We start from the raw sequence: 72089 nt of genomic DNA, 5'->3' as shown, positions 1-72089 counted from the left end.
GATTCTTTTTTATAAAAAAAGCCAGAGTTTTAGCCATTTTATTTAAAATCCCACGCAAGTCACATAATCCCATGCATTACTTTGTGTTTTGTAATTGAATCCCACTTTGCCTCTTTGAAATTTTTGCCCTACAGCCAGAGCCATCTGCTTTCTCATTCTGTCAGGGGAAGATTTATTTTGATACCATTTTTTGAAGTCTCTTAATTTTCTTTGGTGCCCGCATTGTATCAAATTAACGGATAGCGATATCTGATTAGACAGAGGTTTGCAACACTGATCAGTGTCTTTCTGACATGAACAAAAGGTGTAGTTGGGGCCCAATTAGCTTTCCACCTGTTAATATTTTTACCAGATCTTGCAGCACTTTGATGATTCTCCCAATCCACTAAATGTGAGAGCAAAGTGTCATATCTGGGAGTATGAATATCACCATGACAGCCAATGCAAAAGTCTCTACAGCTGGATCAGATTTTATGACTGCTGTTCTGAGCCATGTAATCTAATGCCATTCCCTCTGGAGAAGGAGGGGAACTGTACCTATCATTTCTGGAAGCCCACCTGTGAGCAACTGCCAGTGTGTAGACTCCCAGTACGTTTCCGAGCACAATTCAAAGTGTTGGTGCTGACCTTTAAAGCCCTAAATGGCCTTGGTCCTGTATACCTGAAGGAGCGTCTCCACCCCAATCGTTCAGCCGAGGGCCTTCTGGCGGTTCCCTCATTGCGAGAAATAAGGTTACAGGGAGCCAGACAGAGGGCCTTCTCAGTAGTGGTGCCCACCCTGTGGAACACCCTCCCTTCAGATGTGAAGGAAATAAGTAGCTATCCTATCTTTAAAAGACATCTGAAGGCAGCCCTGTTCAGGGAAGTTTTTAATGTTTAACGCTGTATTGTTTTTAATACTTGATTGGGAGCCGCCCAGAGTGGCTGGGGAAACTCAGCCAGATGGGCAGGGTATAAATAATAAATTATTATTATATATTATTATTTTCCCTTCAGTCGGCATGGTCATTAATATTATTTATTGAATTTATATACCACCCTTTATCAAAAGATCCCAGGGCTGTGTACAACATTGAAAACACATTACAGAACATCAATAATAAAAATGTGAGATGTGGGTGGCACAAACCACTGAGCCTCTTGGGCTTGCCGATCAGAAGGTTGGCAGTTCGAATCCCCGCAACAGAGTGAGCTCCCGTTGCTCTGTCCCAGCTCCTGCCAACCTAGCAGTTTGATAGCACACTAGTGAAAGTAGATAAATAGGTACCACTGCGGCAGGAAGGTAAATGGTGTTTCCGTGTGCTCCAGTTTCCACCACAATGTTCTGTTGCAGCAGAAGCAGTTTAGTCATGCTGGCCACATGACCTGGAAAGCTGTCTGTGGACAAATGTCAGCTCCCTCGGCCTGAAAGTGAGATGAGTCTCGCACCCCATAGTCACCTTTGACTGGACCTAACCTTTAGCTTTTTAAATAATAATAATAATAATAACTTAATACAAAACATACTGACAGACAGACATGTAGTGATGTAAAGGATGTCTGAACTGTTTGTCTTGACACCTAATGAACAAAAGAGCATTAGAAGTATGTGCCCTTTCCCACAACAGGGAAAGGGGTGTGTGGAAAAAAGGACATCAGTGGTATTACACATCCCTGAACTGAATTCTCTCCACATGGCTTCTAAAAGTGGGGGGTGTGTGTTATAACCCCACACCAGTCATATACCATGCTGAGGGATAAGACAGTATGTCTCTGATTGCCACCAGCTTAGGATCATAAATGTGGAGAGTGTGGCAGCACTTGGGTGGGCTTCCTATAAGATATCTGGTGATGCTGAGATACTAGGTGGGCTTTTGGTCTGCTCTAGCGTGGTTCTTCTTCTGTTCCTATGACACCTTCACACAGAGAAAAAACCAGATTGCTGAGCCATAGATGTGTGCACTGGTGATGATGATGACTGCTTCATTTCCTCTTATTCTTGAATTACCCTAATGGGACACAGTGTTTATTGTTTCATTCTTCATTTGCTGGTGCTTTTCTTTCTTTTTTTGTGTGGGTGGTGGAGGAGGAGACTCTGGGGAGAGTGTCTACAGCAAAATGTTTGTGAATTGAAATTCCTGTTTCCTTCTCGATGCTTTCGTTTCCATTTTCTTGGCTAGCGTTTCAGTTCTCAGTAGAATGCAATTATGGCATGTGCCAAACACATGCACTGACTCCATAGACAATGGAATCCATGTGTGCTGGAATCACGACTGAAGTGTAATTATAGACTTAAATCAAGGGGTGTTAGAGCCACAGTGTATATAGCCTAAGCTATAAATGCAACATAAAGTGGAGAGTTTTAAAGAAATCTACAACTATGGGAAAGACACCAGCTTCCTCATTACTCAGCAACACTACCTAGCTCAGTTTTGATTATCTCTCACAATTGTGGCTGAGTTAGAAAAGTGTAATCTGAATGCCGATGAACTTTCAAAAGAGATGGGTTTTCCCAAAAAAGATAAACTGGTCAAGGTTCAGCAGCACCTTATAATTACAAATGCCAGAATAGTAGGGGCGGATTGATATTTCATTGCAGCACACCTATGTTTGTGCATCAAACATGCATCAAACATCTTAACTGCAGGGTGGGGTCAAAGGAGAGATCGGTCATTGTTTCTAATGGGACACAGTATGACTATGGGGCAGGGGAATTCAGAATAAAGTCAAATGTGTAGCACTCTTTGTGGAGAGTCCCTTGCCCCAGACAGGCCAACGATTAAGTTCACCAAGAAGAAGAAGACATAATTGAAGTTGGTTTTGGAAGACACAGAGTCTGTAGCCTTTCTTTTATCTTTCAGCCTAAACCCCACTCTGACCCTGAAGTCTTTGCTCATACTTCATCTCCATCTTCCTGTATGGAGTGGCACACTCTGAAGGGAGCTTCTACATGCGCTCAGCTGAAGATGCTTAGAAGCTTCCTTGAACTCAGCAAGTCTGCTGGCACAGACTTTTGCACAAAATACACAGAGATGAGGAGAGGAGGAGGTGAGGCCAAAGTTCATGGAGATGTTGAGGGTGGAGCCAGAACAGAAAGCCATGGCTCTCTGGCACACTTTTTACCCTCATGGTTTTCAGGCTGAACCTCTGAGGGGAGCTCATTAGATGATGTATTCTCACCATTTTGAAACCCTTATCTGGAATGCCCTTTTTTAATATCATTATCGGTTTTGATCACCTTCCCATCTCCAGAGTCCTAAAAGCTTTTGAGGGTAACAGTCTTCTTCAGTGACACAGATTTCTCTTTCCTTGGCCTTTGGAAATGAAGTTAGTTGTACCAATACCACAGCTGGGTATACAGTGATCAATATACGTTGCATTCCCTCTCTAACCTTTTTTCATTCTGTCAATGTATCTCAGGCAGGAAAAAGCAAATTAAACAATGACAATAGTAGCTGTGTTAGATCCTCACATGGTCCAAATTTGATTTCATTTTTTTTTCACCTTCAAAAACTTTTTTATTAAAAGAACACTACAAACAGTATGATCTTGGTGGAAAGTTAATATTCCCATGGGGTATAAGGAAGCATTCCCTGGACATTTCTTACTAAAGTCAATTTATTGTAATAGAGTTCAAAAACTAGAAGCGATGTGTGTTCCCTCCAAACGCCAATATTAAAGTTCTCATTAACTCTCGTCTAGAGAGGTGGAATGTTGCTTTAAAAAAAATAATGAACCCCAAACCTTACAATATTCTTTCATGGCTTTTACATTCATTTTTTCTAAATATATTTTTCTGCCTTTTTACAATTCCACACATTTATAATCAATTCTTTCTCTGAAAGTCACTTACACCACTTTCACTTCCCCCCCCCCTCAAATCTGTGACTTCTTAAATGGCAGACATGAGGAGGATGCAACAGGCACATGTCCTTCGAATCAGACTTATGGGGCCAGGGCCAGATTTAGGTTTGATGAGGCCCTGATCTACTGAAGGTAATGGGGCCCTTTATATGTCCAGCTGTCCTTTGTCAACAACAAATTGTTGCTGTTTTTGCCTTGTATGTTTTAGGGAGCAGGCGGGGCCCGTTACTTATATCATAGGAGCCTACAAAGCACAAAACACTGTTGTTGTATGTGGGTTTTATTTTATCTGTTTTTTATCTTGTATTTTGGAAATCTACATCCAGGTGTGTTTCTTTCCTTTAATTTTTTTTGGGGGGGCAAGAGAGTAGGGCCCTAAGTTATAGCTTGTTTAGCTTATACGTAAATCCGGCACATGAGTGCCCTGCTGTGTCTTCCTCACGTTGCCACCAGCATCCATCTTCCCGGGTACTGGGAAAATACGCTCCCCCGCTGGGAACCCCCTCCAAAACCAGAACAACACCCATTTGTGATCTCTGCTTGGGGTTCAGTCAGGAATCAAGATCTTGTCCAAAGATATATGCACAGTACATCTTCTCAAACTTCTCAAGCATTATTCAGTATTTACACAGAAGTGCTAGGTCATCTCATTTTCCCCACATCCATGAAGCAAGCAGGGCTCATTATTGATGTGTGTGGGGGGGGGGGGGTTATACAACTTGGCCTGCAGAGTGGGTGACAATCTTAATTTTACACTTTCCCCAAGAGCCCTGTGAGGTAGGTCACTGATGTTGAGAGGTAATGAGTTGCCTAAGGCTATCGGGTAATTTCGTGAATGACTATGCACAGATAATATAATCACACTGTGCTTTAATGTATACCTGGGCCTGTGTGAAAATGTGGAGGTTTCAGCATTTATAACAAGAAAATGATAAGCATTAAAGCTAAAATCATTATTCACGGTGAACACTGATAAATTTCACAGATTAATGTTGTGAGGATTCAGATAAGGTAAATGAATGCAGCGAGACCACAGAATGTTAGGTTCTTCAGGCACGGAGGTTGATTATAACTCTGAAATGTGCATAAGTTTAACGGGAAAAGTTTTCACCTCCAAATCTCTTGCCATTCCTCATCCCCATTTTCAGTTTGAACACAAGCAGTAGCTTCCAGGGCTACAGGATGGAATCCTTCTCAGCCCTAACTGGTCCTGTGAGGAACTCAACCTCGGAACCTCCTGAAGGAAACCCATTTTTATATGGCTTGTGCAAATTACTAAGTTCCCATTAAAGCTTGCCAAAAAATTAAATTCGAATGGACTTGAATGATGAAAGCCAATATTTGTTACATAAAACTGAAAACAGAAACCTGAAATATTAACAGCATAATGGGATGATCTGAAACTATAGATCGTAACATCCTCTAATGCATCTACGGAGATATTGTTTTTGATAACACAACCGACAGGTCCTTGTTTAAACTATTGCCATTATTACATTAAAGGAAGATTTGGTAATGACACCAAACAGTATTTTAAAGCCAACATTTTTGTTTCTCAGCTCTCTCATATAAAATTGTAATCAGTTTCATTCCTGTGGAGCTCATCTCAAGAGCTGCAGGCACTTTTTCTCATCAGAGTTTAAAATGTATTTTGGTGGTCTGCTAAAGAAAAATGCAAAGATAGGAAAAAACAATCCTGCTGATCTAATTATTTCTTGGATTTTTTATTCTCAGAAAGAGGTCAGCTTTTGCATTCTTGCTGGGGAAGGCTGAATACACATCTTTCTGACCATGATGTGTACATATAAATTGGAATAAAATGAGGTTTTTATTATCCTTTCTAGAGTATGAGGCAAGATTTCTAATGTCAGAGAAAGAAGCTATTTCTACCAACATGTTTTCCTCATGTTGCCCTTCCTTTAGCATACTGTAAAATACTGTAAAATAGGGGTTAAGATCAGTAAGAGCTTGTCGTTGCTGTTCTTGCTGTTATATAATAATAACCCAATAATTGTTTTAAATGAAGAGATTGGTCTCACAATAGTCTCCCCCCTTGTGGAATGATAATCAGTTATTCATGGTTCATACTCCCAGTTTACATCAGTGCAAGTTATGGAACGTAAACTGACTGTAGTGAACTACTACACACAATCAAATTCAATGTTACTCACAGCAAACGAAGGTAATTATAGTGAGAGTAAAGAAAGGAACAGAAGTTCACTGAACGGTACTTAAACAATGCAATTACGTTTGCAAAGAGTATCAAATATGGCTAAAAATGGGAGGTGCTTTTAACATTCACAACACTGAACATAAAAGTATGCAGTTTTGGTTCAATCCTAATCTCACATCATGTTTCGAGGAAGCTATTCACAAGTTCACACAGCGGAATTCACAAAATGCACCAGCGTATGAACTCCAGGTAACTAATACCTACGGCATAATAAGCATAATGATTAATCTTGCCCTGATGCTGTGAACTCACAGGAAAAGCTCATTCTTCCCCACGCTGTCCAATTGCTGATGCTTCAAATTTCCTTTACAGACTCTCTGTTGCTGTTTATTCAAATCACAACCAAAGTGGTGATAGGAACTATCTTTCAGAAGCTGCAATTTCACACCCATGTAATTTCAAAGGAGCATGGAATTGGGGGGGGGGGGGGGTTGAATCCCTGACTGAGAAATGTATAGCCTATACCACAATCACTGCAATTGTATCCTTCAAAGTCTGAGCCAATTTCCAAGAATACAGGCATAGCCTTAACATGTTGGGAAACGAGTTTTTGACTTAGTATATAATAAGATGATCTTCTCAGCACTGATAGCTAGTGACATTCAAATATAGTACTCAGCTCTTAGTGTCGAGCTGGGCATTTCTTATGCCTTTCTCTTTTTTACCTCGGTTAACTTATTTTGAGCTTCACATATATTGGATTCATTTTAACTCCAATAGTCAGGTAGGAAAACCATGTGCTTCTATATGTTTTTGTTGGTGCTTTCTCCAGTGTTCAATTCCACAAACGCATCATTATTTGAAAAACAGAGTTCATCTTATCCTTGGAGTTCTCAGCTAGCCAAACAATCTTGGCCATGATAATACAAGGTGTGACTGGAAAATTCAGTGAACGGTCACAGAAATTGGACAGCGAGAAATATTTGAACGTACATGCCTTACAGGTCTTCAAAGTAGGCCTCCTCTGATACAATGCACCGTTGACAACATTCATAGAACTGCTGGAAACTTCTGGAGAAGTCCTCTTTTCGTACTGCTTTCAGTTCCCTTGTCACAGACTTGTGAAATGTTGGAAAATCTGTGCCCTTTCAGTGCAGATTTCAGTTTTAGAAAAAGAAAGAAACCCAGTGGGGCCAGATTGGGAATATATGGAAGGTGGGACAACTCAGTAACCTCAGTAACGATTTCATGCAGAATATGCAATTTTTCTGCCATCATTCAGACGTACAAAGGCTTATCCCTCATCAATAGCTCACACGAACTATGTCGACATTTGCCACCATTTTGCTCATCGATGGTCTGCCAGACCGAGGGTCATCTTTGATGGCTTGCCGCCCTTCACAAAAACGCTTGAACCGTTCATACACTGTCTTTCGAGTTACACAATCGTGAGCATTTTGTAGGTTTCCAGTGCCGATTGTATGTTCAAATATTTCTTGCTGTCCGATTTCTGTGACCATTCACCGGACTTTCTGGTCACACCTTGTATTCCAAAGGGCTGGCTCACATGTTAGTTTCTTAATGACGTATCAGTTCATTGCTTCTCCCAGATGATTTCTTTTGAGAGTTTGCGGGGACAGAAAAAGAAATACTAGCTGGCTATAGGCCAGTAAGGCAAATCCCCATGTCTGGTGATGCTTAGTCATAATGTGCTGCTGAGTCAGCATTTCCACAGCACAGAATGTTAACTCCTTGATATCCACAACACTACAACAGCTTTGGAGTCCAACAATTCTGTAGAACCACAAGATCCCCTCCACTGTTGTAGGGCAAAACTATCTTTATTCAAGAAGAAACATGTGGATAGCAGCCACAGGGAAGACAGTGGCTGGTCTGCAGAGGCTTAAACCTCTCAGCTCCTTAGCTTGAGTGCCTATAAGGTTTTAAAGGTAAAGGTAAAGGGACCCCTGACCATCAGGTCCAGTCATGAACGACTCTGGGGTTGCGGCTCTCATCTCGCTTTATTGGCCGAGGGAGCCGGCGCACAGCTTCCGGGTCATGTGGCCAGCATGACTAAGCTGCGTCTGGCAGTGGCGTAGCATGGGTTGTCAGCACCCGGGGCAAGGCAAGTAATTTGCACCCCCTAACCCGTGGATTTGCACCCCCTAACCCATGGATTTGCGCCCCTAATCCTAACCCCCAGATGTTGCGCCCGGTGCAGCCGGCCCCCCTGCACCCCCCACGCTACGCTACTGGCTTCTGGCGAACCAGAGCAGCACACGGAAACGCCGTTTACCTTCCCACCGGAGCGGAACCTATTTATCTATTTGCACTTTGATACACTTTTGAACTGCTAGGTTGGCAGGAGCAGGGACCGAGCAACGGGAGCTCACCCCATCGCGGGGATTCGAACCGCCGACCTTTTGATCGGCAAGCCCTAGGCTCTGTGGTTTAGACCACAGCGCCATCCACGTCCCATATGGTTTTACAAACAGCAAATAATAATATTTGCATGTGTAATTTTCATCTAATACTGGATAGCTTTAGCATACCCGGGAATCATAGGAGCCAACTGCTAGGGGCCAAGCTCCTTCACTCCCCCCCCCCTCAAAGTTAATGGGCATTGCCAAACAAATGGTGTCTGTGCCCTGTATCTTGTGATCAATTATGTAGGACAGGGCTTACCTTTCCCCCAATATTTTATTCTAGTAGGCATCCCTGCCAGGAATCCAATATTTTTTCTCTCCCTCTCTTGTAAGTTGTGCATACTTTTTTGTGCATTCTGCAGTTTCCCTTGGAAGGAAGCATCATTCTCTCTCCCATATAACTCGGTTCCGAAACAGATTGTCTCCCCCCCCCCATGCACTTATTATTTGCAAAATAAAAATAAAATAAACAACAGAAATGGATTCACACACCTCCATTGTAACATGCACCTTTGGCTTTGCCTTTGCTGTTTTCAATGGGAAAGCAAACAGAGAATCATTACCGCGAATGAGTCTTTGCCAATCAAATTTTATAATTGATATCACTTAGGTACAATATTAAGTTCTTTCCTCTACACCAGGCAGTGCAGAGAGAAAGAGAGAGCAATAATTGATTTCTTCCCAGCCACTTTTATTCAAGCATAATTCAAACTTGCGTTAACAAGGAGTCTCGGGTTGAGCCGCTCGCTGCATGGAAATAATTCACTTCCCATTATAATGAATATGAGGAAAAATTTTGAGATGAGAAATTGCTTCTCTTTATTTTAATAGATGAATGGCAAGTTTATGACATTAAAACTTTATAAAGCTGTGATATCCTGTTAATTATAGTTTATGGGGCTCTTAAGGATTCCATAATCCCAGCCACAGAACAATATATTTTCCCTTTATTGCAGCATGTATTGTAGTAATGCACAGATCTTACTTATAATGCCACTGTCTGCATTTCCTTAATGACTGCCTGTCTTTCTTACAAGACTTCCTCTGTGCAAAACACACTTGTTGTTGTTGCTGTTCTTAGGAACAGAGTGAACACTTCGCAAGAAACTGCATTGCCAAGCTGAGAAACAGGAAAGAGTTGAGGGTAGTTTTCTTCAGTCTTCATGTTCATTGTATTATTATTAATTTAGTAGCAGTAGTAGCTATATGTGGTTTGTAATTAACTCATTCAATCAGTGCAAGGATTTGTCCTTAGGCAGTGGAACTTCCCCCCTGTCCTCCCCATCACTCCATCCCCCCCAAAAAAACTGTACTGAGAGCTTTTCGCAGAGTTTTCTACGCAGATGAATTGATTGCTAAACCACACTGACAATGGTAGCTCTGTGAGGCGAACAGGGGTCTCCTAACAATACTCAGCACCTTTAACAATCTATAGTTCCCAGTATTCTTTGGGAAAAGCTTTGGCTGTTAAAGTGTATAAAAGGTAATGGACCCCTGGGCGGTTGCGGCGCTCATCTCGCTTTAAGGCTGAGGAAGCCAGCGTTTGTCCACAGACAGCTTTCTGGGTCTTGTGGCCAGCATGACTAAATCACTTCTGGTGCAACGGAACACTGTGGTGGAAACCAGAGTGCACAGAAACACTGTTTACCTTCCCGCTACAGCGGTACCTATTTATCTACTTGCACTGGTGTGTTTTCAAACTGCTAGGTTGGCAGGAGCTGGGACAGAGCAATGGGAGCTCACTCCAGCATGGGGATTCAAACTGCCGAACTTCTGATCAGCAAGCCCAAGAGGCTCAGTGGTTTGGACCACAGCGCCACCCACACCCCACCTGTTAAAGTGTAAAAGAGTGCTTTAAATGTATGGTGTGTACACTGATTCTTATGATGCCTTCCAAGTACTTTTAAAAACCAGTATTTTACATGAGTCAACCTGATAGGAACTGTTATTGGGCAAATCGAAGAAGGACGTATTGAATATACCATACCCTCTAACATTTCTCTGATGAAAATAGGGACATCCTATTCTATTTCTGTTGTTGTTGTTGTTGCTGCTGCTGCTGCTGTTGCTGTTGTTGTTTTATTTATACCCCGCCCATCTGACTGGGTTGCCCCAGCCACCTGGGGCAGCTTCCAACATATATATATAAACATAATAAAACATTAAACATTAAAAAACTTCCCTATGCAAGGCTGCCTTCAGGTGTCTTCTAAAGGTTTTATAGTGACTTATCTCACTGACACTACTCCATATCCTTCAACATTTCCTTAGGGACATCCTAAGGAAAAGCAGGCCATTGCAGGATTAAATCAGAAACCGGAACATCTTCTGTAAATCTGGGACTGTCCCTGGAAAAGATGGACATTTGGAGGGTCTGATAGACATTAAAATAAATTAAAAAGTGAAGCAACTTGACTAGGTTTTGAATATGCAATCATTGGTGTGGCAGTGAACAGATGCATTTGCGCCAACTTTCCTCTTTTGCAAGTCCCTTGACTTCAATGGAGACTGCTGAGAGCTACCTTGCAGAGGGAACAGGTTTTGTTTATTGGGGAAAATGCTAATACGCTTTGCAGCAATTTGCACTTCTTATGAATAATTAGTAAGGATGGCAACATTTCACCTCAAGATTGTCTTTGTGCAACAGTGTAAATTGGTTGAGTTTGCAATTGGTATGAAACAGATTTAGAAACTCAATTAGCCGGCAATGCTTGCTAGGTAACGGTATCCAGTTGTTCCAACACTTAAATATTTGACACTGGTGCAGTACAAGGGAGGGGGAGAGGGCCAGGAGACAAGATACAAAGAACGGAAAATGCATCAATTTTATCTGGCAGGTTAATCGGCACTCACAAGTTAAAACTTCCAGTGCTAAACTTTGAGAAAAGCAAGTAATTTGGGGTTCCTGTGGCACACAGGTTAATGGTAGGCAAGCCTTGTTGTTGTTGTTTAGTCGTTTAGTCGTGTCTGACTCTTCGTGACCCCATGGACCAGAGCATGCCAGGCACTCCTTTGTGACGCCCCATGGACCAGAGCACGCCAGGCACTCTTGTCTCCCACTGCCTCCCGCAGTTTGGTCAAACTCATGCTGGTAGCTTCGAGAACACTATCCAACCATCTCGTCCTCTGTCGTCCCCTTCTCCTTGTGCCCTCCATCTTTCCCAACATCAGGGTCTTTTCCAGGGAGTCTTCTCTTCTCATGAGGTGGCCAAAGTACTGGAGCCTCAGCTTCACGATCTGTCCTTCCAGTGAGCACTCAGGGCTGATTTCCTTCAGAATGGATAGGTTTGATCTTCTTGCAGTCCATGGGACTCTCAAGAGTCTCCTCCAGCACCATAATTCAAAAGCATCAATTCTTCGGTGATCAAAAGGTAAGCCCAAAGGTAAGTCCAGTATTTTATACAGTCACAATTGTAGGTGATCTTATTCATCACAGGTTTGCCAATTTACAAGGTAAGGGGGGGTACATGGATGCAGGGTACAAAACGGAGGTTTGGGTGCATGATACAAGGTGAATCCTATCTACATGAGTAAGGTAATACTCAGAAATCCAGGAAGAGATGGCAAATGATATGGTAATCTGGTTTTTCGAGAATAACAGTAGGGATGAGAGTTTTATCTAACACCTGGGTCCAAGGAAATGGATCTGGTCCTCTGGCACTTTAAGAAAGAAGAAAGGGGAGCTGAATGGAAATGATTAGTTAGGTTGAGGCTAAAAATAACATTTATACTTTGATGGTTACAATAAAGTGATGCAATTTGAATATATGGGTTCCAATTCTTATTTTCCTTTAAGGTAAGGTAAAGGTACCCCTGACCGTTAGGTCCAGTCGTGAACAACTCTGGGGTTGTGGCGCTCATCTCGCTCTATATGCTGAGGAAGCCGGCGTTTGTCCGCAGATACCTTCTGGGTCATGTGGCCAGCATGACTAAGACGCTTCTGGAGAACCAGAGCAGCACACGGAAACGCCGTTTACCTTCTCGATGGAGCAGCACCTATTTATCTACTTGCACTTTGATGTGCTTTCAAACTGCTAGGTGGGCAGGAGCTGAGACTGAACAACGGGAACTCACTCCGTCGCGGGGATTCGAACCACCGACCTTCTGATTGGCAAGCCCTAGGCTCTGTGGTTTAGACCACAGCGCCACCCACTTCCTGAAAGTACCTATGATCATTGAGAAGTTGAACAAACACTGATAAGGCACAAGGATACAAAGGGGTCGATTCCATTTGCAAAGATGCCACATGTAACATTTGCGTAAGGGTCACAGTAAGGATTCACATTTACAAGTAGTAAAGACACAATTACAAGAAGAAGAAGAAAGATTACCTAGATACAATTATATTTTAAAAATGGATACAATTACAAAAGAATACATGGATACAAACAGAGATAGGGTAAATTGAGGAAACAGGGTAATGGGCAGTGCAAGGAAGAAAGAAAAATGCTTTATTTGACAGAAAGGAAAGAAGGGATTCGAAGGAGGGGAATAATGGAAGAAGTGAATTAAAAGGAGAGCAGACTAGAACGTCAAATTGAAGAAAAGGTTTATATATAACTCTTAGGTTGTCTTCATTTGGTTTATTTGGTCTTGGTTTTCAGCTTTTTAAGCTATTTTTCTACATCAGTAGTAAGACCCTGGACAGTTGTGTGGGACTCAGGTTTAGATTAGATTTTTTATTATTATTATTGTAATGTATTATGAAAATTATTGTTAAAATTTTGCGTGATGAGCATACATACGTAGCTATGGTTCTACTGAGCCCTCAAGCTGCTACCTTAATTACATACAGACCAGCCACTCTGCACTATACTTGGAAAGCAGTATCATGTTGCTTTAAACAGCCATGGCTTTCCCTTAAGAATCCTGGGAACTGTAGTTTGTTAAGTGTGCTGAGAGGTGATCCTTATTCTCTGCACAGAGCTATAATTCCTAGAGTAGTTTAACAATCAATCCCTCTTCCCAGGGAACACTGGGAATTGTAGCTCTCCAATGAGAATAGGGATCTTCTAACAACTCTCAGCACCCTTAAGAAACTAGAGCTCCCAGGATTATCTGGGAGAATCCATGGTTCTTTGAAGGGGCATGATATTGCTTGAAATGTATTATGTAAATAGCACCTTAGCTGTAACAGAAGCAGAGCTTCCATGTGTGATACATATGGTTCAAGTTTAGCTTGACCCATTTTTTGACTCCCTGGGTTGTTCATGAGCTTCTCACTGCTGAGCAAGCCTCTTAATAATAATAAAAACACAGAGCATAGCAATATTGCAACAGCATTCTGCCAATCAAGACTGGTGAATGCAACACCCTTCCACAAAGTCATATAAACATGGTTTTCAGTTTAATAACTTTTCACCTTAGTGAAATTCAAATCCACAAAGACTCCGGTCAATGATATCAATTCCTCATGAATATTGATTTATGTCACCCTGCCTAGAACATTTTTTTAACAACTTGTTCAATCAAACTCAGAAGAAGAATCTTAGCCAGGTGTCTTCAAAATGTCTGCCCTCCATACAGTAAATACTAAGAAAGCCCTACATTACACTGAAAGTTACTGTCTCAATCCTTTGCATGTTTACTCAGATGGAAATTGCCCTGTGTTCAGTGGCCTCAGAGGTGGACATGTTTTTCAAATTTCAGTGGCACCCTGTGTGAGAACAAAATTTGGCACCCTGGCCTCTCACCTTTGCTTAAATAGCAAAATTCACTATAGTGCCAATCCCCACTCAAATAATATAGAAGAGAAGAAACATTTCTATTATCCAAGCTGCATGTGGACGTCAATCCTGAATAAAATGTTGCTGCTCTAATTCAAAATGTAATAGTTATTAACATTATTTGTTTGTTGTTGAACAATGCAAGTAGGGGTGACCGCCCCTAGTGACTGTGTGAACACAATATATTTTTATTTTTATTATTATAATAATTATTGCCTTGCACATCTGGCTGAGGCAACCCAACCTATATAAAAACATCAAACATTAAAAGCTTCCTGATACATGATGTTACACACACACACACACACACACACACACTTATAGAGAATTAATAACTTTATACGGAAAACAGGAACAAAAATGTTAATACAATAAACAACAGAAATATCTGAAAATTGCCAGCATCATTATAATTAACAGACACAGAACAAATAGCTACTGGGTCTGGCTTTATCGACAAATAAAATATAATTTCTGTGGTTATTTTATTTATTTAAACCATGAAATGTTACTGTATGAAGATCAAAAAGGTTTTCTACTGAGATAAAACCATATCCAAATTAGTGTTTCCAGATTAGTGACTCTTTTTCCCAACCCACCACACACACACCCTTTAAATGACCTGACACAGGACTCAGTTACATTAATAAAGAAACAGCAAACTGAATGCACTATAAACATGCAGCACCAGAGGGCGCTAGAGAGCAGGAAATTTTAAAACACAGTTTTCCATAGTGATTTTTTTCTTTTGTTAAAATGATCTGTTTTCTTACTTATTTATAGCGTCCCCCCCCTCCCCGTGTTTAGATCAACCTACAGTCAATGAGATGGAGTTGGAGACAGCATTTGGCCACTTCTGCTGAACAATGGCGGGCATTCACATGTGGCATTGCAAGCAAGCACTACCCTGTGTGGCCTACAGACCTTGGTGCCCCACATATTAGTTGGGTGATTCAGGAAGTTGCAAAGCACTGAAAACACTCCCCTTGCTTTCCAACACCACTCTTGACAGCTGTGTTTGACAATTAAAAGGCAAAAGATTACCCAGGTAGCTGATCTACATCTTAACCCAAATCAATACAAGAGTTGAACAAGAGTTGAGACAAGATCCATAATCATATTTCAGGTCTCTTTCAATGTCTCTTAAAAGCAGCTGTGGAGATCCGTGAACAAGAGGACATGGGACAAAGGGTTAACCTCCGCCAATAACTCTGTCACACCAACCCAATTTACCTGATTCCTAAATGGGGAAAAAATGCAGAGGGACTGTTGATTCAGTCACAGACCTCAAACATCTTGTTGAATTTGGCAATTATTATGGTCTATGTTTCTGGTCTGTCTCCAAGCAAAGCGTTAAAATCATTTCTGAATAAAATTGCTGGGTTTTTTGTGTGTGTTTTTTTAAAAAAATGTAGATGTGAAGGTGCTTCTAATTTTCTGTTCCTAATTTTACTCCTATGCTCCAAAATTCTTATTCTTAAAGCTCAACTGATTTTCCCCACAAAAAGCAAATCACATGCACATTTAATCACATAAACTACATAACTGCTGCTGTAATTAGAGCAAGTATTCAATTCTAATTTCCCCCATCTCAGGGATTAATGGAAAAAAACTTTAATTATAATATCCCACAGCCCTGGCATCTAAAATGGCCGGGAATAATGCCCTCTCTCCTATTCACACTACAATTAAATTCTCACTGTAATAGCATATCCTTTATATATCTCGTTCCATGAAAGCCAAAGATTGGCAATTCAGAACAGCTCCAAATGTTCTCGAGTATGTGTCGCTGTTGCAGCACAATCCTGATAATATTGCAGTTCGTATTATTCATCTTATGATTAGTCCACCGTCACTATGCTTTATCCAATCCTCTAATAAGTCATACAGGTTTTGTTTGTTTGTTTTACTCTCATTATGAAGCCATGCTTAACTCTCACTGAAACAGCACCCGAAAATGCTTTACTTGCACTTGGTTGGGTTCTGTGTGTCTCCTGTAATAGTTTCAGTTGTAAACTACCACTCTTTAAATTTGGGCCTACCCTCCCAATGGTTCTATTTTACATGGACAGTCCCGGAATTATGAAAGCCATCCTGGCTTTTGATTTGATTCTGGAATGCCCCTATTTCTCCCACCAGTGCTGCCACTGCTGAGCTCGGGGAAGAAGATGAGCTAGCACATGGGATCATCTTAATAGATGGTCCTGGTTGCAGGCAGGCCCTCAAACTGGTTCCCCACCACCACCCTGGCATGGGTGGAGCAATCACCCTTACGCCAGGGTGGCACCACAATCACCGAGGGTTATTGCCCAATCATTTTGAAGGGTAATTGTGGGGGAAAGTATAAAAGCGGCAGTGCGATGTGTGCCAAGCTCCTGCTTCTCTCTGCCGAACACCTGCCCACCCTCCCTTTGATTTAAGTGTCCTTCGGCATTGCTTTGAACTTTGGTTGGTTGCCCGTCTTGAGTCGGGGACCGGGTAGGAATTTTTTCCATTTGGCAAATTGGCACGGGCCACTTGGTTTTTGCCTACCTCTTAGCAATCCTCACAACTTTGTAAAGCTTGGCGTTTAGGCATTGGCTTATTGTTGAATGCGGGAGGGGAGGTCGGCTATTGCCTGCCCCTCCATTTCCAGGGTATTCCGTTAAAGGAATCTGGGGCCTGGATCCTGTCTGAAGTCTGCTTGAGGGGCTAGGGCATAGGCGCCGACTCCATGGGGCCTGAGGGGGCCCGAGCCCCCTCAAAAATTCGTTTGGGGGGGCTCTGCCCCCCCAATAATTTAAGAAAATTATTAGTTATATTATGCTTTGTAAAATCACAAAATTATGTTGGTATTTTTTATTTTCCTTGTTTGATGATAGTTACCTTTTAAAATACATTCAGTAATGAGTTAAAACAAATAATTATTACGGTAGTAAAAGAGGCGGCGCGAGTAGTTTTGCTCGGTGCGTGCGACTGGCCCAGCCCCTCTTTCCTTTTCCTCTCTTCTGCTCTCCCGCCGGGCGCCTGAGGGAGAGTTACTTAGCGGTTCTGAGGAGCCGCTGTTGTTTCGGCAGGGGAAAAACTGCCGCCCGCGAACCGCCGAGCTCCCTCTCTCTTTCCAGCCTCTCTCTCTCTCTCTCTCTCTCTCTCTCTCTCTCTCTATGGCCAAGGAGGAGAAGAAGCCCTTCAGCCAGTCTATGGCCGAGTGGCGGAGGTTCATCTACAACCCCAACAGCGGCGAGTTCCTGGGGCGAACGGGCAAGAGCTGGGGTGAGGAGGGCGAGCGAGCGCGCGCACGGGGGGAAGGGAGGGGAGGGGGCGGCCGGCATGAGGGGCAGTGGGAGGCGAGGCGCGGCAGGCACTTGCCTTGCCCACCACGCATCTCTCTCCTTCTCGGTCTCTCTCCCTCCCTCAGCTGGCGAGGGGGCCACGAGGCGGGCGGCAGCAGCAGCAACGGGCTGGGAGCGGCTCTTAGAAAACTTCCCGGGGCCCCCCCAATATTTTTTATAAGTCGGCGCCCCTGGGCTAGGGCCATGCCAGGGTTCTGGGAACACCAGGGGAGATTCTCCCAAATCAATTTCCCTTTGGGTAGTTAGCCTTACAGATTTCCTGCAAAGCAGGCAGGAGTCAGATATAGTCTTGCCAATGCCTAAGCCAATACTGGTCTCATTCCTGTAATCAATAAAGTTGTGGCCAAATTTTTTTTGCCCAAAAACCTTAAACAAATATCTGTGTCTGTGTGAATTTCTTTATTCTAATGGGGGATTGGCTTGGGTGTATTGCCACGCAAATGCCCTGAGCAATGGGGATGGCAGCTGTGGTGGCTGTGAGGGAGCACCCCCTTGCCTCTCTATGGCCGCTGCTGCTTTCCTCCTTACTTGGGCAGTGTCAGGGATTGGACTCAAGAGGGTGAGATGGAGTAGGAGTGCTAGATATCACCCTCCCACACTTCTGATGCTACAAGAGGGGGGGAAGGCAGCACTGAATTACAGCAGGGCTTTGAGGAGTTTGAGGGAGGTCACAGCTCTGAGAGAGACGAACAGAGAAGCTGGACAGTGTTGGAAGAAGGAGCGGGGAAGCTGTAGAGGGGCAGCCAAATTACACTTGAGAATATTTCTGATCCCCCTTCTCCCAGAACGCAATGTTCATTGAGAGTGGAGGAGCAACAAAATCAGAGGCATTTGACCATGAGTGACCACTGAAAGGGAAGGTACTGTTGCTAGGGAGGAGGAGCCCAGTTTGGAGCAATGCCATTGCTAAAGCTTGTTTCATTCTTTTGTCTAATAGGATTAAATAAAACTCATTAAAAAGGACTCTCCTTAGGCACATACCTCCACATGTGGTGGGAGTGTCCCCAAATCCAACTATTCTGGACAACAGCCATACAAGAAATATGTAAAATAACTAAGCAAGTATTAGAATTCCCCCCAGAACTGGCCCTACTAAACATCTTCCAAGACAATAATGCCCATTTACACCACAAAGAACTCATAACCCACCTACTTTCAGCAGCCAGAAACATCATAACCAGACCCTGGAGAGACCTGTCAGGAGTAAGCATGGACCAATGGTACCAAATAGTAAGGGAAACAGCCTTATTAGAAAAAAAACTAACCAATAAACTGAAACTGACATGGGGACAAATAGAAGAAGGCGCCTTCACCCCAGTATGGCTCCCCTTTATCACATACACAGCCCAACAAGAGACAACCAAACAAGGCTCTCCTTGTTTTCTCTGCTCTTGCTACAACAGGGTGGGGGTGGGGGTGGGGGAGAGGAATACCTTTCTGGAAGCCTTGGCCGAGCCTTGACAGGCAGCTCATAATAGCTGATGGAGAGCAGGCAAGGAGGAAGAGAGGCTGCCACTACTGAGACCTAACTGCATGTGACGGGCCAGCTCTGAGGGGCAGGCAGAGGGCAGGCCACTCTGGGCGGCAAGAAATCTTTGGCTTTCATGGAACGGGAATAAAGGGGGAGCAAAGCAGAACAAAAGGTGTCTTAGAAATGCTTTGGATATATATGTCTAATCTTGCCTCTTTCTAAAATTTATTTATTAGTGTTGGTTTTTTTTTTCTTTTTGTAAACGAGTAAAATAAAAGTAAGGGGTTTCTTTCAGGATGGTGGGGAGCATATGTGCTGTGTCCCATTGGTGCAGTGGTGTATTTCCCCTTCTTCTGATAAGAAATATTCTGTGGGGGGGCAGGGAATTGGGGTTTGAGGAAAGTTTGGGGGGGGAGTGAGCTCTTATACATACAGGCTCCGTTCAGAAGCGGTTGTGAAGCCCTATATCCACACATTCAGGGCACCCCATTTAGCCATGTCAAACAGGTTACAGTGTGCAAGTAAACTCGAGATATTCAGCCCACCCCCCTTCAGCTTGCTAAAACAACATGGTATGTTAAAAAGCCCATTTCACCAATCAATGCACAGATGAAAGAGACTGCCATCTTGATTGCATTTTTGAGCCTGATGAGGGATTTGATTTCTTTCAGCAGAAAGCCAATTCTTCAAAAACGAGGGAGCAAAAGAAAACTGCGTAGCTGATTGGGCTGTATCAGCTGGAAGGTTGGAAAGGATTGTAATTTGCCACTAATGCGGTGTGATAGCATAAAATGTCTCATTTAACAGGCAGCTTCTGATTAATAAATATAGAGCATTTGTAATCTGACCAGTTTATCCTTTATGTACTTTAGTGGGTAGTTTTTCAGGTTCTCTTGTGAATGGGAGCCAAATGGCAATACATTGAGATAACAGGAGCCAATAAACTGTTAATAACATTGCCCAGAGTTCTTCAGTTTGGCTTTCTTTAACCAGTAGATCAATGAGGGCCATTCATTTTTTCGGTATCACATTTTACCTTACAGACAAATGGTTGTGGCCTTGTTCCTGTTTTGTGAATACAATGGTACAATGTTGGTGAAGGCAAAAACACTGGAAATTGTATCATTTTTATTACTGTTATTATTATTATTTTAAAATAATGTTTATTAAATTAACAGTTATACAATAAGAAATAATAAAATAATAACAAAAAGTGATGAGGAAACAGAGGGGGCAGAATACATAAAAATAATACATTGTGGCAGAGTTACCGTAAATTAACACAAATAATTTATAAGAAAGTGTCATTCCAAAAGATGGCCCATCTTTCAGTAGATTTCAATAGATTCAGGAATTGTTATGTATTCCTTTCCTAATATTTGTTTGCTTTATCAGCAAAACAGTCTCCTGAGGGTTGTTGTTGTTTTTTCAGTTGTTTTGTTAATGCTGACTGAATTTTCCAAAGCTGAGCTATACAGAATTTTGCTGCTGTCAGTAATGTTCCATTGAACGACTCTGAAGGTGCCTGACTCCAGATATGGCAACTGGAAAATTTGTTGAATGTAAATTGAGGTACAATTTGAAAAGTGGTGCTAGACCTGGATATTTAAGAAGGTTTGTTTTGTTTTGTTCATTTTAAGACAAAGAAGTGGTGTTAGTATTTATTCTGCCCTTCCTTCAAGAAGCTCAAGCAGCCTACATGGTTCTATGCATTCTCACTTTATCCTCACAAGAACCATGAGGTAGGCTAGGCTGACCCATAGTCAGTGAGATGACTAGGGCATTGATCTAGATTCTACTCTAAACACTACAACAAAGGCCTCCAAGATTAACCTAGCCAACCTAGCCCGGACACTGAGGTCCAGCACTGAGGGCCTTCTGGCAGTTCCCTCGCTGCGAGAAGCCAAGTTACAGGGAACCAGGCAGACGGCCTTCTCGGTAGTGACACCCGCCCTGTGGAACGCCCTCCCACCAGATGTGAAAGAGAACAACAACTACCAGACTTTTAGAAGACATCTGAAGGCAGCCCTGTTTAGGGAAGCTTCTAATGTTTGATGTATTACAGTATTTTAATATTTTTTGGAAGCCGCCCAGAGTGGCTGGGGAAGCCCAGCCAGATGGGCGGGGTATAAATAATAAATTATTATTATTATTATTATTATTATTATTATTATTATTATTATCAAGTAGTGTGACCTGCCAGGTCTTTTTGAAATTATCTGAACATAAATAAATAGGAGCAGCCAAATAATACATCCAAATTGAAATCCAGCCCGTCAATAATCATTATGCATCATTGGACAGAAATTTAAGTCAGAGATCACAGAATGTGAATATTTCAGAGAAAGAAAATTAAAAATATATTGCTTGTAACTTTAATCAAAGGTCTAATAAGACTTGCTCTCGCCCAACTTGATCTGGGACAAAGTGGTTTGAATCATCATTATCATCATCATCCTTGAAGTGGTGTCATATGCTGGCCAAAATGGATGCTGAAATTATGGGCAAGTCACTGGGGTGTTGGGTAACTGATAGAGATTCCACCTCTAGCTTTTTTAAAATTCTAAATAGGAAGCAAACATGGAAAGTGCTTTGACGTATTCTTTGTTGAAAGCAGTGGTTGGGAACCTGTGGCCCTGCAGGTACTGATGGACAACAACTGCCAGGAACCCTGATTATTAGCCATGCTGCTTAGGGGTGATGGGAATTGTAGTCTAACAACATCTGGAGGTTCCCCTTCCCTAGTTTAAAGCCTTTATTTCTTCACTAATACCCATTGAAATTCTGTTTAAAACCATGTTGCAATTTGGTATACATAAATATGTATGAGTATTTTTTTTAAAATAATAATTCCAGAAATACTCCTCGCCCGCCCCCCAACATGTTCATACCTTTTAAATGTTTCCTGGAATAGGAGATGCATTTGTGGGAGGGCTGGATGTTAATTTGTTCTTGGTTTAGCTCAGCTAGCCTCACATCCTTTCCCAGCAGTGATGTATGGAAGTGAGAGCTGGACCATAAAGAAGGCTGATCGCCGAAGAATTGATGCTTTTGAATTATGGTGCTGGAGGAGACTCTTGAGAGTCCCATGGACTGCAAGAAGATCAAACCTATCCATTCTGAAGGAAATCAGCCCTGAGTGCTCACTGGAAGGACAGATCCTGAATCTGAGGCTACAATACTTTGGCCACCTCATGAGAAGAGAAGACTCCCTGGGAAAGACCCTGATGTTGGGAAAGATGAAGGGCACAAGGAGAAGGGGACAACAGAGGATGAGATGGTTGGACAGTGTTCTTGAAGCTACCAGCATGAATTTGACTAAACTGCGGGAGGCAGTGGAAGACAGGAGTGCCAGGCGTGCTCTGGTCCATGGGGTCATGAAGAGTCGGACACAACTAAACAACTAAACAACAACAAGCCTCACATCCAGGCTCCTCTGCCGTCTCCTGAGTCACCTCTTTCCCAACGTGTCATTTACCTTGCCTTTTCTGGTCTGAATTTTCCAGGTCATCATAATCCTACCTTAAATGTACTTCTGTTCTCCTCATCCAGCTACGCCATCCATATCCCAGATTTCTACATGGTAGATCTTAATGACTATGACCATGATCCTCTACACACTTTCCTGGGAGTAAATCCCATTAAAATCAATGGGGTGTGCTTTGGAGTTGACGCATAAAGAATTGCACCGTAAGCCATCCATCAGTTATCTTCATTTCACCATGCCGATTTATGTCTGCTTCCAGCCCTTATTACTTTGAAAATCATTTTTTAAAATCACCGTGCAGCTGGTTGTTCAGCTACAAAAAAGATAGGTAGCTTCTCTTCAAGTATATTCTGTGTACAGAGGAAGCCTGGATATTTACAAGGTGAGGGGCGAATCGCTTTGTATATTTGCTGCCCTCTGTTCCCCTCCTGCATTTCAGATATGCACCATCTATTTGTTATTGCTTTAGAGCAATCTGTTTTAACAAGTGTAGCAGGCAGTGTTCTCCAATTCCACACCACATTGCTTAAATGCAAAATATTTCTCACTGCGGGATCATTTTTGTGGGCTCATGGTGACATCCACTGACAAGTTGGTTATTACAGGCTGAATGATATATTCTTAACAATTTCCCAGCAGAAATAGCAGACCTCTCGATTTAAGCAGAAAAATGAACTCACCAGCAAGTTTCTCACCATTCTATCATGACAGCCAAAGAAAATCGAGATGGTGAGAAGATATCCAGTGAATATCAAGTTATACAATATTAAATTGAATTACTTATAGGCTTCAAATGGAGACTTGCTTCATGTTTCTGGAAAACAGGCTGTGTGTGTACTAATAAGAAAAATGTTCTTCTTCATAGGACTTAGCCTGAAACCCATGTAGTAAACTTCATTAAACAGACTGGGGAGTTGCTGCCATATTTACATGTACAGGAACAGGCTATTTATAAGTAATTTTTCTGACACATACAATTCACATGTTCTTTATTGTAATGAATTTCGCCTACGTTTATTCAGCTGGTGGTGGAAAACTGAGAAGTGTTGGAACATAATGCACCCTGAAGCAATCGTGTGAACAAACTTCCATTGAAATTAATGAGGGGAAACACCATTTCCAGCTGAAACAAATCTCTTCTCCCAGATTTGAGCCATTTATCTGTACATCTGTACACTAGACACTCAAATCCTTGCTGGGTGCGCACCAATATTTGATACTGATACATAATATGCTGTGATTTCAATATTTGATACTGGACATTTGACTGGATATTATAGCAAAAGTGTAAGGATGCTAGCATTTGACTGTTTTTGATGCATGCCATACAAGAATAATTCATTCCTCGTACTATATGACAGACAGCATGCAATGTTGTTTTGTGATAGCTAACGGATTATGAAGTTTTATATTTGATGCCTGATGAAGCAATCAAGAGATGTAAATAAGTCTAGAGCACTTACACTTCTTATGCAGAGCTAAAACACATTCAGAATTTCATTGGTCTTATCCAAATTCATTGGAGTTCTGTTGCAATGCATATAACACTGAACTAGATAGCCTAAATTGGTATAAGACCGTTTTCTATGTCATTGGCAGAACTTGGTCCCCCTTGTTTAAGTAGGTCTTGTGAAGGAGAATTTCCAGGTAGAACATGCCCATCCGTTATTTAGATGAGCTACTTTTAATTCTTCCACATAAATTGTTGCAGCTGATATACAGGTATTGCTCCTCTCCCAGGAAAACATATTTGAAATGTATTCCACATCACAGTTCAGTGCCAGGCTCTTTTGAAATTTATAATGGAAAGTCGCTGCAGAGCAACTTGCTATTAGCTAGGGACTCCTTATGTAAGTACCTTTCTGATACGCATTTATGAAGCTTTTTAGAAAGATATCCCTAGACACACCTGTGGATCCTAAAGCAGATTACAATGAAGGCATATTACTTCTGGTTACTTATTAGCATTCTTTACAGTTTGCTCATTTTTTAAGCATTTGGGATATTTGTCTTACCGCTGACTTGTTTTTTGTAAACCTATTTCATTTCCCCAGATTATAAGAAGTGATTGTGGTTTATCATTGAGTCTCCCAACTTACTCCAGAAGAAAATTAAATTTGCTCAGATGGCAGTTCCCCTATAATTACCAGCAGAAGCTTAACGCAGTTCCTGGTGAAGGGCTGTATATACTGAAATACAGAATTTATAGTTATTGCAGTGTGTACTATTTGGCATGCCATTCATTGTGGGTGAGAGTGCATATAGACAACCATCCTGTCTGAAAGCATGGTGTCCCCAGAGCATGGGCTGGCATCGTGGTTCAGCATGGTGAGGCCTACATAATAGCAGGAGAGGCCCTGGAGCTGCTTCACTGTTGCAACCTGCTATTCTACCATCTCACTTCACTCTGGTCCAGACAAAAGTGGAAGTAACAAGCAGGAGCAGTAGATAGCATTGATTGGTTGCTCATCATCTATCTGCCCATAAAGCAAGCAAGTGGGAGCAACAAGGAAGGGCATCAAAACATCACTCATGGAGGGGGGTCTTGCCCAAGGGCTCTCAGCATCTTGAAACTGGCACTTCTCGGAGATCATATGTTGAACAAATACTGATCATATGCTGTTTAGGGAAGTTTTTAATGTTTGATGTTTTATCATGTTTTTAGTATTCTGTTGGGAGCTGCCCAGAGTTGCTGGGGAAACCCAGACACCATGTATTGTGATAATAATAATAATAATAATAATAATAATAATAATAATAATAATAATAATAATAATTTATATCAAGCCCTCCCCAGCTGAAGCCAGGCTCAGAGCGGCTAACAGCAGTAAAATAATACAGCATTCTAAAATCAATTCATTATAAAATCAGTTCAAATCAAATTAATGGCAACCATTGGGCTAGAGTTCTGTGAGGATTACCAAAGGAGGGGGTCAGGCTGTGCCTTGGCCAAAGGCCTGGTGGAACAGCTCTGTCTTGCAGGCCCTGCAGAAAGATGTCAAGTCCCACAGGGCCCTAGCCTCTTGTGACAGAGCATTCCACCAGATCAGAGCCACAGCTGAAAAAGCCCTGGCTCTGGTTGAGGCCAGCCTAACCTCTCTGTGGCCTGGGACCTCCAAGATGTTTTTGTTTGAGGACCGTAAGGTCCTCCGTGGGACATACCAGGAGAGGTGGTCCCGTAGGTACGAGGGTCCTAGGCTGTATATGCCATATGTTTGACACACGCCACATCTTTTTGCAGTCCCACAAGGATAGCAAAAATAGATTAATAAAGTCTCTGGTAGGCTTGTGCTCAGCTGAAAAGTTGTTCCAGCATCTCATCTATGATGAGTGATCATAAGAAAGTGGTGAGGGGGCACTTAAAACAACATTTAGAGCAAGTTTGAGGGCTCCTCTTCTGGGAAAATAATTTCAGCTTCAGGATGGTGTCGGGGGTTTTGGTAACCAGCCCCAAATTGTGGCAGCTGTCCCAGAGGTCACACACACCTTATTTTGGAGAGCTGTGGACCTTAATTGGTATGGATCCAAGTTCTGGGAGAAACTGCTGCCTGAAGACTGCTGGACTCAAGCTGTGTAATGGTAATAACTACAACACTTTAAACTAGCCACGTGAAATTAGGCAGGCAGCCTGCTTAACAGGGCGGCATAATTCAGCACCATGGACAGTTACTGATCTGTCTTCAGTAGCAACCCCAAAGGGGCATTGCGGTACACCAGTCTCTTTTCCCCCTACATCTCTTTTTCTCCCATATCTCTCTGAACTTCTTGCTCATTTCTCTATCTCTAGCAAGTCTCTGTCTTTCTTTTGCCACCTCTTCCTTGACTTCCTTGTTGCTTATGCACCGACCTTTCATAGTGAGGTCTCACAGCCGAAAACACAATACAAGATAAGATGAAGGTGGAGGTTGTTTTCCTTTGCATATTTTTGGAACAATCCATCAGTTGCTTTGGGAAATGACAGCACAACTCAGATGCCACAATTCATTGCTGGTGTCCCATCAATATGTGTGCTCTGCATTGAATTCCCAACCCAGATTAAAGGCTGCTGTTCAGATGATGAATTATGGTTCAGTTTATGTGTTCAGCTGCTTGTTGATGGATACATGCCTGTATCTGTGGAAATAAATCCCATACTTTAATATAATGATGATAATTATACCTACCTGGAGTTAGGATCAGCCACACTGACTTCCATTCTACATAGGGGCACATTCAAACAGGCAACCCCTTCCCATGAGTTTATTCTGAGGTTGTAATAAATGGGGGGGGGTCAGATGTATGACCTTCATGACACATGGCAACAAATGAATGGGTTCACACATTTGGGCATGCTGCACCCTTGTATATGTGGGATTCTGGCACTGACAGGCCAATGTGTGAACCAGACCTTGATCAACTGGGGTGCATAGCAAGGTCATTTTTTAGGATGAGCAAGGCTATGCGAATCTAATATTTTCATTTTAATGAAAGACATACTGAGAAGCAGAATTTATATTCAGATTACCTGCTAATGGAAATGGAATTACTTAACTAATCTTGGGTTTTCTTGACTATAGGAAAGGAAAGACTGTCAGCCTTCAGGACTTAAAAGTATAATACCTCCCCAGAAATATATATATATATATCCCTGCTCATTTTCTGCCCTCAAAAACTATCTATTTTACCTTGGCAGGCAGCATTTTGAATAAGAACAACATGTGGCATCAACTAGTATAATTATCATGAGATAATTGGGCCTTGGGGAGTAGAAGCATTTGGCTGCAGCATGTACCTTGTAACATCCCACAGTGCAAATTATAATTTCTTCACAATAAAACATGCTATAGGCTGTATATCATTCCCCAGGTAGCCTGAGGTTAACTAAAGGTTTTTGGGACACCATAAGCTATTTCATTCCTTTATTCTCTCAGGGTATCTTTGTATTAAGCCTTATTTGAAAGAAAGAGATGAGATGAGTCTAAAGTAAGATTAGCAGATTAAGTAGTTGAGGCTGCAGGAAGTTTTCTTCTTCTTAAAATCACTTCCATATATAGATATATATATATACACACACGCACATATATAAATAAAAATATGCCCTTCACAGCACTGGTAAATGTCTTCCACACTGCTACAGGATGGGGTGTAGAGGGCTTAATCTTCTTTGGCGCCAGGTGTCTGCAATTTCACACAGGTTCAGAATATAGATTTCTAGCCCTTAGTGTTTTGCAATATTAGAAGATATGAAAACAGTCTCTGCAACCAAGTAACTTCTTGTAGGCATAGAGGATTTAATAAGCACATAGAATTCCCTTAATGATTTTCCACACTCATTTCAATGGTGGAAAAGCACAGATCTGCAGCTCTCCATTTTGTTACAAGTGGGGTAGTCTGCATGTGCAAATGCAGTCATGTGCGCATCAAAAATGCACTCGGGGCTATGGACTGGGCTGACTTGTTTACAGAGTTCTCTGATCGGCATTGATTTTGCGCATTTTGGCAATAAACCTAGGGGAGCATGGGAAATTATCCTTTACATTAGGGCTTTATGAGTCTTGTTCATTTGCAATACGCTCCCACTCTGCTATTGCCCTCACACAGCTAGAACTAAAGCCAGAATATATTTTTTTAGGATCTCAGGGCACCATTTTGTTCAGCTCTTCTGAATGGCATAAAAGTGGGGCATTAAAAGTTCTGCCTTGCTTAAAATAATAAACCTGATATTTTCTCATCCCCTTCCTCTTTTCTCTGCGAATAAAAAGTGAAAAATTGTCTCTAGCAAGGGACCCCGGAAATACCCTTGCAAATAGCAAATTTACAAACAAACTGTCAAAGAGAGTTTATGGTTTTAATTTCTTTTACCACATCTTCTGGAGTAGAAGAATAGCATTTCTTTTCCTCCTGGTTATTGCCCTGCTCTTTTTTAAAAGCACTGATTGTTTTACAATGGTACAGGCAGCATGGGAGAGAAGTTAAATGTATGAAGGACTGGGTCCATCCCCCGCCCCCCAGAAAAGGAATACAGTCACAGGTGGGGCTGATAGCATCTTCTTAGTGGCCCATTATGAAAATGCAAAGATTTATAAGCTGTTTAGTTGTCTTTTTTTGTTGTCTCCTCAAGCTTTTAACAGTACAGTTTACCTCTACCTCTTGTCTTGAAACCTGAATATCTGGTGTGTTTTTTAAAAAAAGGTGGCTTCCCCCATGGATGCATGGGGCAGCCATCTTTCCCTCCCATACAATTCCCTCTGGAGGGATTGCACATTATGATGTAGAGTCTCTTCTCAGAAGCATTTTAAAAGGCATTTCTTTACTGCATGGCTGGTCATGGAACTGCCTTATGCAGCTTAAAACATTTCAAAGGTTCAAGAATGGAAGAGGCAGCCCTCAGACCACCTTGTAAGTACTGTTTTGGTGGAAGTTTTTTAAAATAGGAAATATGCCCATTAATAGGATGAGGTGGAGACAGTTTCGGGGAGAGGAGGAACAAAACCAGCTCAAGGCAAATCTACGGTAATCTATCCTGAATCTGAAGGCAGCCCTGTTTAGGAAAGTTTTTAATGTTTGGTGCTTTATTGTATTTTTAATATTTTGTTGGAAGTCACCCAGAGTGACTTGGGAAGCCCAGCCAGATGGATGGGGTATAAAATTGTTGTTGTTGTTGTTGTTGCTGTTGTTGTTGTTGTTGTTGTTGTTGTTTGTCCCTAGTAACAATGGCTGTAAAAAAGGTAAAGGTAAAAGACCCCTGGATGGTTAAGTCCAGTCAAAGGCAACTAAGGGGTTGAGGCGCTCATCTTGCTTTTAGGCCAAGGGAGCTGGCATTTGTCCAAGGATGGCTTTCTGGGTCATGTGGCCAACATGACTTAACCACCTTTGGTGCAGTGGAACACTGTGACGGAAGCCAGAGCGCACGGAAACACCGTTTACCTTCCCATCGCAGCAATCTACTTGCACTGGCGTGCTTTCGAACTGCTAGGTCGGCAGGAGCTGGGACAGAGCAATGGGAGTTCACCCCGTTACAGGGATTCGAACCATCAACCTTCTTATCGGCAAGCCCAAGAGACTCAGTGGCTGCATACACATTCCAGAATCAGAAGCTGCATGTTTCTCAATAGCAGGTGCTGGGAAATAACCATGGGAAGGGATTTTTGCATGCATAACCTGCTTAACAGGCTTCTGGGAACCCATTGGATCCCTCAAGCTCTGAGGGCAGATCATCCTAATAGGTGTCCTGCCTTTGCAGAGGAGGGAAGTTTTGAAACCCTAAATCTCAACCAGAAGGGATCTGACCATGACAAGGGACTGATGTCAGTATCTCCCACTTTCAAATCACTCTCTTCTTGCCCAGTTAAGAAAACATGGTCTATTATGTGGTGTGCCATATGTGTTGGGCTGGTATGCACTCATTCATTACCTCAAACTTTTTTTTAAAAAAAAGAATTTAATAACATTTGATTTGGGCATAATGTCTTCATCACTCAAACAAAGCAAGCGTCAACCACCCAAAGCTAATTGTCCATCATTATCGTTGTGTTTATTACCGAAGAAAATGTTCCTTTCAATGCTTTGCAAAGGTCCCCTGGAATAAGTGTCCCTATGATGTATACAAATCATATCCTTCGCTGAGTAACTTAATGATGCTGAGAAGGTGGTGTCATTTTGACGACCAGCTGATGGGCGATGAAAGACCTGACAAGGGACAAGAACTCCCTCACTAATTATCGAAGAGCTGAGTGACAAGGGCAAGTAAATAATGTTCAATGAGGCTCTAATTTAGCCCTTTATGGTAAAATGGATGGGTAGTCTCCAGACTATTTTAGCTATTGGAGCATTGCTGCTGATTTCATGGAAGGAAATATCAAGTCGTTAAGGGAAATGAAGCTTTCTCTGCAGTGTGTGATAAGCAGTGTCATTTGCTTTCTCTGTAGTGTGTGATAAGAAGAACCAATCAGGATCAGGCCCACAGCTCCTCTAGTTCAGCAACCTTTCCTGCAAAGTAGCCAACTGAAACATGAGTATAACAGCACTCCTCACTCATGGATACCAGCCAGTGTGGTGTAGTGGTTAAGAGCGGTGGACTCGTAATCTGGTGAACCGGGTTCGCTTCCCCGCTCCTCCTGCATGTGGAGGACCGGGGAAGCGAACCCGGTTCACCAGATTATGAGTCTATCGCTCTTAACCACTACACCACACTGGCTCTGGTGAGTGTGTGTGTGTGTGTGTGTGTGTGATAGGGAGATCATGCAAGAGTGAAGCTGCATTCACTTTTGGGCACAACCTCAACTGGCATGTGCACCCCAGAGTTTGGACCAAAAAACATAGCCATCCTTGATATCTAGGCTTGTGCTGTTGTCATTATCCTATTCATTCTACTGATTAATTCTGTACGTACATGAAGCAGATGGTACCTGGTGGCCCCTTTTCTTTCTAACGCAACACCTCAAATCTTTGCTTGTCTGTTCCTTGCCTCCACTGCTGCCACCACACCTCAGAAGTAAAGCTTGTCATTAGTTGTGGTTGTTTTCAGAGCTTTGAAGATGAGCGTAACCATGGAGACTGTGCACTTCCAGGTTTAAAGCCTGTGCTGCACCTAGGCAGCCCAGGCGATGTTGCAGAAGGCACTGTCCCTTTGCTCAAATTCCTCGCGTGTGAAATGTAGGTGCTGATTTCCTAGAAGGATTTGTAGTCGGATGCCTACAACATTTTCTGCTCAGAGTGATGGGCTCAAACGTATAAGACTGAGAAGCGGAATGTTTAGGTCGTTTTAAATTGTTTTTAATGTTGTGTAATAATTGTGTTTTAACACAACACAACAATTACTGTGTTTTAATTGTTGTCACAGGCCCTGGGACCTTAAGGTGGAGGGCAGGCAATAAATAGTAGTAGAAGTAGTAGTAGTGATGATGATGATGATGATGATGAAGAAGATGATGGCCTGGAAGAGAAGGACATTTCAACTGTATCACATAAGTACTGGATCTATCTATCATCTATCTATCTATCTATCTATCTATCTATCTATCTATCATCTATCTACTGTGGTACCTCGGGTTACATACGCCTCAGGTTACAGACTCCACTAACCCGGAAATAGTAGCTTGGGTTAAGAGCTTTGCTTCAGGATGAGAGCAGAAATCGTGCTCCGGCGGCGCGGTGGCAGCAGGAGGCCCCATTAGCTAAAGTGGTGCTTCAGGTTAGGAACAGTTTCAGGTTAAGAACAGACCTCCGGAACGAATTAAGTACTTAACCCAAGGTACCACTCTATCATCTATCTATCATCTATCTATCTATCTATCATCTATCTATCTATATCTATCTATCTATCATCTATCTATCATCTATCTATCATCTATCTATCTATCTATCTATCTATCTATCTATCTATATCTATCATCTATCTATCCATCTATCATCTATCATCTATCTATCATCTATCTATCATCTCTCATCTATCTATCATCTATCTATCTATCTATCTATCTATCTATCTATCTATCTCTATCTATCTATCTATCTATCTATCTATCTATCTATCATCTATCTATCTATCTATCTATCTATCTATCTATCTATCTATCTATCTAATCTATCATCTATATCTATCTATCTATCTATCTATCATCTATCTATCTATCTATCTATCTATCTATCTATCTATCTATCTTTATCTATCTATCTATCTATCTATCTATCTATCTATCATCTATCTATCTATCTATCATCTATCTATCTATCTATATCTATATCTATATCTATATCTATCTATCTATCTATCTATCTATCTATCTATCTATCTATCTAATCTATCATCTATATCTATCTATCTATCTATCATCTATCTATCTATCTATCATCTATCTATCTATCTATCTATCTATCTATCTATCTATCTATCATCTATCATCTATCTATCTATATCTATCTATCTCTATCATCTATCTATCTAACTATCTATCTATCTATCTATCATCTATCATCTATCTATCATCTATCTATCTATCTATCTATCTATCTATCTATCATCTATCATCTATCTTCTATCTATCATCTATCTATCTATCTATCTATCTATCTATCTATCATCTATCTATCTATCTATCTATCTATCTATCTATCATCTATCTATCAATCTATCTATCTATCATCATCTATCTATATCTATCTATCATCTACCTATCTGTTTCTTCTTGGACTCCAAACCCCACACTGGGAGAGCTGAAGGCAGTACTGTGCAGAAATGCACACGTGTGATTCTTAGTGCCAACTAAGCATGACATTGACTGCAAGATATAATAAATGTGATTGGGTGTGTGGGTGTTTGGATGTAAATAGCAGGTGCACGGGATATAGCACTAGAACTTGCTATATATGTGACTGATAAATCATGTTTGGATAGCTTGCATGTAGAAAGAGTGGATAGTCCTGGGGATTAAAATTTTGGAAACCCAGAAACATGAAATGCCACCTTGCTCTGAGGGGAGAAAAAGCAGCTACAGTCTTTTCAAAGCAATAAAAAGTTGTCTTTCTCTTCTACGGTAAAAAAAGAAGAAGTGATGCTTATTGCTGTAATATTATTATGCAAAGTGCTTTGTGAGGTCCACCTAAAAAGCAGTATATAAATACTGTAAGTAAGTAAGTAAATAAGTAAGTAAGTAAGTAAGTAAAGCAAGCATGGGTAACCAACATAGTACACTCAGGTGTAGGACACTCTCAAGTAAAGAGCAAAGTGTGTTTACGGTAAACTGATACCAACTTCACATAGCGTTTTGAAGAAAATGCACACAAAGGGCCGGAAGAGGTGAAAAATATTGTATTATGAGCACTTGGTGCACCTGATTTTTCCTCTCTCTTTTGGCTTCTTCCTTTTGTTGTTTGTTTCCCCCCCAAAAAAATCACAGAAGATGCTTGACAGGATTTTTTTTTTTAAATGTAGAATTGACTAAAGGACCCGAGGAGAGACCTGTATTTGGGGCAATCAGAGGTCACCTGTGCTTTCAAGCTAAAAGAACATTATGTGTTCGAAGAACCAATAGCTTTGTCTGCATTGTTCTTTCTCTGGTGCGTTTGTTGCAGCTGTAGCTTGATAAAACTTTAAGGTCTTTCAGACTTGTCTGATTTATCTCTGCTTGGTTCAGATAGTGGGAAGAACTCCAATGGACTCACGATTTTAAACAGGGTGGGAGCATCCCAGTTGCGGTCACATCATAAAATATATCACACAAAAATCCTGCAATGAGGCTCAGTAGCATCACAACTGCAGTGAGTGTGAGGGAGAATTTAATCCAAGGGTAGGCAAGCTAAGGCCCGGTGGTTGGATCCGGCCCAATCGCCTACTTAATCCTGCCTGCGCACAGTCCAGGAATCAGTGTGTTTTTACATCAGTAGAATGTGTGTTTTTATTTGAAATGCATCTCTGGGTTATTTGTGGAGCATAGGAATTTGTTCATATTCCCCCCCCCCCCCCAAATATAGTCCAGCCCCCCACAAGGTCTGAGGGACAGCGGACTGGCCCCCTGCTGAAAAAGTTTGCTGACCCCTGGTTTAACCATTTATCCCCCTGCCATAGCCCTCAGCACCCTTTCTCCCAAAGCTGTTGTTTCTATAAGGAGGGAAATCTTAAGGGCGAGGGGATTAAAATGTTCATACTCTCTCTCTTCCGCCTTACTGCATGCTGAGGAGCATAACAAGAATCAACTAGAAGACCGACCTGGGAGAAGAAGTGAGTTAAATTCTAAAATTTGAGATTCAATACTGGAAAACTACACTATATGAATTGAAACAAGTTAGCAATTTGCTAGCAAATATATGAGTTTAGAAGGCAGGAACAAGAGATGTGAGGAAGTCCAAAGATGAGAATGAAATGTGGATAATGGAAAATACTATGTTACTATGTATGTCTTTTATTGTCTAAACACAAATTTTAATAAATATTATTTTTTTTAAAAAAGAATCAACTAGAAGACCAGGTTTTGTGTGTGTGTGTTCCTGCTTCATGTGTATCACTTCCTTACTTACTGTAACCCTGTGTTTATTATTTAACCAGTCCTGAGGCTCTGAATTCTGTCGCATCGAATGAGGAGGATGTCACCAAATATGAGCCGTCTCCATACAAAACTCCATTCAGATGGAGAAAAACCAAACCACCCACCTCCATTCTCACCGGTCATCAAACAGTAAGGTAAAGGTAAAGGGACCATTAGGTCCAGTCGTGACCGACTCTGGGGTTGCGGTGCTCATCTCGCTTTATTGGCCGCGGGAGCCTGTGTTTGTCCACAGACAGCTTCCAGGTCATGTGGCCAGCATGACTATGCTGCTTCTGGCGAACCAGAACAGTGCACGGAAACACCATTTACCTTCCCACCGGAGTGGTACCTATTTATCTACTTGCACTTTGATGTGCTTTCAAACTGCTAGGTTGGCAGGAGCAGGGACCGAGCAACAGGAGCTCACCCCGTCATGAGGATTCGAACCACCGACCTTCTGATCAGCAAGTCCTAGGCTCTGTGGTTTAACACACAGTGCCACCCGCGTCCCTCATCAAACAGTAATCAGACTCTAATGACTTTGCTCTGCTGCTTTTTGAATTTAAATAAGTTGCCTAGGAGCTGATGGCACAACATGCCATTACCACTTCCCTGAAGCATCCCATTTCCATAGAGAGAGAAAAAGATTTTTTTTATAATTAAAGTGATATCTCCTGCTAGTAAAGTTTGATACCTGTAATGAGACATGCCATCTTTACATTGTTAAACGGGCAAAGCTCAAAAGCTGATGACTTCTCTCTGATCTTGTAGATGAAGATAGCAAAGGGGAAGGGATTTTCTTATTTAAAAAATCTGAAAAGTAATTCTGAATCCAATGCCGCCTTTCCTGGAATCTACAGTAAAATGATTCAGATAATGAATTATCCTAACATTTGCTCAGCACTTTGAAGATCACACACACACGAATTAAAGCCACAGTCTTGTAGCAAGTGATCATAATAGACTGTGACTTTATGGCCATTTCCACTTGAAGTTGGATAGCCATTTCTACAGGGTCAGCCAAGATGTTATGTGGCTTGAGGTGAAGTAAAGGGTGATGCCCTCCTTAACTATGGCATCCTCCACCGTACCTGAGGGCAGCAGGACATATGACTCTTTCATTACCTTGCAAGTGCTCCCCACTCCATCTCACCAGCATCTGCCTCTTGAAGCTTCCTCACTCGGCTTAATTACACGGCCATCCCTGATCTCTAACATACAACCCTAATTTGTCTTGTTTTCACCATTTAGTTTTGAATTCCTAGTGTTTCCTACACAACTTAAAGAGACAAGGCAGCAAACAATGTTATGTGTGTGTGCTTAATTTGCATTTATTGGTGTAAATGACAGGGTTGGGCCAAAACTTACCATTTCATTCCACTAAAACAAACAAATACTTTCCCCCCTACTGATTCAGTGAAACAGTCTACCTTCGTTAAAGATAATTTTTCTGTGTGAAAATCAGAAGCCACTAAAAGGTTGCTCAGCCCCCTTTGATTCTCTGTTTATGACCTGAACTTCCTCCTAGAACATTTACCATTCTCTTCATTCAAATCCCAACTCATTATATTCATTCTATTTTATCCCGCACTTCAACCAACGAGGCCCACATCCAAAGCACCTTACAGAATAAAATAGGTAAAGGTACCCCTGACCATTAGGTCCAGTCGCGGACGACTCTGCGGTCATGCACTCATCTCGCTCTATAAGCTGAGGAAGCCAGCGTTTGTCCACAGACAGCTTCCAAGTCATGTGGCCAGCATGACTAAGCCGCGTCTGGCGAACCAGAGCAGAGCACGGAAACGCTGTTTACTTTCCCACCGGAGCGGTGCCTATCTATCTGCTTGCACTGTGATGTGCTTTTGAACCACTAGGTGGGCAGCAGCTGGGACTGAGCAACAGGAGCTCACCCCATCGTGGGGATTTGAACATTAACCTTCTGATCGGCAAGTCCTAGGCTCAGTGGTTTAGACCACAGCACCACCTGCATCCCTAAAATAAAATAGATATGGCAATTTGGGTTGCAACCAATGGTGTCCTTCTCTCTGTCATCTTCCATGATGCTTTGGTTAGTGCCCCCGGTCCTTTGGATCAGATTTGAAGAGGGATGAGGGGCAATCTACAAGAATTACCTCCTCATGTTGTTCAAAGGCCTTTCTCTGAATGGAAGAGCACCACTGGATGCAAATCATAGATGTTCTAAATAATACTATGTTATTATGGCAGGGGTGAAAACCACTGGAACCGCTGAAGGAAAGAGATTCTGTCAAGGGCTCAGTAACTAGATCAACATTAAGAACCAACAGGAGAAACCGTCATTGCAGGAATGTGACATTCATCACTAGTGCAGCTGCAGAAATGGAAGCCGGGCAAAGTTGAAGATAGCTGATGTGCATGGAAAGAGAATGAAAAGAACACCACAAGAGCCACAATCCACAAAATGCGAGGAATCTGAACTGAGAAGTGTGTTGAAGGAAACAGAAGACCCTGGGGAAAATACAATGAATGCAAGTAAAACAACCGGTGAGAAAGAGAAGTTATCTTCAATTATCATCATACAGGTCAAAGATTGTGTTGCAGACATATCTCACCAATATGAGAAAGAGCAAATTACATTGTACACTTCAGATGTAAAGGGTAGCTGGTTTAGAAAGAAGGTTATGTAATGTATAGTATTAGCCAACCTTAGGAGCACTTCCTCACAGGTTATCAGAGTGGGGAGTAGAATTCATTCTACACTGAATTGTAAAATAAAAAAAGGAAGCCTGAATAATGTCCCTCCCTGGTCATGACTTGGTCATTTTCAAAAGACGTCTTTTTTAAAAAAATAAATATTTATTGAGGTTTTTTGAATATAAAACATAAATAACAAACAACATTACTTATATCATAGCATAGTTTCATCACTTCTTTGGACTCCCTCACGTCTCCCGCTTCCACTTACATCGTTATAAAATCTTTTCAAGCAAATTATCATTTTGTTTACAATCTTACATCCGGTCCTTTAAATAGAATCTAGCAGTTCTCCAAAAATTTATATTTTCCTTAATCTCACTTATCGTCAAATTCAGATCTAATTCAGTGGTGGACAATTGTTTATGATCTAGCATCCTTCTTAACATTCAACCAAATTACAATATTTTTGTAAATAAATCTTAAATTTCTTCCTGTCTTCCTCAACCCTCTCTTCTCCCAGGTCTCGGATTCTGCCAGTCATCTCGGCCAGTTGCATATAGTCCATCAGCTGCATCTGCCACTCTTCCAGTGTGGGTAGATCTTGAGTTTTCCAGTTCTTAGCAATAAGTATCCTTGCTGCCGTTGTTGCATACATAAAAAGTGTTCGGTCCTTCTTTGACACCTTCTGGCCGACAATACCCAGAAGGAAGGCCTCTGGTTTCTTAGTGAAGGTATACTTAAATACCTTTTTCAACTCATTATATATCATTTCCCAGAAGGCCTTCACTTTAGGGCAAGTCCACCAGAGGTGAAAGAATGTTCCTTCATTTTCTTTACATTTCCAACATTTATTATCAGACGAATGGTATATTTTGGCAAGTTTAACTGGGGTCATGTACCACCTATATATCATTTTCATTACATTTTCCTTCAGAGCATTACATGCGGTGAAGTTCAGCCCAGTGGTCCACAACCTTTCCCAGTCCTCAAACATAATGTTATGCCCAATGTCCTGTGCCCACTTTATCATAGCCGATTAAACCATTTCGTCTTGTGTATTCCATTTTAACAGCAAGTTATACATTCTTGATAATACCTTAGTCTTTGGCTCTAACAATTCTGTTTCTAACTTCGATTTCTCCACATGGAACCCTAACTTTTTGTCATTTTTAAAAACTTCTTTAATCTGAGCGTAATGTAACCAGTCTCGCACTTTATCCTTCATTTTCTCCAAACTCTGCAATTTCCAATTGTCTCCATCTTTTTCTAATATTTCCCAATATTTTGGCCATTTGGCCTCCATATTGGGTCTTTTTCGGGCCTTAGCTTCCAGAGGAGAAAGCCACCTCAGAGTTTTGTTTTCCAATAAGTCTTTGTATTTTATCCAGACATTAAATACTGCTTTCCTGACAATATGGTTCTTAAAGGCCTTATTGATCTTAACCTTGTCATACCATAAGTATGCATGCCAACCAAAAGCATTGTTAAAACCTTCCAGATCCAATACATCAGTGTCTTCGAGAAGTATCCAATCTTTTAGCCAGCAGAAAGCTGCGGCTTCATAGTACAGCTTTAAGTCTGGCAGGGCAAAGCCCCCTCTTTCTTTCGCATCAGTTAATATCTTAAACTTAATTCTGGGCTTTTTGCCCTGCCAGACAAATTTAGAAATATCTCTCTGCCACTTCCGGAAGCACTCCGTCTTGTCCACAATCTGCAATGTTTGAAACAAAAACAACATATTTGGCAATACATTCATCTTAATAGCAGCAATTCGGCCTAACAAAGAAAGCTTCAATTTTGTCCAACTGTCCAAGTCTCTCTTAATTTCAGACCAACATTTTTCATAATTATCCTTAAATAGACTCAGATTTTTTGCTGTTATATTTACCCCTAGGTACTTTACTTTTTTTACCACCGTTAGTTCTGTTTCTCTCTGAAACCGTTCTGACTCTGTATCTGTCAAATTTTTTCCCAACACCTTAGTTTTCTGTTTATTTAGTTTAAATCCCGCCACCCAACCAAAATCTTGAATCAATTGTAATACTCTTTTCGTACTAGATTCTGGCTCCTGCAGTGTCAAAACTAGGTCATCTGCAAAGGCTTTAAGTTTGTATTGTTTCGCTCCGACCTGAATCCCTTCCACCAACCAGTCCCCTCTAATCATATTTAAGAGCACTTCCAGAACCGAGATAAATAACAAAGGGGAAATCGGGCAGCCTTGTCGTGTTCCTTTTTCAATTTTGAACTCTTCTGTAACCACATTGTTAACTATCAATTTAGCCTTTTGTTCTGAGTATATTGCTTCAATCCCATTTTCAAAACCCCGTCCCACTCCCATTTCTTTTAAATTTCCCTTCATAAATTTCCAAGAGATATTATCAAAGGCCTTCTCCGCGTCTATGAAAATTAGCACTGCTTTTGTGTTTATGTCTGTTTGCAAAAGTTCCAAGATGTCAATAATGTTTCTTGTATTAGCAAACATGTGTCTACCTGGGAGAAAGCCTGCCTGGTCTTTATGGATTACTTCATTTAGAACTTTTTTAAATCTTCTTGCCAAAACGTCTGCAAATATTTTGTAATCCACATTTAAAAGGGAGATGGGACGATAGTTCTTAAGTTGTGTCTTTTCAGATTCCGATTTGGGTATCAATGTGATGAAAGCTTCCTTCCACGATTCCGGCGCCCTCTTCCCCTCTATAATTTCATTGCTGACCTCCATCAGTGGTTGTATCAAATAGTCTTTTAATGTCTTGTAATACTTGGAGGTCAACCCGTCTGGTCCTGGAGATTTGCCCAATTGCATGTTCTGAATGGCTTGTTCAATCTCTTGTCGTGTTATTTTACTGTTCAGGAGTGATCTATTTTCTTGTGACAGTTTTTTAAGTCCATTTTCCCCAAAAAATTGTTTATTCTCAACCTCATCCTGCGGCCCTTGAGTGTATAATTTTTTAAAGTATTTCTGAAAACATTTTCTAATCTCCACGGGGTTCTGAATGTTTCTTCCTTCAATTTCCAAATTTGTAACTGTATTTAATTTTTGTCTCTTCTTCAACTGCCACGCTAGCAGTTTCCCACATTTGTTTGCCGATTCAAAGGTTTTTTGTTTCATTAGTTTAATCTTCCACTCTATTTCCTGATTTATCAGTTTAGAATATTGTGCTTGATGAAGTTTGATTTCTCTCAGAATCGGCTGTGACTTCGGATTTAATCTTAACTTCTTCTCTAATTCTTTGATTTTCTCCAAAATCTTGTCTTTCCTCTCGTTTTGTGTCCTTTTCTTTACAGCATTCTGTTGTATCAAGAACCCCCTCATCAAGGCTTTGCTTGCGTCCCAAATAGTTCTTTTTTCCACCGTAGTGTTCATATTTATCTCAAAGTAGTCCTTCAAAGTTTTTTGGGCCTTCTTAATGATCTCCTGATCTCTAAACAAATTGTCATTCATCTTCCATCTAAAGGAACCGGTTGGTAATAGTGTCATATCCATTTTCAGTGCATTATGGTCGGAGCAGGTCTTTGGGCAGATTTCCACCTTTCTGACCTTGGGTGCCAGACCTCTAGTTATCCATATTTGGTCGATTCTTGTCCAAGTCAGCTGGGCTTCAGAGAAAAATGTTCCTTCTCTTCCCAAGGGGTTTCTCACTCTCCAGATGTCAATCCAATCCATATTGTCTGTCATTTCAAAAAAGGTCTTTGGTAGTCTTCCGTCTTTTGTAACGTTTTGGCTTTGTGACTTATCCCTGTTAGTTGATACGACCCCATTCATATCTCCCATCATAATGATGTTGTTGTAGTCCAGATAGTCCAGCATAATCTCATGCAACTTCTTGTAAAATTCCGATTTACCTTCATTTGGGGCATAAATTCCTAATATCAGGATTTTCTCTCCTTGATGTTGTATTTCGATTGCCAAAATTCTTCCATGTTCATCTTTGAATAGAAATTTGGGTGAAAGGCTCTCTTTTGCATATATCACCACACCTCTCTTCTTTACTATGTCCGAAGATATGAATTCCTGGCCAAGCCTTTTATTTATTAATACTTTTCTGTGGAGCCTAGTCACATATGTTTCTTGTAAACAAATAATGTCCAATTGTTCCTTTTTTAATATGTGAAAAATTTTCCTCCTTTTTTCCGGAATGTTACATTTTCAAAAGACGCTCTACATGCTTCACGGAAAGTGGCTTGAATTTTCCTTTGCCAGCATTTTCAGACCAAGGCCATCCCCGCACTTCACAAGATGCTTATTTACAGCAAATTCATGCCAGACCTTGAGGTTTCAGTTGCCCCAAGTTCAATAGAGAAATATGAAGAAAGCACAACCCCAGTTGCCAACCTTCTCCTCATTCTGTCCTAGGTCAAACATACTACACAAGTTCATTGTCCAGAACCCTAAAATCCATCCCTCAGTAAGGTTAAATAAGTTTATTTTATTTTTATTTTATGTTACTTATTTATGTATAAGATTTGTTTTCCATCCTTCACCATAAGGTCCCAGGGTGGGTGAGTTACAACAATACAATTGTATAAAATCATTACAGTTATAAAGCATGTAAAACAAATGGAGCAGATAGGTATAAATTCAGCAAAACATATATTTTCAGCTACAGTGGTACCTCTGTTTTTGAACACCTCTGTAGTCGAACGTTTCGGAACTCAAACGCCAAAACTCAGATGCCTTGGTTTTTGAACATGCCTTAGAAGTTGAACAGGAAACATGGCTTCCGCTTTGAGTTTTCCGTATTGAGGCTTCCACTTTCAGTTTTCAGTTTTTGAACGTTCCGGAACTCGAATGGACTTCCGGAACGGATTACATTCAAAAAACCGAGGTACCACTCTATCTGTATCTTGGTATGGGTGCATTACAAGTTTAAGATATCTTTGTGTCTTGTGAGGATATGCTCAAATAAGAAAATGGAGGGGTAGTTCTACTGTAACTCTTGAGGTGATGGCAGCAGACATTGTGTGGGCCATTGGAGGCAGACCAGACTGCATTCTACAGGACTCTTTCAGAAAGCAGACAAATAAAATTGACCCTTTCTCCCATTATCAGTCTCCAGAAACCTCCCTCTCCAGATCCTGATATTTAGGAAGATGGTGCTTTAGAGGCAACCTCACAGCCTTCTCTGCCACGCCTTTCAAATTGAAAGTGTTGAGGAGATTGTGTTGCATTACTAGTCTTCTGCAAAAGCAGGTGATTCATAGCCCAATATATATTTAAAACTTATGGTGTGTAGTGGTTGCTCTTTCACTATCTGACTCCAACTACAAAACTGACTCAGACATTTGTATCTGGAACTGAGTAAGCGCACATATTTAAAGGTTTCATAATGCTGGCTGGGGAGATGGGAGAGACGGGGTCTTATTTTTTCTCTTGAAACTTGGAGGGAAGATTGGATGATTGGAATCAGATGGGAGATGTCTGCAATATACCTTCTTTCCTTGCCAAAGTAATTCCAACTTTAAAGGGATACTAGTGCGGGAAGCAGGGACATGGGTGGCGCTGTGGGTTAAACCACAGAGCCCAGGGCTTGCCGATCAGAAGGTCGGCAGTTCGAATCCCCGTGACGGTGGTGAGCTCCCGTTGCTCGGTCCCTGCTCCTGCCAACCTAGCAGTTTGAAAGCACACCAGTGCAAGTAGATAAATAGGTACCTCTCTGGCGGGAAGCTAAACGGCGTTTCCGTGCGCTGCTCTGGTTCACCAGAAGCGGCTTAGTCATGCTGGCCACATGACCCAGAAGCTGTACGCCGGCTCCTTTGGCCAATAAAGTGAGATGAGTGCCGCAACCCCAGAGTCAGCCACGACTGGACCTAATGTTCAGGGGTCCCTTTACCTTTACCTTTAGTGTGGGAAGCAGACACAACTTAGATTCGTCTAGGCATGGGTCAAATCAGTCTGTTGGCAATCCATGTCTCATATACATATGTTCATCTCTAATTCAATTCTGTCCCACTTCCACATTCACCTATGGTTTAAGAAATGCAGGAAAATGCACATTTAGATACTACTTAATTAAATGTAGATACACTTTTGTGAGATGAAAACAGTGGGAGTGGAACACACTGTATTGGTTCTCACATCCAAAATGTAACCTCAAAAGGGATTCTTAGTGTTAACCGCTAGGACCAAGTCATCACAATCTTTGATTATTTGGTTCATTTCTAGCTAGGCTGCCTAAATATGATTCTGATCCCAACTAACATAAAATATTTGGTTTCAAATATTTATTATATGGACCAGTGGTCCTCATCCACCTATTAATTATCCCCTCATATTGTGCTTTTTGCTAGGTATGTGATATCTAATTTAGAGACAACCAAGCAGAAAATGCAAGTTTCTCCCCTAGCGATGCTCTAAAAAAGATTCTGCATGCAAGGTATAGGCAGCCATTAGATGAACTCAACTACTCCAAGATCAGATACAATTTATCTGATTTCTACAAAATCCCATCTATACTGTAGAGCAATTTTGCTTTGGGTGAGGTTTAGGTGAAGGCATTAAGTATCGGGAGACTTCCGGGTTGGCGCCATCGCTGAATGGCGGGCTCCCTCCGAGCTCCGGAGGGAGCCGGCTTGGCAGGGGCTGGGTCCTACCGCACCGGCGATGCGGGGACCCTTAAAAACCACGGCCAGAGTGAGGCCGTGGACATGGAGACTCGGCTGGCACCGTTAGCGCTCTCCCGACTCGTGAAGGAGCCTTTTTAAAGGCTACGGATCGGGTGCCGGGGAGAAGCGTGGTGCTTTGAGTTCTCTGCTATCCCTGCCGAGCGCAGCCGCATGCCATCCGGCGGAGAGCGCTGACTTCTTCTATTGAAAATTCGGCTCTAAAGAAGAACCCGTGAGTAATTGGAATATGGACTAAAAAAAAGGGGATAAATTTTTAAAATTCGGAGCGAACGGGGGAGGCGGAAAAAAGGAAGTCAGCCCACCCCTAAATTGTAGAAGAGCCAAAACAAAGGACTGGACAACTAAGATCGAGTGTAACCTTATCTTGCCGAATCAGCAACTTCGCGAGGGAAAATTATAAGATTGAGCTGGAGGAGAAAAGTGGAATTGTTTTAAAAAAAGCAACCCCCCCGGAATCCCTGGAGCGATTCGTGAAACTGCCTGGAGAAAAGCGATGGAGGTTTTGACAGCTGTCAAAGAGCTGTCAAAAAGGAAGATTAAAATAGAGACTTTGTTATGAGGACTTTGCCGGTTATATTTGTTATAAATTGAATATAAACTGTTTTAAATATCGGTCAACAAGCTACTTGGTCTGGTGGATGTGATTCTGGAAGGGAACTTTGTTACTGCAATCCACCTAGAGGAGCCGAGGGATATTGCATGTGTTTTTCACAGGAAATCTGAACAGTTGAATGGAACTTTTAATCTCCTGGGAAACTGCAGGAATGGAACATTATTTTGTCTACAGAGGTCTACACACTACAGGAAACAATGGAACTATTTGTTGGAAAATGAAAGGAACATGATGCAATGCTTTGCTCCATGAATAACAAGCCTCTGCAGAGACACTAGAAACTTTTGGAAAAAGAACATTTCTGTGGGAGAACAGAGAAATAAAAAGGAGGAGAATGATTGACAAGAATAAGGAAATAACAAGAACTGGACAGAACTGGGGGAACATTTGGGATATTCAGGTTTGACAAGCTTATGGATACAAAATTGGAGTTTTTACTCCTGGATATAAAAACCTGGATAGAAGAAATGGGCCCTTATTTGATAGACTCCTTCTACGATTGGACATCCGTAATTAAAGACTGGCAAAGAACCTGAGGGACATAGTGTAATGTGGGAACTCCAGGAAGATATTAGAAGTGGAGGGATAGGTGAAACGCAAAGGGGAAAGAGGGGAGGGAAAATTGGAATCCAAAGGCTGTAAAATTACTATTCATATTTATCTTATTTCCATCTGTACTATGTTTGAAAGGGGGAAACTCGTGGAAGGGTATAGATCGATCTTAGGGGATGAGAATTTGGATAAATTGGGTTATTGATGAAGAGTGTAATTTGGGGATAAGAACTTGTTGAATTTAATTGCTTATTTGGAAGATTTGGAACACAAGAGGGGGTAGGGAGGGGAAGTCCTAGTTATTGGCAAAAAGTTTATAGATTGGATTTAATTTGTTTTGATTTGTTTTAATTTGGAAAACCTTAATAAAAATTATTATATATAAAAAAAATGAAGGCATTAAGTATCAACCAACCCGCCTGCTGACTCGTAGGAGGCTGGGTCATCCCTGGGTCTGTCATTGAAATACTACACAATATTGATCCAGAGCCAATGCCAGTGTAGATTTAGCAGAGTAAAAACTTAAACACGTTTTCATCTAGCAGAGCTTTACTGCTGCTGAAGGCAAATGAGCATAATGGTCACAAATCCAGTACATTCAGGATTGGCACTGTCCATAAGAAATCCAGTTGCAGCAGACTTGACTTAAAGCAACTTACAATAAGTCTAAAACCTTAACATGAAGCATGCTATGTACAGAACACCACCCCAGAAGGAAAAGAGATAGAAAGAGAAAGTGATACCCAGGCTCCTTCTGGCCTATTTTTATAGTCAGCATGACCTTGACAGAAGAGATAAGAGAACCAGTTTAAGCCAGCTGTACTCAGCTTCTCTGAAGAAATGAACCTTCTGCTTGTTTCTTTCACACAGAGAAGCTTCCAGAAGCTTCTTGTATTAAGTAGAATAGGAAAGAATTAAGAAGAATAGGAAATCAGACCAATACAGTGGTACCTCAGGTTACATACGCTTCAGGTTACAGACTCTGCTAATCCAGAAATAGTACCTCGGGTTAAGAATTTTGCTTCAGGGTGAGAACAAAAATCATGCTCCGGCGGCGCGTTGGCAGCAGGAGGCCCCATTAGCTAAAGTGGTGCTTCAGGTTAAGAACAGTTTCAGGTTAAGAACGGACCTCCAGAACGAATTAAGTGCTTAACCCTAGGTACCTCTGTACTTTCTGCACTCAGAAATGCAAACTGACAGGGTCACCACCCTATGAAGTGCATCAAATTGAGGTGAGCCCATCAGAGCCACCACTCAGAAGTGTGCTATGGCTCATTGCCCCCTGTGGACTTTCAGACAGAGATTTCCCTTCCTGGATCCCTTTATTGGGGTACCCAATAGACTCAGGATCCACCCCAAAGCCTTATCCACCACCTGAATCAGCTTCCTCATGCACATAAGAACTGCTCCACTATTTACTAATAGTTAGGGAATACTCCCATCTGATCAGCTTGTTCAGCTCAGTGGTGCAGAAGCTGTGGCCATCTCATGTGCATTTAGCATCAGAATGCAAGAGAATGGAAGATTGATGTGTTTATCTGTTCTGCGTGTCATTACTGATTGGTAATTGTTAATTGTAGTTGATTAATTGTTACAAGAGCAACTTTTTTAAAAAACAATGTTATGATTAAGTCAAGCCACACTATTTATAACTTGACATTTGTCTTCCCTAGATCTAATTTAACACCACAAACAGCAGTTCAAAATAATCTTTGGAACAGCATTGGAAATCTATACCAAGCTTTCATGCAAATTAATTGTTGAATTGATACCTTGGAGTGGCAATATTCCACTCCTTCCCAAACCCATGTGACATTTCATGGTTTACCTACATTTTTAATAGAAGAGCAACTATACGTGGGGCTGCCCTTGAGACTGACCCAGAAACTCCAGCGGTTGCAGAATGCCGCGGCAAGACTCCTTACGGGGGCCTCGCTGTGGGATCACATTCACCCGGTGCTATACCAGCTGCACTGGCTCCAGGTGGAGTACAGGATCAGGTTCAAGGTGCTGGTTTTAACCTTTAAAGCCCTATACGGCCTAGGACCCTCGTACCTACGGGACCGCCTCTCCTGGTATGTCCCACAGAGGAACTTACGATCTTCAAACAAAAGCATCTTGGAGGTCCCAGGCCACAGAGAGGCTAGGCTGGCCCAGTGGCGTAGCATGGGTTGTCAGCACCCGGGGCAAGGCAAGTAATTTGCGGCCCCTAACCCGTGGATTTGCGCCCCCTAACCCATGGATTTGCGCCCTCTAACCCTAACCCCCAGACGTTGCGCCCGGTGCGGCCGCCCCCCCCCCTGCACCCCCCACGCTATGCCACTAGGCTGGCCTCAACTAGAGCCAGGGCTTTTTGGGCTGTGGCTCCGATCTGGTGGAATGCTCTGCCACAAGAGACTAGGGCACTGCAGGATTTGACATCTTTCCGCAGGGCCTGCAAGACAGAGCTGTTCCACCAAGCCTTTGGCCAGGGCACAGCCTGACTCCCTCCTTTGGCAATCTTCACAGAACTCTAGCCCAATGGTTGCCATCAATTTGATTTGAATTAATTTTATAATGAAATGATTTTAGAATGTTGTATTATTTTATTGTTGTTAGCCGCCCTGAGCCCGGCTTCAGCTGGAGAGGGTGGGATATAAATAAAAATTTATTATTATTATTATTATTATTATTATAAGTAAATAAAAGAAATACATAAATAAATAATGGATGGTACTTTGTAAATTAGAAATTGTAGGAAGTTGGACTAGATTACATATATAATATTTTTATCCCTCTCTTCTTCCAGGGAGTTCAGGATAGTGTACATGGTTTCTCCTTTCCCATTTCATCATCTCAATGACCATTTTATCATCCTGGTTGCGATACAACTGGCTAAGAGATCATGATTGGCCCATCCACTGAGCTTTGTGGTTGAATATGGATTTGAATCTGTGTCTCACCAGATCCAGTACAGGACGGCAACCATTTTATTATGAAAGGTGATCGTTCAGCAGCTTCAGCGGGAAAATGAAAGCTTTGGTCAGCCTGTGCTGCTGATTTATGCTCTGTGCAGACTTACCAATGCAACTGGGGAAGCATGAGATATAATTCCATAATACTCTTGATCTACCATGAACCTTTGGTAAATCTTGGTTTAATACGATGGCAGTTTGCAGTCAACGTGACTTGTCAGTTTGGACATTTTTATTATTACTAAAGCAAATGATGTAATACTAAGAGACACTCATGCACATTTTATAAAAGATAAGGTAAACATATTATGTTATACCGTCAGAAGCCCTCTGTATGGATGGATGTGCTTAAATCGAGATTTCCCAAGTCGATGGGTAATGGAAGATATTTTTGAAATTGGCTGTAAATCTTTAAACAAGGAGCTACTCCACTTCACGTCATCTCATAAATTTTAGAAAGGCCTGTCAACCTCAATCAGCTACTTGTTATCGCTGCTTTTGCTCCTGCTTTACTGTTTTATATAGCACTCAGCTGTCCCTTTGTTGTAGAAAAAACTGGCTATAAATTAAGGATGATCCAGAGACTGAAGTGAAATTTAAAAAGAGGAAGAGCAACTTTTCGCTCTTAAGTGTGTCAATTTGAAGCTCCACGCTTTGTTCCAGGATCCCATTTTAGTATTGCAGATGCCTCTGAGGCACTCAAGAGACAGGAAATTTCCAGCCCCTGGGGCAGGCTCCCCAATCGACCCCACCAGCACAAAACAAACATACGCACATACATTTAAATTATCTAGGAGGTCTTATATATGTAATGAAACAAATATCCTGCTGTATCAAACCGAAGGCTGCGTGCGGTATGGCGACATTTTTATTTTGCAAGAACAGATTGGTAAAATCAAGCAAATAAGAAACCCTGCACCCTTTTATTACAAGCCATTTCTGTAATATTGCCCATATCACACAAATCGCACAAACCATGCTGCAGTGCAAAGCTGATACTTGGAATATACACTAGGGTTACGAGTCCCCGGATTTGTGAATAAGTCCCCAGACAAATTCCATCCCCGGAATGTCCCTGGATTTCATCTAATGCCCCCGGGAAACGCAGCAGCGGCAGTCTCAGCAGCCCAGAGCAGTTGGCTCTGGCTGGCTTCAGGAGCTGCTCGGAAGTCCCCATATGATGGTGGTGCAGGGGCTCTAAGATGCAGCTTCCGGGCTGCCTCCACCTTCCCTGACCCCAGCAACTAAGCTGTGAAGGGAGGCTTCATGCTGCCTATCGGAGCAGCCTCCCAACTCCTACTTGCCTGCAAACAGGAGCGCGGCGGCCATCTCTCAGCTGTGAAGGGAGGCTTCATGCTGCCTATCAGAGCTTGTGTGCAAGCAGGAGGGGGCAGGGATCTCTCAGGCAACGGGAAGCCTCCCTTCCCAGCTGAGGGATCCCTGCCCCCTCCTGCTTGCATGCAAGTAGGAATGGGATTGGGGCTGCTCTGATGGGAAGGGAGGCATTGCTCTGCCTGAGAGATCCCTGCCCCCTCCTGCTTGCACGCAAGTAGGAGTTGGGGTGGGGTGGCTCTGAAAGGCAGTTTGAAGCCTCCCTTCCCAGCTGAGGGATCGCCGCCCCCTCTTGCTTGCACACAAGTAGGAATGGGATTGGGACTGCTCCGATGGGAAGGGAGGCATCATGCTGCCCGAGCCTTGGCGCCACTGCTGCTCTCGGCCTTCCTTCTCCGCCTTTCACGCCTGACCCACCATGCACCGCTTCCCCCACCACCACCACCGAAGAACCAACAACTTAGGGGCTGCCCTGGCTCATGGAGAAAGGAGATAGAAGCCTCAGGGGAAGGGGAAACATGGTGGTTGAGGTCAAGGCAGCGACCGCCCCTCTGCCACTGCCATCGCTGCAGCATCAACATCCCAAACGTAGGTATGTATTTAATTAAAGTGTCCCCGGATTCATTGACAAACATCTGGTAACCTTAATATACACACACAATCCCAGAGCTACCAGTTTCTGATAAAGGTAAAGGTAAAGGACCCCTGACCATTAGGTCCAGTCGTGACCGACTCTGGGGTTGCGGCGCTCATCTCACTCTATAGGCTGAGACAGCCGGCGTACAGCTTCCGGGTCATGTGGCCAGCATGACTAAGCCACTTCTGGCGAACCAGAGCAGCGCACGGAAACGCCGTTTACCTTCCCGCTGGAGCGGTACCTATTTATCTATTTGCACTTTGACGTGCTTTCAAGCTGCTAGGTTGGCAGGAGCAGGGACCGAGCAACGGGAGTTCACCTCGTTGCAGGGATTCAAACTGCCGACCTTCTGATCGGCAAGCCCTAGGCTCTGTGGTTTAACCCACAGCGCCACCCTTTAACCCACAGCACCACCTGCTTCCCTTCCAGTTTTTGTTACAGAGCTGTAAATTCTGGAGGAAATGTTTTCTGATGGGTGAAAGTCACAGCATATTTCCACTGCTCTTTCCGTATGTGTGCATTGGCACTAGGGGGGGAAAAACACAGCAACAAAAACAGTGAAGCTTCAACAAAAAATAAAATGCATTCAAGACTAGACAATTTCATCAACTCCATACAGCCACAGAGGTTGAAAATAGCTATTTTATCTTTGGCTGGCAGAAGAAATGCCACACAGAGTAAATTGTATGCTTTTCACCTCTTCTGAAAATAAGAGCATCATTATTACAGATCTGATGCGCCGAATGCTCCTCTATGCTCAGAATTTTTAAAAAATAAATTAATGAGGAATTCAAATATGAGAGGGGGAAACATAGTTAAGGGGGGGCATGCTTTCAGGAGTTTTTGTGTTTTTCTGTTTATCGAGGAGGAGGGAGAAAAATCTCAATGTGGGTGAAAGGGATAAAAACAGCAGTGCAATTAATAATAATAATAATAATAATAATAATAATAATAATAATAATAATAATTTATTTGTACCCCACCCTCCGTGACTGGAGCCAGGCTCAGAGTGGCTAACTTCATATAAATAATACAATATGCATAAAAACAAGCAATCAATCAATTAAAATGCATCCCAAAATTATTCAAATAAATTAAACTTAAAACTGGACAAATGACAAATTTAGCATTTGTTACAGCTATTCTTTTTTATTATCTTGTTATAGGTATTTGTTTCAGCTGTGCACAATTCTCCTGCCCAAGTCTTTATTTGTGGGAAGAGGAGTGAGTTCCTTACATTTTGCAAGAGTCAAATCACTTGTTGAGGGGATAAGCTTCTCCTTGGTTATTTGGGATTGCGAAAAAGTCTGACCAAAGGCTGGGTCTCAGTCATTCGCATTCCACACACATCCTAGAGGGATAGGATTCGCTTACACCGAGCTGTGTTTTCAAGCTATCCCCCCCGCCGTCCTGGATGGACGATACAACAGGGTACCATACAAAGTCAGACGCTGTATATGTGGGCAACCGCAGGTGGAAGACACCTTGCACTATTTACTATATTGCCCACTGACCCAGGAGGCAATTTCTCTCCCAACCACCCATACGGGAAATATGTCTCTTCCCAACAGAGAAGGTCCTGTGGCTTCTTAGCGATGTCAATGCTTCAGTGACTCATAAAGTCACCCTCTTTGCTCTGGTGGCCAGAAAGGTCAGAAAGAAGACCCTGGACTACATTAAACTGTAAGAGAGATACTGTCAGGGACGAGGCAGAGGAGGAATGGTGGAGACCGCCTCCCCAGCCTGACCCTTCCAGAGAAGAAGAGGAGAGTTCAGAAGTTCAACAGGGGGTTGAGGTAGATCACAGCTCAAAGGCAGATGAGGAGAAAAGCTGTGAAATAATGGGAGAAGAGGAGGAGGAGGAGGAGGAGGAAGAGGAAGCACCAGGAGAGCAACAGCTAATGGACACAGTGTCTTTAGAAAGCATTCCAGACCGACCGCCCCCAACTCCCAGAACCGGCCGAGCCTTGAAAGTAGTAGAGCAAAGAGCTCAGAAACAAAGCGCCCTCCGGATCACCCGTAGGGGAGAAGGTGATGAATGAGGAAGTGGGAGAAAAGGGGGTGGAGATTTACTCGGGACAATACCATTATTCTAAGAGGCTGCATTCTCAAGCCTCTCTCTGAAAATATTGAATAAAAGCAGATGGTAAGGACTTTTCCTTGTCTTATCCATTCCTGGCAACCTGCCTTGGGGGTTGCTTCCTCTGCCACCTGACAGTCGCAGAGATCTAAATAGAGACTATTATTTGTGTGCAGCACCCGTTTTCATATATTTCCCTTTGATTCAAATTTGTCACAGCCAATGGGTGGTACAATAAAGTTATTTGGATACTGGGGTGATAGGACAGCTCACCACATAAGAACATTTCTGATGTTACTAGAGAAAGTGATGAGGAATCTGTGGCACTCTAGATGTTGCTGAACTAAAACTCGCATCAACCACAGCCAAAGCATGGCCATTGGTCAAGGGTGATCTCAGTTGCAGTAGAACAACTGCTAGAGGGCCACAGATACCCCACCCCTGTCCTAGAGGTATTTGTGAAAATATATGATAGACATGCTGTTCACCTACGGTAACTAGGGGCCAACCAATTGAAGATATTTCTATGCTGCTTTTCATTCAAATGAATCCCAAACAATAAACAATAGCAACATGATGGAACATAATAGACCATTACAAATGGAGCATAGCTCATGGAGAAGAATTAACAAATGATCAGCGAAACAATTACAATCTATAAAGCACTGTTAATCAAAGCAACAACAAAAAGAAATAGGAAAACATCTCAATTAAAGCAATAGTCATATTATATGATTAACAAATCAATACAGCATTTTACAGTGGTACCTCGGGTTAAGTACTTAATTCGTTCCGGAGGTCCATTCTTAACCTGAAACTGTTCTTAACCTGAAGCACCACTTTAGCTAATGGGGCCTCCTGCTGCTGCTGCGCCGCTGGAGCACAATTTCTGTTCTCATCCTGAAGCAAAGTTCTTAACCTGAAGCACTATTTCTGGGTTAGCAGAGTCTGTAACCTGAAGCGTATGTATCCTGAAGCATATGTAACCCGAGGTACCACTGTATAACCTATAAAACAATACCAAGAGCATTAGCAAAATAGCAGCCAAAAAATAAACTAAGCACTGTTAAGTTCATACACACACTCTCCTTACCCCCATGACTTATAACCCGAGGTACCACTGTATAACCTATAAAACAATATCAAGAGCATTAGCAAAATAGCAGCCAAAAAATAAACTAAGCACTGTTAAGTTCATACACACACTCTCCTTACCCCCATGACTTATAATATTTCGCTCTATTCAGCTCATTAAAATACACATACACATAATGCTTGTGGCAGCAATGCCCTTTTGAACAGGGTTGTCTTACGCATATCCAGCGCCATGGTGCAAATATCTCTCCACCCCCCCCCCATTTCCCAGAGTCGTTGACCTTTTTTACGGGGGGGGGAGTTCTGCCTGGCTCATTTACATCGCATAGTCCAATGCGCGCTCGGCGCTGCACATAAGTAAGAGGCGACCGGATCGCAGCCCAGACGGCCTCTCGCACCCTCCCATGAAGCCTCCCTCTAAGCACCCGGCACCCCTTAGCTCCCCCTGTCTGGGGAAGTCCACACAATAGGAGGGCCAGCAAACAGATCAGGTGGCTCGCTAGCTGTGCCATCCTCGCTCGGTGCCTGGATTGCACAGGGCACGTCCCTGCTCCACTCGCAGACTCCACAGGGAGGCATGCAGGCAGTGATGTGGCCAGAGAGGGGCAGGAGAAACACCCCCACCCCACCCCCACTCCCGATTGTACCCGCCAGGTGCCCAGGCAGCCCCAGCGGGAGGGGATGCAAAGGGGCTTCCTTGAACCGGACGCAGTGCTCTCTGATGGGAGGCTGAGAGGAGAGGAGCAGGCTGCCCCAGAGCAGGGAAGGGAACGCGGCCTAACTCTCCTTCCCAGACACTCATCCTGTGGTGCCCTCCAAAATCTATGGGTAAGACGCCCCTGCTTCTGAAGGTTCCTTGGGCTGGAGTTGGGGTCTCTCCCCTCTCACAGCTCTTCCTGTGGAAACAGCTCCCTTAGGAAGGCTCCTAGGTGTGAAGGGTGGGACCAGGCTGGTGGGAAAAGCCATTACCTGGTGGCTAACACACAGTCTCTCTCCCCTCCCAGTTTGCATGCTCATCACATGATGACATGCCAGCCCTTTGAAATGTCTCAACTGTAAAGCATTGTAGTTTAGAATTCTGGGGATGGTCCATTCACAAATCTGAATCATCACTTAGTGCTCAGTTTGCTAGTACGGAGCTTCAAACAATGAGGCTTAAGGTGAGGCACTTTGGAAATAAGGAACAGTATGCAGCAGATAGGGAGAACAAAGCAGGATTGGACCCGTGCCTGATGGAGTTATGAGAAAGCTTCTGGTGGTTCAGAGCTTGTTAACATGCTGGTAACTTAGAGATGGAACTCTGGAGGCCTACACTTAATGGAATAAATATGAATGTGTGAATGGACTGCATCTATAAGGCACTGGGGAGTTCCATTGACTCCTAAGCTTTTCACATTTTCGTAGAGACATGGATAGGAGGCAAACAAACAATATTTTTGGATCAGATTTCAATGCCTGCTTGTGCTGCCATTTTTTAAAAAAAATGATACCTTATTCCACAGTTGTTTAAATAGCACAGCCCTTTATACTGAACTTGATAGGGATGCAGAGACGAGCTTAAATTTTTATTTTTCATTTTGCTTCAAAAGCACCGGTAGATCTCTTCATGGAGGAAAGGCAGGTGAAAAACACAGAGACACGCACGTTGCACCAGAAATAACCTTGCAATTACGGGAAAGTAAACAACCAGCTCTATTAAGTAAGAATCACTAGAATCCTAGAGGTGGGGTGGAGGGTTAAAAATAGCAAGAAAGTCAGAAAGTGCTCAAAGAAGATATAGCATCATATGGGAACAATTTTAACACAGTCAGAGTCTTAAGGTGAGATCAGACTATGACCCTGTGCAATCTTGTCGCTGCTGAGAAGATATGGAGTAAAGAAATATTGAATTAATCTGAAATCACCTTTGCATCAGTGGAAAGGGGGTTCTGTGCTGCACAGCTGTTGCTCCATTTGGTTTCAGATGGGTCATAAAAGCCTCCCATGTATTACCAGTTACATCCTTTATGCAAAGAACTTGGCATTTATAGCTGACTGTCTACTCCAGAGGATGGTGCCATATGAGAACTTGGTTTCCATTCAGCAAATATGGTATAAATACAAGTGCACCGAACTTTGCATATATAGATTATATATATATATATATATATATCTTCTTCTCTCTCTTCCTCTATTAAATGCCTTCAATGCCAGAGTAGGTTAACACAACACAAGGAAAAATCCACTTTCAAAATTTTCCTCTCCTATCTCTTAATTATGTTGCAATTATGTTGCATTTATATTGTATTTTATGCTGTTTTTATGTCGCATTTTAATCAATGTTTTATATTTGCTGTTAGCCGCCCTGAGCCCGGTTTTTAAACCGGGAAGGGTGGGGTATAAATTAAAAATTATTATTATTATTATTATTATTATTATTATTATTATTATTATACCACAATATAAAGGTAAAGGTAAAGGTACCCCTGCCCGTAGGGGCCAGTCTTGCCAGACTCTGGGGTTGTGCGCCCATCTCACTCAAGAGGCCGGGGGCCAGCGCTGTCCAGAGACACTTCCGGGTCACGTGGCCAGTGTGACATCGCTGCTCTGGCGAGCCAGAGCTGCACACGGAAACGCCGTTTACCTTCCCGCTAGAAAGCGGTCCCTATTTATCTACTTGCACCCGAGGGTGCTTTCGAACTGCTAGGTTGGCAGGCGCTGGGACCGAGCAACGGGAGCGCACCCCGCCGCGGGGATTCGAACCGCCGACCTTTCGATCGGCAAGCCCTAGGCGCTGAGGCATTTACCCACAGCGCCACCCGCGTCCCTTATACCACAATATAGCTCAACATAAACACGGACTCTCCCCTCTCTTTCTACCTTCAGCAACCTTCAGGGAGATACAGATACACCAGGTTGGCTGGATCTCTGATTCATAATCATTTGGCCTGGCCAAGTGGTAGGTTATCTTGATCAAGGACTAGGCCTGCTGGCCTGGCCCCGAGACAAACTGTGGCAAATAGTGGTGATGAGAGACAAAGTTCTAGCCCTTATTGACAAATTAAAAATGTACAAAACATCAGATTCAGATGGTGTCCACATAAGAGTTCTTAAGGAACGGGAATATGAAATTGTTGATCTTCATCTAACATGACTGGAGACAATGCAGAAAGGAATTGTGACACCTTCCAAGACCTTGGGCAATCAGTTTGAGAAGGAGGACCCCTTGAGGGATGCGTGAGATGCATCCTTCAAGGTACCTAAGCAAGAATAATTAGGCTTGTAAGCTGGACAGACTTCTAAAGAAGTATATTAAGTCCACTGTGACATTTTTCATCTACTCTATACTTCACATACCATATTCATAGGGATTGTTCAAGTTGTTAAATTTTATGGGTTTGGAGAGCGTGTGTTATAAACTGAATATTCATCAAAATAAAACAAATATTCCATTGGTTAATTTAGATAGCACTTCTGTTAGAGATTTGTTGATAATTAGCTTTAGGTAGAAGAAGGGATAAGTTTAAGACACAGGGATGCATGTGCAATGATCCCTATAGTATTATTGATAATGCATGAATAACAGGGATATGGTTAAAGAGGACATCTTGGAGCAGAATATAATACTCTCGTTTTGATTCACTAAGCTCCCTTCTTATATCCTCTCTTTCTGAATATGATAATCCTCTGTCAGTATAAATGCAAATTACTTATTGCAATGCAGTGTGTTAAAATAAGCGTAAATCTTGCTACCTTCCTTTTTCAAAACTGCACTAAGTTGACTTTGGTTCTGCTCTACTTTCTTACATCTTAGTTAAATACAACTCACCAATTGATTTTCTTCATGCTGACACCTGCCTGCACAACAAGCGCTGCTTATTCAATATCTGATTTACAAAGAAACCAAGTAGCACCCATTTGCAGACATCCTGTTTTGAGTAGTAAGGAGAACATTCTGTCACACACACTTCCCAGCAAGGAGAAGTCTCTCCTTTTGCACTGAAGTGTGGGTCTCCCCATCCCACCTGCTTTACGGATAGAGATACTCCATTATCACTCCGACTCCTGAAAACCTCTTTACTCATTCATGTTGGCTAAAGTGATTCTTGCTAGGAGCACAGATGATTAACCGTGAGCTCTCCCGCTGTTCTCAGCCAGTGAGCAGCTATTTGTAGCTCCAGCAGATGTTTCCATTTTCTGGGGCTTCAAAAAACATAATTGGGCTAGAAAAATAGCTCTGAGTTCCACTTAGTGTTATCTGCATTTTATTCAGCCAGGCTGTGTTTCAAAACCATCATGTGCATATGCAAATGTGCAAAGCAAAGTGTGAATGGTTACCCCCCAACCCACCCCCGTCTATCCAGCTCTTACAGGCCTTTTAATATTATTTCCATGGCTGCTTCCATCACTGTCATATCAAAGCTGAGCTATAGGCCAAAATGTCAGTCTTGGAGGATAAATTAAGCTACTTTTTAATATATAGATGGTGTTTTTAAAATGAAGTTGTTGACTAGTAAAATGTAGATCATTCTACAAAATATTTTAATCACGAAAAGTTAACTTGATTTTCCACCCCTTAAAAAAAGGAAATGAATGTATGTAAATAGCCAACGTAAGAAATAGCAGTAACCTTCCAATTGAAAGTCTCCATTTGCAATTGGTGTCATGGAGCCTTCAGAAAAAAACTTCAACTCAGGGGAAATGATGACAAAAAAGGTGATGTCTCAGAGAGAACGGAAGCATATTAACCAATTTTGTGACAGCCAAGAGAGACCCGCAGATTTCCGGGTTGGCGCCATCGTCGAATGGCGGAGTTCCTCTGACTGGAGGAACGGGCTCCGTGAAAATTGGGTCTTCCCACCGCGGCGAAGGTGGGGACCCGCTAGAAACCCCAGGCGGAGAAGCCTGGGGACGTGGGGTTCGGCGGAGCACCGCGAGCGCCTCCCCTACTCGCCGGGAAACCCCTTTTTCGGGGCTCCGGAGTGAAGTGGGGTGAGCAGCCTGGTGTAAACAAACCGATTGCTATTTTCACGGAGGGAAGCCGCACAACCATCGACGGAGAGCGCCGGCTTTTTCCTGATGAAATTTGGACTCTAAACAAGCACCCGTGAGTAAAAACGGAGGATTGGATTAAGGAAAAAAACTTTTTGAATTAGGCACGAAGCGGGAAGGTATAAAAAGGAAGTCTGCCTCCCGTTTGTTTGTTTGTTTTGTAAACAGATTGAAGCAAAGATCGTACAAACTAATTAGCCTTGAATTTGATTTAAAGATTGAAATTTCCGGCACTTATGACCAATAAAACCCCCTTGACAGCAGGAGGAAAGGGGGTAAAAGAACTTTGATTATCTAATCCTGCAGATAGAAAATAAAGGAATAAATTTCCATTGCCCCTAACCTGGGGACGGGACGTCGGGACAGATTCTTTGAAGGAAATGGATCTGGACAGATAGAAACAAAAGAGAAACAAATAGATTTTAATGTCGCTTTCTGCTTGTGCTTTTTGCAAGGAAACAAAGTATTGGAAAATTGAAAGTAAACTTTCCTTTGTTTGAAACATTTTAAAGATGGAGGTTAACAGAAGTTCTGCCCTCTAGAGGGAGTTTGTTAGCTTTTTTGTTGCAGTTCACAAAGAGACATAACAGCTATGGAAATCAGCGTGAGACCAGATATTTGACCTTGACTAAAAATGAGCAGGAAGGAAGTTTTTCTTGCTGCCCTTGGTAAAGTGTATGCTATGCTACAGCAGCTGCAGGAGGATATGAACTTGGTAGATGAGAAACTGGATGCCAGGACTACTGTAGCTAGAAAGTATGGATTGACAGGAGAAGAAGAGAGTGAAACCTTACAACAACTGACCCAGGAAATTGACCTAAGGCAAACCCAAGGGCAGGGGGAGATGGAAGAGACTGCTATTATACCTCAAAAGTTACAAAACGAGAGACCTAACGTTGTTGAACCCAAAGGGTGTCTGCAAACTTCTGGAGTTAAGGGGATTTTTAGCCCTAGTGGGACTGTGAAACAAGAGAAGAAGTACTTTTGGAGCAACTACTGTTTGGATTATAAATTTAACAATGGGGAGTGGAACTGGGGGGAATGGAACAACCTGACAAATGGAAATGGAGACTATGACTGTATGGAACTTCCCAGAGATCCACTCCCCAAAGAAAAGGGGAAGAAAGTATGAAAGACTTTAACAAGGGACAAGAAAGTCATGTATCACAAGCAGGAGCAAGAAAATCTGCAGAAGCAGCATGGAAGTGACTTGAGAGCCTCAGACATTAGAACACCGGACTGAAAATTAAGATTAAAGGGAAGAAAGGACGGACGCAACCCGAAACCAGGAAGAAAGGGACGATGGACAAAACCAGAAGAGAACTTATATATATATATATATATATATATATGTGTGTGTGTGTGTGTGTGTGTGTGTGTGGTTAATTTTGAGTAATATTTGTGAAATAAGAGATTGTGGCGGAAAGGAAATAATTGGCTTTAGTAGAAAGATTTATGGGTAATAAGTATAAATATAATTTAAACTCTAAATTTAAAGGTATTTGGTTTGGAAAGTAAAGATAAAGTTAAAGATAATATTGATAAATTTGAAATAGATCGTTAAGATAAACTAGTCTATTTTGGATAAATATGGGAAAAATTTGCTGAAACATTGATTAAATTGGAATACAAAAAAGGGAGGCATGAGGAGGTTTAAGACACAAGATAATGAAATGAAGCTATTTTGAATCTTGTATGCTTTTTTTCTCTTTTCTTTCTTTTTACTTTTTTTCTTTTTTCTATTTTTGTTTGCTTATGTTTTAAATGTTTTTGTATTTTGAAAATTTTGAATAAATATTATTTTTATTTTTATTTTAAAAAAGAGAGACCCGCAGGGCAAGCCTAACCATTTATAATTAGCTGTAAGTCTGTAAGTCGTATTGAATTCAGTGGGGCTTACTCCCAGGTAAGAGGGGATAGAATTGCAGGTTTAGACAGGGGGAGGGGACCGTGGGTTTTTCTATAACCACGTGGGTGGTGCTGTGGGTTAAACCACAGAGCCTAGGACTTGCCAATCAGAAGGTCGGCAGTTCGAATCCCCATGACAGGGTGAGCTCCCGTTGTTCGGTCCCTGCTCCTGCCAACCTAGCAGTTCGAAAGCACATCAAAGTGCAAGTAGATAAATAGGTACTGCTTCGGCGGGAAGGTAAATGGCATTTCTGTGCGCTGCTCTGGTTCGCCAGAAGTGGCTTAGTCATGCTGGCTACATGACCTGGAAGCTGTACACCAGCTCCCTCGGCCAATAAAGCGAGATGAGCGCCGCAACCCCAGAGTCGGTCACAACTGGACCTAATGGTCAGGGGTCCCTTTACCTTTTTAAAGGGTCTGAAAAGAAAGGGAGAAAGGAAGTAGGGAACTGAGGAATGAATCAATCAATGAAAATGTGTGGCTGTCTACCATTGGTGGGGAGAGGATACCATTGAGAAGGAAACTGAGGAGACAGAGGAATTGTGGGAAAGGGAGAGGAAAAAGAAGGGAAGCAAGAAATGCGAGCAGGGTGCTGATTTTGACTATTCAACTACTGTTCTTTAAAAAATTGTTAGCCTACAAATGGATAGCATACCATTGAGATTTTGTTAACTTCAGAATTCACTTCAGTTACTAGAACTTTGTACCTATTTCAAGTACTTCAGCCCTTAACTGAAAACTTCCCTTTTATTTTATTATACGGTGGTGGTTGTTTTGGCTTATAGTGTTCAGCTGTCACCATCAATCCTCTGAAAGCATTGTAGACTGAAAAGTAGGGAAATCAATCCCATTTGAATCTTTTTATAGTGTACTATTTTTATCAAATAGCTTGGCAATAATGGACACCGAATAAAGACAATTTGCAAATCTATTTTTAATTCCTTGTTTTCTCCCTCCTTTTGCTCTCTTTCCCACAAAGTTGGCATCAGCAGCAGACCCTTTGATTTCTATTTTGGGGGTTCAGGGAAAGAACTATACTTTCGTACACAATGGGAAATTCAGGACTGAAATTCAGTTTGGGCTGATGTGCTAGCAACAATTGTTTCTGGACCAGAATATCCAGGCTGCAGTGACACATGCATTGGTAATTCCAAAACTGGACTTGGACTGCTGTAATTCATTTTGTATTGAGCTTCCATTTTGGCTGGTCTGGGAGCTGCAGCTGGCATGGAAGTCAGCAGCTAGGTCTGCTGAATGAGACAGTTACCACAAGCCTTTAACACTGCTTTCAAAATAACTGCATGGGCTGCCAATACACTAGCAGACCATGTTGAAGATTGTGACATTTCCTATAAAGTCCAAAACAACTTGCGACCAAGTTATAGGAGTGATACATCTCCTGCATAAACCTGCCTAGACACTTAAGATCTTCAAATGACACCCACACCCACCCACAGACAGACAGTTACTCAATAGACTGCAGGTGTCCATCTTGTGACAATCAGGAGGAGAGACTTTTATGTTGTGGCCCTCAGTTTAGGGAACAACTTCTCCTTTGAGATGAGGAATACTGATCTTGGCTTTCTGTGCTTGTTACAAACTCACTTCTTCTCATTACTAAAGTGTTATGTTCATCCTGACTTGGTGGCTGATGTATTTATTTATCGGGAGCAATGAATATTAGAGAAAAATGTGTATATTATGAGAAAGGCACACTAAAATGCTGATGTATTTCCACGAGGACTTCTGGAAGGAAGAAAAAAAATCACAAACTGATGTGGAAATGTGGGGAACGGAACTCAAGATTGGAAAAATAAAGAACAGAGAGAAACTGAAACTGATTTTCCCAATCCTGGTTCAAGGCAGGCTGTTACCACCTCAATTCCATTCACAACAATTCAAAGATGCATGCTCAAGCATACAAGTCATAACTTTAAGCATAAGATTATGAATTGGGATAAGATTTTTCTGTTACACTTGGATTTTCACTGGTGCTGGAATTCTCTGGTACCCAAAAAAAACATTAGCAACTGTGCTTTCAATTGTCATTGTGTGTGGGGTGGTGGTGGTAAGTATTTTAAATGCTGATCCCTAGCTGAGACTAATTTACCAATCTGTGATCTAAGCACCAGCCCCTAACTTGGTCCAAAGTTAGCTTACTTTGTGGGGACAAAGACCAAACAACAGAAAAATGGAACAGAATTAACACAAGAACAGCCAGCATTTTCACAGTGGTAAACTTGTGGGAAGTCTGAAAGCTGGACAGTTTTTAAAATACAATTCAGAATTGTCAGGTTTTCACTACATGGGAGATGGGAAGCCCAGCTATTAATCAACAGCATGGGGAAGAACATATTCAGTGGTGTATCCATTTTTGTCACCATTCTTTTCCTCCATCTTCTCTTCTATCTCTGTCTCTTTGTTCAGGGGGTACGGAGAACTCAGCTGCTGAAGAAAATGATCCAAGTTGTATAGATTCTACTTGGCTCCTATTGTGGGTGCTTGAATCACATGTGTTTTAAATTAGGCTGTATCGCTTGAGACAGATACAGCCTCCCCTATGTCTGTATTTGCGGCTCATAATGGCCTTCACACATTGTCCCTCTCTTCTGTGGCTTCCAAAGACTTCTGTTACAATTAACCACCGATTCCTTTGGAGGCGTATTTTAGTCGTTGTGTTAGTTATCTTTGTGAAAAGAGCCAGTTGTATCTGTAGCCTGTGGCAATGGCCGCTTTCAGAAAGAGAGAGGAGCCTTTTGTGAGGGGGTGAAATCTAAAATTAGCTACCAAAAATGGCTTGCTAAAACGAGGATTTTAATGTCTGACATAAAATGGGCCATGGCTGACGTTAAGGCCTTTCACAACTCAGGACCAGAGTACCTGAATAACTACCATATTTTTCGCTCTGTAGGACACACTTTTTCCCCTCCAAAAATTAAGGTGAAATGTGTGTGCATCCTATGGAGCGAACACAGGCTCCTTGGCTTCAGCGATAGCAACACGAAGCCTCTGAAGTGCAGAGGGAGCACTCCCTCCGTGCTCCGGAGGCTATGCGTTGCTTTCGCTGAAGCCTGGAGAGCGAGAGGGGTTGGTGCGCACCGACCCCGCTTGATCTCCAGGCTTCAGCGAAAGCAACGCGTAGCCTCCGGAGCACAGCAGGAACTTGCGCTGCGCTCCAAAGGCTTCGGGTTCCTTTTGCTGAATCCGGGAGGGCAAGACTCTCCTGGCTTCAGCAGAGAGGGAGAGCTGCGCAGTGCCCCTTCAGCAAAGCGGAAGGAGAAATGGAAGGGCCTCCGTTTCTCCTGCCGCTTCGCTGAAGGGGCGTTGAGCAGAGAGGGAGAGAATATTTTTTTTCTTGTTCTCCCCCTCTAAAACAAGGTGCGTCCTATGGTCGGGTGTGTCCTATAGAGCGAAAAATATGGTAACTCTTCAACAGGGGGTAGGCTCACAGCTCCCTGGTAGACCATCTGCCTTTCATGCAGAAGGCCCCATGATCAATGCTCAGCATATCCAGGTTGAGGGTTAAGACAGAGATATCTGTCTGAATTCTGGTGAGGTGCTGTTAGTCAATGTAGAAAACGCTGAGCTACATGGACTAGTGATCTTGATAGGTCTATCTTCTGCATTGCACTACTCATCCTCCCATGTACTTACTGGGGGAGATTTTTCTTTCAAACATAGCTGCATGATTGCTAGTTAGTATTTGAAGGGGTTAAGGACTACACAGTTCCAATTGCTAGAGTAGGCTCAGTTAGGTCATGCCCCCACACATATGTGAGGGAAGAAGCAATGTACAGTGGTACCTCCGGTTACAGATGCTTCAGGTTACAGACTCCACTAACCCAGAAATAGTACCTCAGGTTAAGAACTTTGCTTCATGATGAGAACAGAAATCGTGCAGCGACTGCGGGAGGCCCCATTAGCTAAAGTGGTACCTCAGGTTAAGAACAGTTTCAGGTTAAGAACGGACCTCCAGAACGAATTAAGTTCTTAACCCAAGGTACCACTGTATTTGTTCTTTTCATTTCCTCATTCTCTCCCTCATGGAGGAAGAACATGCTTCTCAGTAGCTCCCAGCTTCAGACACGTGTCTGAAGCTAGCTTGCTGTGTCTCTACCCAAGAATATTTTATCCATATTTCTCAATGTTGCTGCGGAGGACAATGCATGGCTGTGACTTTTAAAAAGTAAGTAAAGCATTATTCAACTTATTTCAGTTTGTGGTCTGTTGCACTACAGGTGGGATAGAAGGGGTCACGCAGCTGAATGGAATTAGGTAAATGTAAAGGGACCCCTGACCATTAGGTCCAGTCGTGACCGACTCTGGGGTTGCGGCACTCATCTCGCTTTATTGGCCGAGGGAGCCAGCGTACAGCTTCCGGGTCATGTGGCCAACATGACTAAGCCACTTCTGGCAAACCAGAGCAGCGCACAGAAACACTGTTTACCTTCCCGCCAGAGTGGTACCTATTTATCTAATTGCACTTTGAAGTGCTTTCGAAATGCTAGGTTGGCAGGAGCAGGGACCGAGCAACGGGAGCTCACCCTGTCACGGGGGTTCGAACCGCTGACCTTCCAACCCACAGCGCCACCCGCGTTCCTTGAATGGAATTAAATAAGGTTTAATAGCCTATTCATACACTTCACTAATATGTCTAAGGATGAGAAATAAACTCTGCTAGGGAGCTTTCTCCTGTCGGAGAGTCTGCAAAGCCCTTTGCTTTGGTATACAGACTTGTAGCCGATTCCTTTCCAGTAACCCCCACAGATGGGTTTCTAGAAGATTAAATTTAACTAATATATATCCTCTTACCACATCCCATCACTTACCCAGACCTCCATACTTCCTTCTGAGACCTTTCTCTGGTAGGTTGTGGTTAGAATCTGAACCAGATAAAATGTTGGAACAGGTAAATTTGGGCTGTCCTTTGAGGCAAGGTTTTACAGGCCTCTGAAATACACTTCTATAACCAAGCTCAGAGAGTTGTGTTGGCCTCCCTTATGTATGTTATCACCTTGTTTTGAGACTAGCTTAGGCATCATCATGAAATACAACCTGCTATATAATGAACCAAAACCTTAGAGGTTTGTTGTTGTTTTTCACAGAATATGTAAGGCAGAGCTAAAGTTGTGCTAATATTGTGTGGCTTTTCTTCAACCTCAAATCTTAAATCTTTAGGAAAATGCCCCACAGATTTGTTACATTGTCAACTCATCATCATCATCAACCTTTTATTCGACCGTCAGTCAGAAAAAATGTTACATTGTCAACTGAAAACTCTTTTGCTTTAAGCATAGAAATATTTTTATTCAGCCCCCTCTCCCCCCCCCCCCGCAGGTACAGAACTGAACACACACTGCGGAAAACTTGCTTTTGCTCATAAATGGTAAAAGAGGGGTGATTATGGATGCATCTGCTTTGTCAGCAAACGCTTAAGAACTTTATTGTAATAGTGCCTGGAAGGTCAGATGCTGTAGAGCTAAACATCTGGAATTAAACACAATTAGAGGCTAAGGAACCAAATGATGCGGCATGATTGCAAACAATAAAACAAATGGTTTGTGCAAATTCAGTATTACTAAGGAGGTCTGTCTACTTTATTGTAGGAAGAAGATAATCAAAGGAGTAGACGTTTGATGGTTGGAGTTGTTTCTGGACCATGACTATTCACAGTTCTCTTTGGTAGTCTCCATCATTTCAGGACACCATAATGATAGTGCATTGACTTTCTTTATATCCTCTCATTTTTGCATCAGTGTTGCACCACTAAGGACAATGGGAGTTTTGCAATTAACTTTACTGGCAACATCACCAATCCACAACAGTTTATGTTATATGCCAAATTTCCTAATGTTAGACCTACTTCACCCTTATAATCCATACACTCTCACAGGCTTAGAGTGCTTTAGCATTTTAAGGTGATAAAAAACTATTCTCCATGCCCCACCTTACATTACTGTTAGTGGTGAGGAAATTCCTGCAGCATGACTCCTTCCTGCACAGCCTAGTGTAACCTTTCCCAATCTGGTACCCTCCAGATGTTGTTGGACTGCAACTCCCATCAACCCTAAGCATTGGCCATGCTTGATGGGACTGCTGGGATTTGAAACCTCTTCAGGGCACCAAGTTAGGGAAGACTGTCTTGGTGATTTCTGACTACAGTGGTACCTGTAATTATGAACTTAATTCATTCTGGAGGTCCGTTCTTAACCTGAAACTGCTCTTAACTAGAGGCATGCTTTCGCTAATGGGGCCTCTTGCTGCCACTGCACCGCCGGCACACAATTTCTGTTCTCATCCTGAGGCAAAGTTCTCAACTCGAAGTAACTCTTCCAGGTTAGCGGAGTTTGTAACCTGAAGCGTTTGTAACCTGAGGCATTTTTAACACATAGTACCACTGTATTGTACTGCATATTTGGGGTCTGTGGACCGTGATAATGCTGCGTGTGATTTCAGACATCTGAGGTCATCTTAAGGCATCTACACCATGACTGTCTAGGATTGTCATTGCTTTTCTCCCAAGAAGCAGGCGTCTTTTAATTTGGTGGCTGCTGTCACCATCTGCAGTGATCATGGAGCCCAAGAAAGTAAAATCTCTCACTGCCTCCATCAACGTGCCAACAAAGGTCCATATAGTAAAAGCTATGGTTTTCCCAGTAGTGATGTATGGAAGTGAGAGCTGGACCATGAAGAACGCTGATCGCTGAAGAATTGATGCTTTTGAATTCTGGTGCTGGAGGAGACTCTTGAGAGTCCCATGGACTGCAAGAAGATCAAACCTCTCCATTCTGAAGGAAATCAGCCCTGAGTGTTCACTGGAAGGACAGATCATGAAGCTGAGGATCCAATACTTTGGCCATCTCATGAGAAGAGAAGACTCCCTGGAAAAGACCCTGATGTTGGGGAAAATGGAGGGCACAAGGAGAAGGGGACGGCAGAGGACTAGATGGTTGGACAGTGTTTTTGAAGCTACCAGCATGAGTTTGACCAAACTGCAGGAGGCAGTGGAAGACAGGAGTGCCTGGATTGCTCTGGTCCATGGGGTCATGACCCCATGAAGAGTTGGACACGTCTATGCGACTAAACAACACCGCCACCATGGCTTTTTCTCATACCAGCATCACTTGGCATGGGAAGAATCAACTGTGATTCTCTCCAGTGTGACCATGGACCTTTCACATACTGCAGTGGCTCCCATGTAGCTAAAACAATGTAATAAAAGAAAGAGCCCTAATAGAAGTTATAAGTATCCAACTAAAATGCCTTGTATATTTTTTCAAAAGCTGTTCATGCTGGGCTTATGGTTGGACACCATCAAGGAACGTCTAGTCCTAGAGTTCTAGTTCCAATCTCCCTCAGTACTCACTCACTATTTGCATCTTGACCCCTGAAAACTTTGACATATCCACTCATTTCACACCTTGAATAAGAAGACCATCAGGCAAAACAGGGAGGAGGCATTAGATGTTTGTGGTATTTAAAGTCCAGCCACTTAGCACTTTTTTAAAAAAGAAGAAGAAGAAGTCCACATAAATTGGCTATAATTCTGCCCAGAAATATGTAGGAAGCTTTGTTGTCGTTTAGTCGTTTAGTTGTGTCCAACTCTTCGTGACCCCATGGACCAGAGCACGCCAGGCCCTCCTGTCTTCCACTGCCTCCCGCAGTTTGGTCAAACTCATGCTGGTAGCTTCGAGAACACTGTCCAACCATCTCGTCCTCTGTCATCCCCTTCTCCTTGTGCCCTCCATCTTTCCCAACATCAGGGTCGTTTCCAGGGAGTCTTCTCTTCTCATGAGGTGGCCAATGTATTGGAGCCTCAGCTTCAGGATCTGTCCTTCCAGTGAGTACTCAGGGCTGATTTCCTTCAGAATGGATAGGTTTGATCTTCTTGCAGTCCATGAGACTCTCAAGAGTCTCCTCCAGCACCATAATTCAAAAGCTAGTCTTTAAAAAATAGTCTCGCACAAAACCACATTCAGCAGGATCATTTGTAATCTCAAAGTGTTTTCAGTGCCTTCCACCTTTTGAAGAATCTTCATGAGCCTGACCATTATTACCACTAGAAACAAAAGACCAGCTTACACACAAACACTAGCTGGTGGGTTTGGGGGTACCACACAATAATTATGGTGGTCAAAGAAGGTGATGCAGAGGGAGGAACCATTTTCTGCTTTCCCTCCCCTCTTCCACAGTTTGCACACCCCACAACAGACAGTAGACAAAATGTACTGCATGCCATCATGGGTCTCTGTGCTCCTGGAGATCTTTGGGTAAAGCATATTCATAGCAGCAATAAGGGTAAGAAGCATATCTTTCCCCATAAACAATTTTCTAAAGTATAATTTTGCAACAAGCGGTACAATCCAATAATTACTTATGGGTGTGTGAGCTCCAGTTGCTCACAGTTGCTCCCGTTCAAAGGACTATAAGCATGTACAGAGTTCCTTTGTGTACACAGAAATGCCCCCAAAGCACTGAAATGGAATGCAGGACTAAGACAAGGAAGATGAAGAAGGAGACTCTAGCTAAAAGCTGAAGCAGAAATTGAAAAATGCATTGTGGACAGAGTGCACTTAAAATTAGGTTCTAACTTTGGAGATACTCAGGGTCGCCATGAACATATTTAAGGAAAACCACTGCCATGCTATTATTTCTTTTTCCATTGCAAGAACATGTCCTCTTTTGTTGCACAGTTGCATGTAGGTATCCTTGACAGTGTAACCTTTGCTACTGCATTCAGTTGCATATTGAATGGAAAGCACAGCTTCCATTTCTTCAGACTGAAATCAGTGAGAAAACATATTTTGAAAAATCCTATCCAAAAGTCTGTTGTAATGAGATGAAGCAGATACTGAGGTTCATTGTACAAACTGTATTCTCTCTGTGATGTACTTGTATGTATTTCTATAGTCTACATTTCATTTACTGTCTGAACTTGTTCTTCATTGATGGATTTTTATTTTTATTTTGGTACAAAATATAGGGTTTTATTTAGGAGTGGCAGTGTCATCTAGTGGAGAGACATAAACTGGTTAATAGGAGAAATGTCAGTTCCTAGTAAAGCCTGTGATCATTGGACATTATATAAAGTATTTACTTTGTGATGCTCTTAGTGCAGAATGTAACAATATCTATTCATTGAATAAACAACCAGGAATGAAATTGATACAGGGTCCAATTCTGCATGCATTTACGTAGGAATATGTCCTGTTGGGCAGAGGGATTGATTAATCAGATCATTCCAGTCCATATCAATTTTGCTTGTGTTGTCTCATAAATCAATTTATCTCATTTCCACATAAAACATGAAAAATTTATGGACTAGTGGAATGAAATTCACAGCATGTGTAACACTGAGGGAAAATTTAGAAAAGATGATGTATAGGTGGTACATTACCCCGGCAAAACTGGGGAAAATGTATAAAACAGGTAATAAGTTTTGTTGGAAGTGTAAAATTAAAGAGGGTAACTTTTTCCACATGTGGTGGATATACGATGTAATGAAGAAATACTGGGAACATATTTATAATGAGTTAAAAAAAATATTCAAATATACATTCCCCAAAAGACCGGAGGCCTTTTTACTAGGAATAATTGGGGACGAAATCAAAAAAGAAGACAAAACGCTATTTCAGTATGCCACAGCCGCCGCTAGACTATTAATTGTCCCAAATTGGAAAAGCCAAAGTACCCCAGAAATTAGAGATTGGCAAACAAAGTTATTTGAATTTGTAGAACTTGCAAAAATGACACAAAAAATTAGAAACCAAAAAAATACAAAGTTTATTAACGATTGGAACAAATTTATGACTTACATTGAAGGGAACTATAAGAACATAAAAACTACAGCAGGACTGATATAGATCTTATGATGTGTAAACCATTATAATTATTAACTGCAAGAGAAATAAATTACTCATATTAAGAAGCCTGAAACCGGGAGGGATGGAAGTCAATAGGTGTACAAAGGAACGACTTAAGTATTTAAAGATATAAAGAGATAAATGAGAAGACAAAGAATTGTAATGGGAAATGGTCGCTATTTTTCTGTTATGCTCAGAAATTTACTTAATTTCCTTTTTGTGTTTTGGGGGTTTTATGTAATGGTTGTAACTGTTTTTTCGTTTTTCGTTTTTCTTTTTGGTTATTTAAGCGAAAATCAATAAAAAGAATTTAAAAAAAATAAAAAATAAAACCTGCATGAAAAATACCCTTTAAAAAGCAGTTTAAAATGTGTTTTAAATTCAGTTTAAAATGTGTTTTCTCTCAAAATACACAAAAATACATTTTTTTAAGGGGGGAATTCCATCAGAGCATTGAAGTGAATGGATAACTTCTGCTCTGCAAAGGAAGTGTGGATCTGTTCGGTTCCTTTCAGAATTTGCAATGGCCGAATTCTTCAAGCATCCCTTGAGAAGGTGTCGTACCAGGTAGCATTGGTGCTTATTATTCCAAAGAAGGCAGCACATTCCCAAGACTGGCTCTTGACTTGCAAACTAACAGCTGGAGAGAAGTATCGTTACATTTGCCTTGAATGATAAACTGGACCAGGTCCGAGTTTCACTATGATGCAAGCCCACACAGTAGTCCAAGTGTGAGACAACCAGAGCATGCACCACTCTGGCAAGACAGTCCGCAAGCAGGTATGGTTTCAGCCTGTGTACCGGATGGAGCTGTTAGACAGCTGCCCTGGACACAGAATTGGCCTGTGCCTCCACAGGCAGCTGTGAGTCCAAAATGACTCACAGGCTGCACATCTCGTCCACCTGGCAGACGCAAGCCCCACGTTGCAGTTTCAGGCCGTGTGGGGCCCCAAGTCCCCGTGTCACTTCCAGGAGAGACGTGTTGCTCAGGCGCGATGCAGGCCAGGCCCCACAGTAAGTGCCGCCTACTGCGGTGTGCCATTTTGTCACCTCAGAGATGACACCCAGGGTGCACCACATCCCACACACACACCCCTTCCTACGTCCCTGCATTCAGGACCAGGGAATCCCCTACACTTGCCTGATAATGGTCAAAAACATTGCTATGTGCTCATTCATAGCAAGCAGCTCAGAGGAGGTGGGGAGGGGAAAAACCCCATCAAGGTCTAAATAGGTCTCCTCTTATGTGTGCAGTTGCACATTTAGGAGCATGGATTTGTAGCCCACAAGTTAACTCCACAGTACAGTAATTTTAAGAAAATTGCTGATGCTACTTAAAAAACCAAACACACCACTCCTGTGAGCATGTCTTGTAGGAAGCTTTCAATAATACAGAGCAAATTAGCTGCAGGAAAGCTATATGTATCAGCATATAAACCATTCCCATTAAATACCTAACAGCATGAAGTGCCAGCCTAGCTTTTCTCTCGGAAATAAGAATTGATTAATTAAAGTAATTCTAAATATTTTACCACCTTTAATGTACTTGTTTGGAGATGATTTTGTATGTGTGTGTGCGTGCGAATATGTGCAAATATGGCTTCAGTCATCATTCCTAAACGAGCTCTTTCCATAAAACCACTCATTAATCTGTCCAAAAAGACAGCACACAGTTGTTCCCTGAGTTGAATTATTGCAATAGAGACGAGGTTTTGTTTATATGCAATAAAACGAATTAGCTTACCCTGTATTATAAATAATAAAGGCAAACAAATTAGAAGTCACTGTGAATAAGTATTTATCTTACTGCCACTCTATTAGATATGACCCAGAAAGGAGGGGAAATCGCGGGAAATCGCTTTCTTCTCTTCTTATGCTGATAGATGCCTCTCACCAGCAGAAAGACAGAATTGCATACCACCTGTTATTTCTAACATGGGACAAACGGATTAATGTTTTTGCATATAAACTAAATTTTTGATCTATGACTTTAAAGCTCTCTGAAATTTCTGTCTGGGTAACTGGGCAATGAGGAAAGCTAAACTGTCACATGGTAGTCCTAACAGTATATGATGGCTTAAACATGTTAAGTGGACACCAGATTTTAAAAAATGATTTTAATTCTGAATTAATATAAGCACTTATAAAATTGCAGGTGGCAAACACTGCCTTAAAAAGATTCCCCCTCCATCTCCTGAACGTACATTATCACACAGTGTGTGCATGTCCCAATATGTAGTGTACAATGCCTGCGTGATTTAAAA

This window comes from Podarcis gaigeae, assembly GCF_964106915.1.
Source record: "Podarcis gaigeae genome assembly, chromosome: 6".
Lineage (NCBI taxonomy): Eukaryota > Metazoa > Chordata > Lepidosauria > Squamata > Lacertidae > Podarcis > Podarcis gaigeae.
This window is presented reverse-complemented; position numbering follows the sequence as displayed.